This window comes from Henckelia pumila, chromosome 4 (assembly GCF_033568475.1).
Source record: "Henckelia pumila isolate YLH828 chromosome 4, ASM3356847v2, whole genome shotgun sequence".
Classification (NCBI taxonomy): domain Eukaryota; kingdom Viridiplantae; phylum Streptophyta; class Magnoliopsida; order Lamiales; family Gesneriaceae; genus Henckelia; species Henckelia pumila.
In genome coordinates this window covers 126,246,574-126,318,662 of record NC_133123.1, presented here as the reverse complement: position 1 = coordinate 126,318,662, position 72,089 = coordinate 126,246,574, and the positions used below count along the sequence as shown (strand labels likewise).

The window sequence follows — 72,089 nt, the reverse complement described above, 5'->3', positions numbered from 1 at the left end:
AAATTACTTGGTCACGGGCACACTCCCACATAACTTGTCTTTAAAGAAAAAGTTTCTGTCAGATGTAAAGCATTATTTTTGGGAAGAACCTTTCTTGTTTAAAATTTGTGCCGACTCTATGATCCAGAGATGTGTGGCGGAATGAGAGATGAAAAGTATCCTCAGTGATTGTCATGACCGTGAGGTAGGTGGCCATGCTGGGTCTATCAAGACGGCAGCTAAGGTACTTGAATGTGGGTTTTATTGGCCCAATATTTTTAAAGATGCGCGGTCTTTTGTCATTGAGTGTGATCGATGTCAGCGGACAGGTGAGAAGAGATTTCCTGAGCTAAACCAATTAGAGGAATTTCGAGATCAAACATACGATATGGTGGTGTCGTATAAAGAAAAGATCAAGAGAATACATGACCAACGCATTCGTCAAAGATAATTTAAGGAAGGAGAAGTAGTTCTTTTGTTTAACTCCAGGTTGAGGATCTTTCCTGGAAAGTTGAAGTCTTGATGGTCCGGTCCTTACAAAATCACTAAGGTGTATCATCGGGGGCCATTGAAATAAAGGATGCAAGAAACGAGTCTTTCACGGTCAATGCTCAGATACTGAAACACTATGTGGGGGTGATGTCGACTCAACGCCAGTCATCACCACACTGACTGACCAAGACTAGTTTGGGGAGGAGAACAGTCGAGCTCTAGACTTTAAATTGAGAACTACTCACTTAGCTTTACTTTATTTTAGTTTATATTGCTTGAGACTTTTTACTTTTCTGTTCTTTTAAGTTTTAGCAATTTTATTTTCTTTTAATTTCAAAAAAAAAAAGTTTTCAAAATGGAATGCGCTCGGTGTGCAAAATTCTGCAGACCGAGCGCCCAAAAATCTTTCACCTTACTGTTTTGCTTAAATGGGGGTGTGCTCGGTCTGCAAAATACTACATACCGAGCGCCAAAAAAAACCCCAACTCTCTGTTTTACTTAAAAGGAGGTGCGCTCGGTCTGCGAAATACTGCAGACCGAGCGCCTCGCGCAGATATAGATTTTTAAAAGTCTCGATCCCCTTTTCTTTCTTATGTAGTTTTTTACTCTTCTTCTTTCAAAACCTACGCCTCTTCCTCTTATCCTTATTTCTCACTTCTTCCCTTCCAAATCGTAGGTACCTCTCTCCAATATCCCTAATTTCATTCACGATGGGTCCAAAGAGAGCAAAGATTTCTTCCTCTCATGCTTCTTCTTCCTCCACCACAATAATCGATGGCAAGTTCATCTCCATGGAGTCCAAAGCACGATTTGAAGCAGCTTGGATTAGCCAAAACACGATCCCAGAGAGAGGAATTGATCTAGGACCGGCCCATACCAACGCCCTAGGCATCGTTCAATATGGTTGGACCAAATTCTACCGCCAACCACCCGCCGCCATCGTGCCCCTGGTAAGGGAGTTCTATGCCAACGCCCCAGAACACACTAATATCAAGGCTTTTGTCTGGGGTAAGTGGGTTCCTTTTGACCCCGACACAATTAACACTTAGTTGCAAACACCGGTGGTTGATGATATCCAATTCTTGGCTTTTAAGGCTCAACCCGATTTAAATCTTGTCACTTAGGAATTGTGTTATGATGCTCATGTGTGGAAAGACCCGGTGAAGTTTCTATCTTTTAAAGAAAAGTTTTTGCAAGTACACCTGACTCTTTGGTACGCGTTTCTCACTCATCGTCTGATGCCCATATCCCACAAAAATAACTTCATGATAAGTCGGGCTTTATTGTTGTATGCCTTGTATAAGCAATGACCGCTCAATTTCGGCAAGATCATTAACAAAGAGTTATATACGTCTATCCGCTCCCCCAACATCGGCATGTTTTTTCCATCCATTGTTACTTCCCTATGTATTCAAGCGGGTTTTTTGGTTCGCGACGTCGAGGAATGGCAGCATCTTATGCATTCGGTCGATGCTTCTATTCTGAAAACAAAAAGGGCAGTTCGCTTACAAGAATTTCCATCGCATGGGCAGGCAAGTTCCGAGGCCGATATATCTTTGAGCCATGAACCAAAACCAATGCCCAGTCGTCTCCCTGCTACCGATATGACCAATGAATTGTATGCATGGGCTCAATATCATAATGAGTGCCAGAACGTCTTTTTTTCCCACTTGGAGTCCCAGAATGCTATGCTTCGAGGGTTAATATCTCATCGAGGGTTAGACCCTGTGGCTTTCCCTACTCCACCACCATATCCTCCTCCGTTCCGTTTCCATTACACTGCTCTCCGCCATAATCTGCCGGATGATTTAGATGACGAAGCCGATGGCGACGATGAGGACCAATAATTAGGGGAGTTTTGTTTTCATTTCGTTTCGTTTCTTGTGTGTGATTTTCATAATTATTTTTATTTGTCTATTTAGTTGGTTTAGCATTGGGGACACTGCTAGATGTTAGTTTGGGGAGGGTTTCTTTTATGTTTTCATGCATTTTTGTTTGTGTTCTTTGTTGTGTGTTGTGTAATACATGCTGTCTGTGGATGAATTCATAAAAGCCAGTGATGATGCATATGAAGAAAATGTTTATAAAAAAATTTTGTGAAATAATTGTGACCTTTGGATTGATTGTGAACATTTCATTGAACTTTAGTTTAACTAGTGAAGTGCACTAAGAAAGACAAAGTTTTAGTGGTTAGATCATTGCACGACACTAAGGGTTTTTTGAACTCGTTTGAATACTTGGTAATTTCGGTTTACTCTACTAACCCACTGATGAGTTTGGAAAAGTGAATGATTCATAGCGCACTCGTAAAAAAATTTTTGTTTTTAAATTTAATGTTCCATCCATTTAGGGATTGAAATTCTAATCCCTAAATTAAAGCTAAGTATGCGGGTTAAATGGGGCATAAAAACTGATTTTTTGAACAAAGAAATCCAATTTTTTTAAAAAAGGATACTCCATCCGGGCTATAGACGAAGGGATTGAAACTCGAATCCTATCAAAGTTATAGCTAAGTATGCGGGTTAAATGGGGTATGAAAACATTTTTAATAATTCCATCTGGGATAGATTTGGGATTGAAATTCTAATCCCTAAATCTGAGCTAAGTTTGCGGATCAAATGAGATTAAAAATTTACTGGATGCAAAATCCGGTGGTGCGTAACTAATATATATGGATCATTTTCTGAAAATTCCGAAGGAAGTGGAAAGACGGAGAGCATAACTGAGAGAACGGGTGTTTACGAGGTAGATTTACCCTGATATGTCATTTAGATCTTATAACCCAAGTAAACTGAGTTTCTTCGAGGTGCATGAAATTGGGGCCACTATCCACACACTCACGTTCACATGAAACCTGAAGGGCACTTAATGTTATAAAATGAATTTTCTGAGGCTTGGAAAAAATATGAGTTTATCCATAGTGGTTGTGTTTTGTGTTGTGTTTGCATTCTATTTTGTCACCTATTTTGCTCAAGGACGAGCAAAAGGTTAGTTTGGGAAGGTTGATAGGAGTCATTTTCTCGTGTTTTATTGTTCGTTTTCTTGGTGTTTTGCATTCTTTCCATGTCGTCTTGTTTGTATTTATCCAATTTTGTTTGCGTTTAGTGTATTTCTATGTGTTTTGTTCACTCCTATTAATTTATGGTTAATTTGGCAGGAAAAATAGAAAAATCCTAATTCTGGGAATCATAAGGAGGTGCGCGCGGTCTGCAGTATTTAGCAGACCGGGTGCAGGAAAACTATGGAGAGGTAGAAAGATTGAAAGAAGTTGAGCGCTCGGTCGGTAGAAAATAGCATACCAAACGCGTGCTGGAGGAAACGGGCAGAAATTTTGTGGAATTCCCAGCGCTCGGTCGGTAGAAAATAGCCGACCGAGCGCCCGTGCGTAAATTTAGAAATTTTATTCCGAGAGTTTTATTTGGAAAGGACTCTGAGGGGCACTATATATAGAATATTTTCAGACATTTCAAGGGTTACATACACAGAGAATTGAGATATTGTCCACTTTGGGCATAAGTCATCATGGTTTTGCTTTTGAAAGCACCCAAAATGGTTCATACCAATGGAGATATCATTCCATATATTAATTCATGATCTTTCCCTTAATATTCCAATGTGGTTACCGGGAGCGTCCCATCGAGAGCTTTCAGGGATCTTCCCGAGGCCCTCAAACTTCTTCTTCTTGAGTCTTCGAGGATTCCATCCACATTGGCTCGATCAGACCATGACTCTGTTTCCACTGACGACACCATTTGCTGATCAATGGAATCTGAATATCTCCACAATGGTATGATATTGTCCACTTTGGGCATAAATTGTAAGGCCCTGAAAATATGAATATTAATCATGGGATTAGTGATTTAATTTTAGAAGTTGGAAAAATATTCAATTGCGAATTTATGGAAATTAGAGATTTAATTTCCGAGTCTAAAATATTTAATTTGAGAATTTTCGGGTTTTGAGAATTAAATTCCGGGATTTTTAAATTAAAAGAATAAAATATTCGAATTGAATATTTATGGGATCTAATATTTTTATTATGAGTTTGTATATAAAGAGGATTAAATTTTAAGAAAAAACTTGAGCAGGGACTAAATTGCAAATATCAAAGTTTCAGGGGCTAAACTGCAAAAATGGGATTTGACTTGTCAACAAGAGATTTATAATACACTTTGCACGTATATATCTTTCTTTCAGCAGCATTAAGAATGAGAGAGAGATGAATAAAGGTTCCAAAGACCGATTTGCAATTGTCCAAAAGCTTAAGGGCCAAAATGCAATTTATGCATGTGAGTGGAATCACACATGTGATACATATATGAATTGGTGCAACCAATTCATTCCACTCAGCAAAATAAATGAAGGAGAATAAGAAACTTCAGCTCAAGCTCCCACGGCCGATTCCTTGTCTTCCAATTTTTATAGAAATCGATCCGGCTGGTAGAATTTCAAATTGATCATATATTTGCGATCACGACATCATAGTCAACTCCTTGTTTTTGAGTATAACCTTTTGCCACCAATCGCCCCTTGTAGGTAAGTACCTTTCCATCAGGCCCAAGTTTTCTCTTGTAGATCCATTTACACCCTATTGGAACAATTCCATCGGGAGGATCTACTAAAGACCAAACCTGGTTTGTATGCATCGAGTTTATTTCCGACTGCATAGCTTCAAGCCATAAATTCGAATCCGCATCAGAAATTGATTCCTTGAAGTTTTTTGGATCACATCCAATGTCGGGTTCATTTTGATCCCCTTCAAGAAGTAGACCATATCGAATAGGAGGTCTAGAAGTCCTCTCGGATCTTCTAGCAATAGGCGTGTCGTTTGATGATTTTTGAGGTGTAGGATCGTTATTTTGTATCTCGGGTTCTTCTCGAATTTCTTCGAGTTCCATAATCTTGCCTTTCTTATCCAATAAGAATTCCTTCTCCAAGAAGGTGGCATTCCTTGAAAAAAAAACTTTTGTTTAAGTTGGATGATAGAAATAATATCCGATTAAATTCTTCGGATATCCTGCAAAATAACATAAGGTGGATCGACTATCCAACTTATCTCCCACTGTCTGCTTCACGTAAGCAGTACATCCCCAAATCCTTAAGTACGAATACTTAGGAGCTTTGCCATTCCATAACTCGTATGGAGTTTTATCTATTTCCTTAGTATGAACATTGTTTAACAACATTACCGTTGTTTCAAGCGCATAGCCCAAAAACGAAGGTGGGAGCTCAGTGAAGCTCATCATGGATCGAACCATGTCCAACAAGGTTCGGTTGCGACGCTCCGATACACCATTTAGCTGAGGTGTCATAGGAGGAGTCCACTGAGAGAGAATCACATTCTCTTTTATATAGTCCAAAAACTCAGTACTTAAGTATTCTCCACCTCGATCCGATCGAAGTGTTTTAATACTCTTACCTAGTTTGTTTTCTACTTCAGCCTTGAATTCTTTGAACTTTTCAAATGATTCAAACTTATGTTTCATCAAATATAAATACTCATACCTAAAATAATCATCAGTAAAGGTAATGAAGTAGGTGTGACCAAATTTAGTACCAATACTAAATGGACCGCAAACATCTGTATGAATCAAATCCAATAGATTTTGACTACGCTCAGGTTTCCCTTTGAAAAGAGATTTAGTCATTTTTCCTTTTAGGCAGGACTCACAAGTAGGAAGAGAGTTAATATCAGACATATCAAATATGCCCTCTCCCACTAGCTTGTTCATCTTCCTTGAGGAAATATGACATATCCTAGCGTGCCAAAGGTTTGCCTGGTTTTGACTATCGTTTCTCCTTTTATTTGTTGTTACCGGTTTATTAACATAATTAATTGGAACGTCTTTTAATTTTAAGTTATATAGATTGTTTTCAAGTTGTTCATTTCCAATCAAACATTCATTCTTGCAAATATTGAAAATCCCATTCACAAAATTGCAAGAAAGACCATCTCTATCAAGAATAGAAATAGAAATAATGTTTAATGGAATCTTGGCACAAACAAAACATCTCTCAAGAATAACTTAAAATTGTTTTGCAAAATTAAATAAACGTCTTACACGGCTTTGGCTTCAACTAAGGAACCATTCCTGAGTCATAACTGGGTCTTACCCATCCTTAGCCTACGACTTCTTGTCATCATCTGCAACTCTTTGCAAATGTGAGATCTACATCTGGTATCCATTACCCAATAAGTAGTATTAAGTGAAATATTTATTTCAACATATAACATATATCCTTGGCAGTTCGCAACTGCTCGAGATATTCTTTGCAATTACGTTTCCAAAGACCGGTTTTCTTGCAGTGATGGCAAACTTCTTTAGATTTGTCTAGTTTTACATGCAACATTTGTCCTTGAGATCATGGTCCAACCATTTCTCTAGTTTGGCCAACTTTTCCAAAGTTACATCAGCCGGGGCTATTATCGGAGGAGCCTTTTCTAACACTTAGAAAATCTTTTTCGAACTCAGGACAATCTAAACTTATGGACCATTCCATATAGTTTGCGCCAAAAAGTTTGTTTTGTTCGAGAATTGAAACATGTGGATTACGAAGATTCATCATAATGATATACTGAGATGAAACAGACAATAATCGATGATTGTTTAATTAATTTACTAAGACATAAAATATGGCGAGATTAATTTTATGAATTCCACTCCCACTATTTTAACGATTTCACTACCCTCTAGTGAAAACGAGAAACCTTTTCTTTAGTGGGAACAAGGAGTCCAATTGACAAATCATAGTCCCGAATAATATCAGTCAACCATAATTTTCAAAAGGTAGAGCTCAATTGCTTCCAAACCAATCCCCATGTTTTTTACCTCATGTCCAATAAGAGCCCAACAATATGACGATGTTTATTGTGACATGTCAAGATGACCCATCAATATTAAGTTGTGATGGACGGTCTCCATGTGGATCCCCAATAATATGAGCAAATCCCATTGGAGTTCCACCCAACTTACAACAATTTTCGATCCAATGTACAGCTTTCCGACGAAAGGGCCCCCCCAATAATATGAGCCGGACCGTGCCTGCGGGTAGCATCTCATACATTGATCGTTTATGGAAGGTAGAAACATTTAAACAACATTTAAATTTCCTTTTGTTTATCTTGATATCAATTTTAAATCATATTTAAAATGAGAGATTTTAATTTTGAAAATTTGTCTCATCATGCAACATTTCTATGCTTGCAGGATTCATACAATTTAGTCTAAACATGCATACAACTATAATATCATATATTATATAAGGATGATCGATCCAAATAACTAATCGACCCGTGGTTGCCAATCACGAGTTTAAGTCCAATCCTAGGTGATATGCAAATATGCAATGCAATCCTATTACATTGAGCTTCCAATTTACATTTCTTCGGTCTTCATTATCTTCTGGGCCCACCATTTTCTTTAAATCTTTATCTCCCACTAAGTCTAACAAATTTACAATAAATTTCGATGACAAGTAGGGGATACATATTTAAGGGTGGGAATGGGCCATAAACCAGGCCCACTTTTTATTACAAATGACAATTCAAATTGGACTATAAACCAAGCCTATTAATAAAACCCAACAATAATAAAACCAAATGTAAATATCCTAACATACACCTACAAACTTGGTCATGGCAATCGATCATCCTCTTATCCAATAATTAATTCAATAATTAAATAATTGGATAACATGCAATGGCATCATAATTAAAAAGATAAAATCATATTTTATCTAATACATCCATAAGATCATATCTTATCATCAATTGTACCAAAATAATTAATTTTATAAAATCTAATTTAACGGATAAAATTTAAAAATTTTCCAAAAATTCAAATTTATCCAGAAATAAATTTTAAAAGTTTCAGACTCGAACAATTCGATCCGATGCCTCGTGAACCAATCAAAAACAATTTTCGATCGGACCAAAAACTAAAATTTCAAAAATTCGAAATTTTTATTAAAAATTAAATTTTAATTTTCCCGGACTGCCCGGGACATTCCCGGGCAGCCCCGCCTCCACGTGGGACAGAGCTGCCCACGTGGAGGTGGGCAGCTCGTTGCTGCCCTGGGAAGCGATTCAATCGCTGCCCTTGGGCAGCGCCGAGCACTGCCCTGTGGGCAGCGATCAAGTCGCTGCCCTAGCAGCGCCGCGCGCTGCCCTTGGCAGTGACAATCGCTGCCCTTGGGCAGCGCCGAGCACTGCCCTGTGGGCAGCGATCAAGTCGCTGCTCTGGCAGCGCCGTGCGTTGTCCTTGGGCTGCGATCAAATCTCTGCCCCGGGCAGCGACCGATGCCCCTTTTCTCAAAATTCTAATTAAAAAAATTAGTTTTGTTTTCAAAAAATCGAGGCTAAAAATTTTGTACAATCGATTAATTTAATCGTTTGATCTGAGCAACCTGGCTTTGATACCACTATTGGAAAACGGTGTTCAGATCAATTAAGAATTGATACCCGGTGCAGCGGAAGTTTAAAAATTTTATTTTCTTATATGGAACGATTCCATATCATGGGTATCAAAACTTCACGACTAAATTGTGCATAACTAAAATAATAATTCAAATTAATATTTTACCTCTTTCAAGCAAAGGCTTGATTATGGACACCAACAGAATTTAATATGCTCTTCTTGTATATCTCGGGAACCGATGGCTTCACGATCAATCACCGGAATAAGGTCCATGAATAGAAAACAAAAACCCTCTGATTGATTGCACTAGAAATCAATCAGATGTTTATCGTAGAGAATAAACAGATTTGATCTGTTAATTCGGATGTAATTTTTCACAAAAATCACAGACCGAATTTTTTCAAAAGGGACAGAGGATTTCGAAAAACCCCTTGAAAAATATAGAGTGTATTTTCGAAAATTGCAATATGAATGCTTATGATTTTCGAACACTACACATCTATTTATAGATAATTTCTAGACTAGGTTAAGTTATAGTTGTATTAGGACTCTAACTCCTTAGGGCCCACAATCCATAACTTAAGCCCAACAAGCCAAGCCCGTTGTTATAGAAATTAATATAAAATTCATCGTGACTCTGATTGATAAACTGATTTTACCAATGTGCACAGAAACCATTTCTGCATCTTTTAAAGTCAAGATAATGTTTTTTTGAATCTGAATTCAGTGATTTCCAAAAATGTCCATCCATATGTCATTTTAGGAAATTCCACTCCCTTTAGTTAAGAAGTCCAACTTCTCTTTCATTAAATTTAACTCTTTAAATTTAACTATCTCAACGGGGTTTAGTAATCCATTACTTGTGTGACCCTCAATGGTTCAGGGATACAGCTAGTCATGGGCTCACAACTCCTTGTGACTCGGAACAACATTTTCCGACTAGCCCATCGAATTATGATAAAAGCACCTAGCAACATCGCCCCATGATTCCCTAGGTATCACTGATAGTGCCTGCAAGAACCATTAGATTTTGGTTAGCGTACAGTACGGTCTCTTCATCCATATATCCCGATCGAATCAACAACCATTGGTACAGTGAGAGTTGTTTGAGATTCGATAACTATGCAATGCATCTTGAAGATCAAATAGTGACATCGCACGTGTTACTAGGAAACCAAGTAACCTAAAACACATCATGTACTCTGGCCAGAGATTTGTCACACTAATATCTCCTCAAATTGCATAGGATATCCACACTCGCAAGCGTGTGGTGAATCCTTGACAACAAAGCATCAACTTCTATATGTGTCGTAACTGTACCCAATCCCGACACCTGATGACCCCAATAGAGTCGGTAAACGAGTAAAAATACAGTACTAGCATATATAGTCTCAATGATGTTTCAAGTAGTAAGGACTAATGGTGTACAACCAAAACCGCGGACTTATCCACTCAATAAATGATAACCACTTGGAAAGTCCGAATAGGGTAGTTCGATTATTCATCATATGAATATCCATTTGCATGCTTTGAACATCTCTATGTTCCATACCAATGAAACGTGGTACTCGGCATCGCAAATGCTAGTCTCAATCTCGAACGATCCTTATCCTTATTTGCGGACGGCTCAATTGACTAGGAAGTGTTTAGAATATACAGTAATTATAAGACGTGTTTCATGATAGCCATCCCAATGTACTATTATATCTTACATGCACTCTAGTATATTCAAGGTCTTCATCTAAACATCGTATAGTATGTCACCACATAATAATATGATAAAAGATAAAGTAAATGTCATTATAAAAGTTTAAATTATATTAAACAAAGATTGTTTATACATAGAGTCATAAAAGCCCTTAGCCACAAGTTGGCTAATCGGGCACCCACTCTTTCAGCCAGGCCCTGGACTCAATGGATTGAATATATATTCTCATCTTCAATTTCAAAAGGCCGTAATTTTTCCCATCCAAAATTGGAGGACGAATTACATTTGTGTACGGAGTATCCATAACAAACATGTAACAAAAACCAGGAACTCACTTAGTAAAGTCAAGTGGTGGCTCTGATACCACGTGAAAGAAACGGTGTATGTGGTTTGTTATGTGAAAACAGGCAGTGTTGTCCTTCGTGTTGTAACACTACAGACAACATAGTGCAGCGGAAATTTAAAGCATAAATAAAACACAAGTGATTAATTTTGCACGAGTATAAAACTCGTGCGGGTGCCTTAGGGCTAAATATCACTAGAAAACGTAATATCAGTATTACAAAACAATACTGCTAATTTTATGAAAAATCAATAAATCCTAAATTTCTCAACAGGTTGAGAAATTAAAACTTGAATCCTAAATAAAAAAACAATTGTGGGTAACTTGGGTTGCTAATCTCGTCTTAGGGCAACTAATGATTAATTAAACAATTAATCAAACAATTAAGAGTAATAAACTAAAAGCAAAAAAAAAAATTTTGAAATCTTGGTCAGGATCGATCCTGGACCTTAATCCAAGTTTCTGTCCAGAATTCCCTTGTGACAAGATCGATCCTACCAATTCACATGATCGATCCTGCGCAACTCTGTTAGAAAAATAAAAATTTGCTCTTGATCTGGTGCTGTCAAAATTAATTCTAAACACTTCAATAAAGTTTAGAACATGGAAAAAAATCTATGAACTAGCATACTTGAGTCAAAAGTTAATACATTCATCTCATAAATTAAAACATGAAAGAACTATACAAGATAAGAGATTCAACTAGTATTCTTCAAACATGATCAAGTAGTATAGTTTCTAACATGCTTGACAACATCTTAGGACTACAAATTCCGCTAAACCCGAGTCCACACTTGCTACATCTCTCTTCCGAGCTATCAATCTCGTCTCAGACTAGCTCCTGTCCCACCTGTTGCAATGCACACATACAAAACAAAGCAACAGCCGGATAAACTCCGGTGAGAAATCATCTCAGTATAAGAAACATATCAAAAGCGTTAAATAAATCATATCAACTCTATTTAAACTCGACTCAACAAATAGAGTAAATAATGCTTTGAACATGAATTGATTCATATAACTTCGTGCCATCAAGATTCGTAAACGATCTTGACATGGATATCCATCTATCGTAGCCATTCTCGGGCTAGAAAATAAGGTTAACAGCAACATCGGCATAGAATCAATTCAATATAGTCTCGTATCATAATCGTATCGACTCAAATCAAAGATCCACTACCTGAGATGGATCGAAAACATCAAAAGAAATCAAAATAATAAATACGTATGTGGTTTTGGCAGAACAACTCAAGAAGAATCGTTCTTGAGTTTCAAAATTCCTGACTCTCGATGTCGTCATTATACCTTCGTATTTATTCTGTTTTGAACATTTCAAATCTAAAACATAGCATCAAAACATTCATATAAATTTTCATTCTATTCAATCATTCCAAATTCATTTCAAAATCATCAATCTAACTTTATTCAAAATCATTCAAACCTCAACTTCTTCTTATTCGGTATAACTCGGAGTCGTGAGTCGTTAGCCTTCGAAACTCATCTAAAACTGAGAAATAAAAATGTTATATCATCGATAACATTTCAAAGAATGTCTTATCTCAATCATAGGCTATCACAACGGTCCAAAAACACGAATCAACGGCATAGCGATTAAAAATCGGTAACCGACAAAATATCGAATTCGAATCCATTTTCAATCCACATACGTATATCCACTTCAATAAACAGCATTCAAATCATCATATCAGCATCTATAATTATCGATATACATGCTGGAAATCATAATAAGTTTATTTCATAATCCATATTCGATCCGGTTTCGAAAATAAACGATACAACACGTCAAGAACATGATTATATACACACGTATTGATTTCTGCCATATCCTGATTTTGAAATCAAATAGAAACATCAAACTAATTACACAAGATCGAATCCCTCGTTTCAAGGATTACAGAACATCTTTCGGAATTGAAATCGGACGAGCGGATCAAAAGTTACGATGTTTTGAAAATCAAGAATTCAAAGGAAATGGAGAGGGTTTCAGCTCTCTGTTCTGTTTCTTCAAGTTTCTGAAGAAATACACGTTAATATGCTGAGTAATCAACTAAAAATCGGATATGTATTTCATAATTGCAATTTAGCCCCTCAAATATTTTTTAATTGCAATTCAGTTCTCGGCCTTCGTTTTAATTCAATTTCAACCCAAAATAATTTAATAATATTAGAATTTAAATCGAAACTCTAAATATTCTCAAATTAAATATACTCGGATTAAAATTAAATAAATTTGGATGAAATCAAGTAATCCCGACCGTTTGCACTTCAGCCCGTGAAACTTTGATATTTTCAAATCAGTCCCTGATCGGGTTTCACTTCCAAATTAAATCATATTAATTCTCAAAACTTGGAATTAAATCTTAAATTCCTAAATATTCAAATCGAATATTTATTCTTTTAATTTAAGAATTCCTGGACTTTAATTCTCAAAATCTATAGATTCTCAAATTAAATATTTTTGACTCAGAAATTAAAACTATAATTTCCATCACTTCTCAAATCAATATTATCCCATAATATGGAATTTAATTCTCAAATCTCATAATTAATAATTTAATATTTCTGGGCCTTACAACAATAGATGCAACTCTCGTAGCCTAAATTTAAGAAACACAAAAAGATCTTCAACAACACAGTTCCCACTGTGTTGTCTCTGATATCTTCAACACGAACGGCAACACGGGGACAAGCAACAACGAAGGTTGCAAAACCTTGCTTCAGAGTTCTTCAACTCTTCAACAGAATTCTTCAGAGATTGCGCAGAGGATTGTACGTCTGAAGCCTTTTTCTTCTTGTGTGTGAAACTCTTCCTTTATAGATTAGAATCCAAGACTAGAAGGTTTTCTTAGATAGAGTCCTACAAGAATAAGGAAACAAGTTTAAGTAGGAGTAAAACTCTATCAAATCTAACAAATCATATCTTGATAATTATCGAATACATAATATATTGATTATCTACCTTATAAAGATATATTTGATCATGGAAAATATATTTCATAAGATATTCTAAATATACAACCAATATTTGCCAAATATTATAACTTGTCTAGAAAGCAAAATCTAATAATATCAAATATATTAAGGGCCGAAATATTCAAGGAATAATATTCAAAAAACTCTTGCTCGAGAAGGATAATATCTTTTGAGGATATTTGGGCATTTAAATACCAACTCATCCATCAGAATGAGGGTGACACAACGCGTTTGAAGGCAGGAGGCGACTGATCATCATCTTCCATTCTACCTTTCTTCTTTTCTTTTTATTTTTGATTTTCAGTTGTTGTTTTGGATTAAAAACATTGGTTTTTAAATCATGTTGAACTTTGAGTAGTTTTTTATTTTTTGATCAAGGCCACGTGATTTGGCTACACAAATTTATGTAGAAAACTTGGATGTTTATTTGGGATTTTTTAGAATTGATTTTATTTTATTGATTGTCGAATTTATATTTGTCTTGTGAATTATCTGGATAATTATTTGCTTGCATGTTAATCGATTCCAATTCGACAGAGGAGGTATTGATTTCGATCACTTTGATAATAAACATATTATAAAACCGACTAGAAATAGAATTTGGTTTCAGTGTGCGGTTTGGGTGTAAACTAATTTTTACCGTTTGTCATGCATTCAAATTTGATTAGAATCATGAAAATTAATCCGTCAATATTTGAATAAGTTTGATTATTCTAGAAATAGACATTTGAACAAGATAGGAGAATTCCCGTAATCTAAGATTAAAATCTAAATCCTGAATCGACTACTTGTTATATAATTTGTCTGGTACCTACGTGTGTCCTTGATCGAGCTTTTCCCATATTGAATTTAATCCAAAATCTATGCTGCATTTTTATTGAGTTGAATTTTATTTGCAATTTAAGTTTTTAGTTTAAAATCTGAATTTTCATCACTCTTATTGATTAGTCTAGATTAAGTAGGAATAATCATATTCTGGTACTCATTCATATACAGTTCATGTGGGTTCGACATCTGATTTTTATTTATTATCTATAACTTGACCTGGTGCGCTTGCCAGTAGATTTTTAATCACACTGATTTTAGCGGTCACCCATACTTTGAATCCCCTTCAAAAGCTTGTGTTAGATCTTCAAGATATTGTATTTATAGACTCCAAAAATGATATAGCGGTTAGACACAGAAATAGGACCATTAGAGATTTTTGTACTGTTTCTGGAGCTCAATTGAATTCGACTAAACTGATCTTTGTAAACTGAATTTGGTGCGAAACAAATACTGTAGCAGGTTTGGTAGTAGTTGAGAAAACATCAGTTTGGGCAAGTAGACTCTTTTTGGCCAAATTCAGTTTAGTTTGTTAGTCTGATCTTGGAGCGATTTGGGTGTTGTAGCAGTTGAGAAAACTCAGTTTCGTAGCAATTTATCAAGCTTCAGTTTCGTAGCAGTTTAGCGCTGAATTGCTAAACTAGATGCAGCTTTGTATGATCCCTTGATATCTGGGCAAAGTGATGAATTCAAAAATTTTATCCCTTGATCTTAGCTTTCCAACGCTACAAGAATCACTCAATTTGGATTTCATATGATAGAGTTATGTGCGAAATACCAAACTGTGCTAGAAATTTTGCTCTGCGGAATTTTAGTTACAACCTGTAACTTCAATGCACTTTAGCAGATCTTTATGCTCCGGTTTAGACTTTTACTTGTGAATATGATTTGTAGATCATTGTACTAGCTTTCCCAATCATGATGAATTGTTCCATTTGGATAATTGAGCTGCAAAATATGGCCAAAATACCATAACTTCTCGAGATACACTTATTATGTTTTCTTGCTCAACTGATCCGATTCCGTTTGGTAGTGCGATATCAGTTTGATCAAGATAAAATCTGTTTTTTCTCAACTGGCGTGGAATACGATATGTTTCAAATTGAGTTTTATATGCAGTCGTTTTGGTGGCTAATCATTTTCATCATTGAGCTGTGAGATATCATTAAAAATCGGAGCTCTCCAAAAAATCAGTTTAGTTAAATTTGATTTTTGGCTTCCATCTTGAATTATTAATTTCGCACTAGAGTTAATATATTAGAAACACAATAACAAGTTTTGTTATCATCAAAATCAGGTCTGCTTGTGTTCCAAAACCCAACACCAATCTATATTGATATATTGGTATTATTATTGTTTTTTTTAAAAAAAAGATAAATTGTTTAAATTTATTATGGAAAAATTGTGTTTTTGATTTCACATGTTTATTTTTTTTATGATTTGATTATCTATGTGATTAAATTTCAATCTAAATTTTGTATCTTCCAGTTTATGAAGATTTTAATTGTTTTTCATATATAAAATTATTGTAACAGGACACATGTCAGTGTTTTATTGGTGTCACATCAACAAAACATTGAAAAATTGCTAAAATTTCCAAAAAAATTCAAACAATACAAAACTAAGGTTGTAATTTTTCAATATTAATAGCGACTTAAATCACAAAGAAATGTACATACAAATAGGGGTGTTCAAACTTCGAATAAAACCGGAAAAATCGAAAATCCAAACCGCAAAAACCGAACTCCAAACCGAACCAAAAACCGAAATTTAAAATTCGTATATAAATGTTAATACCGAAATTTATTTGGTTCGGTTTCGGATTATATATCTCAAAACCGAACCGACCGAAAAAACCGAAATTTTATTAAATTAATAATTGTATATATATAATTGTTTACATTATATATTTTATGAGATGATACCTAGTGAATAAATAATCATTTTTAATATTTTTTTATTAATTGTTATTTATTTAAGTCATTTAAACTTTGAATTTAAATATTTTACAAAAAAAATCATTTAAAAGATAACATATTATATTTTAAAATATATTTATAATATTAATTAAAATAATTATATCAAAACCGAAATAACCGACCAAAATAACCGAACCGATTTGATAAAAAACCGAACCGAACCGAAGGAAAACGGTTCGGATATCGGATTATATATTTCTAAAACCTAAAATCGAAAAAACCGAAATAAAAAACAAAAAACCGAACCGAACCGAACCGAACCGAACCGAACCGACCGATGAACACTTCTACATACAATACAAAACCGATAATACATTTTATCTTTATTCATTTACCGATTAAATTCACACAATCTATTCCCAAATTCTCTCTGTAAGTCTTAACTCAATATTATGCCCAACATATTTAAATTTAGATTCGTTATTATCTGATATCGATTATATTACTAAATATAATTTTTTTAATGAGTAATATTCATTATGGTATACGAACTATTGATAAAATGTCAAATTGGTACATGAACTATTGTAAATGGTTTAATTGATACATGATCAAATTAAAAGGTCAAGTTTACCCTTAATCTAAATTTTTATTAAGTTCAATTAATATTAATAAAATTTGATTAGGTACATAATTTTATTTTCAAATTTATTTATTGATTAATTTTAAAAATATCATATTTATTTAAAATTATATCATGATAAATAATTCTCAAATAAAATTATACAACAACAAATATTTTAATATATTGATGAAATTATAATAAAATAAATAAATATAACCGGAGTCCGTTGGCCTTGTTTTTTAAACTGTTGAAAAATACATAATCACCATTTTATTTTTTCAAAATCTAGTTTTGTTATGTTGGGAATTGAAAAAAAATGTTCACCTTTAAAGATTTATATTATGAAAAAACAAATTTAATAGAAAATCGTAATTATTATCTCGATTTACGTGGTTCTAAGATCTAAAATTTCTATACTTGATTTAATAATTTGTAAGTTTGTATTTTTTACTCGTGCAAAACATAAATAAATATTTATTTTGTTATATTTTTATCGGTATTAAATATATTTTAGTCATGTATATTTATTTATTGAGTGTGATTTATTAATATATAATTTTTATATCAATTTTTTTCAAAACAAAAGTGGATAATTATTTAATATAGATAGAAAAAAATATCATTTTATTATATATTTATTAATATTTTAAATTATATTATATTTGAATAAATAATTTATTCATGATAAATATAAATATATTATAAAATGGTAAGATAATTTTTTTAAGAAAAAAAAACTAAGATACTTATTTCTTATAATTTTAAAGTTAATATAAATTTGTTTTTGCACTTTTAATAAATAAAAATTACTTTAAAATAAAATATGCACTAGTTGAATGTAGTAAAAATAATTAGACTTAAAAGAAATTTTACCAAAGGATAAAATCGACTTTTTAGTTGTATCGTATACCAATTAAGTCATTTTCAATAGTTCAGGTACCAATTTGACATTTTATCAATTGTTCGTGTACCAAAATGAATTTTACTCTTTTTTTAATTAAAAAGGTCAAAGGTGTTTTAAAAATAGGAATAAAATGTATTTTGGTACACGAACTATTGGTAAAATGTCAAATTGATACATGAACTATTAAAAATGGTTTAATTGGTACATGATCCAAATAAAAGGTCAATTTTACCCTTAATATGAATTAATATTATATTTATTAATTTTAAAATATCATATTTATTAAATATATATATATATATATATATTAATAAAACCAAAAACTCAATAAATAAATCATATGCATGTAGGAGTATTTAAAATATAAATAATTTATTAATGAAAAAAACACTCATTAATAAATTATTTATATTTTAAAATTTAAATAATTTATTAATGAAATGATATTTTTTCTATCAATGTAAATAATTATCCATTTAAAAAATGATATAAATTATATATTAATAAAACCACAAAGTCAATAAATAAATCATATGCATGTAGGACTAATATATATTTAATAACGATAAAATATAATTAAATAAATATTTATTAATTAATATTTAATTCCAGTGCAAGTAAAAGTATAAATTTATAAATTATTAAATAAAGTGGAAAAATTTTGGGTTATTAGAACTATGTAAATAGAGACAATGAGTGAATTTTTTTCTTTGAGATTTGTTTTTTCATGATCTAATCTTTAATGTTGAAAATTTTTATATCAAATTTATATCAAATATTGAAAAACTAAAATGGTGAATATGTTTGTTTCAATCATTTAAACACAAGATCAAAAGACTTCGGTGATCTATATTTTTATCATAACAATATATTACAATATTTGTTGTATAATTTGACTTGACAATTGTTTATCATTATATATATATATATATATATATATATTAACTTTTAATAAATATGATATTTTAAAATTAATCAAAATAATATTAATTCATGTTAAGGGTAAAATTGACCTTTTATTTGGATCATATATCAATTAAGTCATTTTCAATAGTTCGTGTATCAATATGACATTTTACCAATAGTTCATGTATCAAAATACATTTTACTCTTTAAAAATATGATAGCATTTTCAAGAAATATTTTGCTAGTGGAATTCGTTGGACGAGGTTTACTAACTATAGGATGGCACGAAGAAGACTACTGTAGGGGTCCTAGGGGATGCTAGCCCACATGCCTTTTCCTTTTCTTTTCTTTTTTTCCTTTGTTTTCTCTTCTTCTTTTTCCAAGTTTTGTTATTTTTTTTAATTCTTTTAACTCAACAATGTTGTTTTTCTTCTTTCTTTAAAAACAAAAACACAAAAAACAAAATTGGCTTTATTTTTTATTTTCTAATACATCCAATCTTCCTTTTCAATTTTTTAATCCAATTTTATTTTTTAAAAAACAATTTTTTGACTCCAATTTCTACATATTCAACTCGTCTATTTCTTTTTTCCTTTTCAATTCAATTTTTTTTTTTTGAATTTACAATAAGTAAGAGGAAATTCTGATATTTTGGGACCTGAGTTGAATATTCGGGAACGCGAACCCGACATATTTCGAGACTTGAATATTTCAAACCACGAATATTCGGGATCTCTCGGGTAGGGTGAATAAATTCCGAATTTTTTTTCGTTTTCAAGATTTCATAAAAAAAACACAAAAATGCAATTATTTATTTAAAAAATACTATTTAAAAATTTATATTTAAATATAAAATAAATATTCGACTTAAAGCATGTAATATTAAAATATATATGATAATGCTTCAAGTTTTTTTGTTAAAAGAAGAATATCATACGATATAACATTTCATTATTAATAAAATATTTTGATAAAAATTAATGGATAAATTTAGTAAATAGATAGTCAAATTGCATCTTTTATTCTAAATATTTGATCTAATTAGATAATTATAAATATGAATTAATTAAATTGTTAATTTAATTTTTAAAAAAGACACAAAAATTAAATTGTTAATTGTTATATATGTTGAAACACAATAATATTTAGCTCAATATATTATTAAAATTATTAATAAAATATATTATAATATTATTTCAAGAGGGATCGTGAATCCCCTCGGAATAAAGTTTTATTCCCGATCTCTCTCGATATTAATCTAGATGAAAAAAATTGCACAAACTCGGTTCGAGAAAATATTGGGTTGTGATGTTTTCGGGATGTGAATGAGATGTGATTCAGGAAGGATCGAGATTTCGAGAATTTTCGACACCCCTAAAATTTTTGTAAAAAAAATAAATTGGATAAATTAGAAAATAATAAAAGCCAACTTTGTTTTAAAAAAATAAAAGAAACAAAACATGTCGAGTAACTTGAGTTAAACACACAAAAATACAAAAACTTGAAATGAAAAAAAAAAAAAAAAAAAAAAAACCAAACCAAACCAAACCAAACAAAACAAAAAAAAAAAAAAAGGAAGGAAGAGTGCTGGGCTCATATATACACATACATTGTTTATTAAAGATTGTGCAAAATCATCATAAAGATTGTGCAAAATCATCATTCAGTCAATTTTTTTTATTTTTTTCCTTCGAAATTGGTAGGGATTAATTTTGTTTATTGCACGATGATGATTATATGTTCCAAAAGCGATATAACTTATCCCAATCAATTTCGCCTTATTTTTGTCATATTATTAATTTATTTATTAATTAATAATTTTACATCAATTAAATCAAATAAATTATAATATATCCATCAAATCAAATAATGTATTAACTATTTTTTCTTATTTATTTTTAATTTACATTATATTGTTTATCTATGGATTACTTATCCTATCACTCAAACCAAACGGTTAAGTTTATAAAATAAATTTTAAAAAATTAGCAAAATAACACTGTTTTATCAAGTTAATAGTAATATTACTCTTGTGGATAAGGTTATATAACCGGTCAAGAACCGGTTCAACCGGTTTTTCGACTTTTTCTATTTTTTTTTTGAAAAAATATATTTTTAATTTTAAAACCTTAATTTAATATTTTAATATATATATATACAACATTATTTAGAATTTGTACTTCATGAAAAATATTATTTTAGTAATATTAGATTTTTTTTAATTAATTAATTAATTTTTAAAAAATATATAACTAAAATTAATGTTTTGAATATATTTATATGGTTATTTAGTTTTCAAACTATGATAAATCTATATAATTTTCTATTTATATACATTTTTTAGGTTTAAAATTTTAAAATATATTATTAATTATATTATATTATATAAACGGTTTTCCGGTCCGACAGTCCGGTTAAAACGGTCCGACCGGTTGGACCGTTTTTTAAGGTAAACCAGTTCGATCACCGGTCCGATTATAAAAACATTGCCAAATAGTATAAATGAAATCCCTTTTTCTAAAATAAGAAAAAAGAAAAGTGAATATATAAAATTGAAATTAAAGACTAGACAATAAAATTATATTTTAGAAAAAATTAAAGTGAATATATATAATTGAAATTAAAGACTAGACAATAAATTAATATAATGAGCAAATATTAATGCATCGACACAATAAGTTATTTCTCCCACCCTCGCACCCTTGTTCTATTTGATTAATTAAGGAGAGGGTAGAGTGATCTTGGGGTGACAATTAAGGATGTCAAAACTCAACTCAATCTGTCAACCCGATACGAGTCAATCCGAAAAATATTGGTTGGAGGTTTTTGGGTTTGGGTCAAATCGGTTTAACCCGAAAGTTAACCGAAAAAAAATTTACTCGGGTTCGGGTCAACCCGGGATAACCCGAATATTTTATTATATTTATTTTTATATAAAAATAAGAAAGATTTGCTACATTTTTTTACATTATATGTTTGAAAAAATTTATTGTGTATTAATATAATAGATTTTCGTCGATTAATATATTTATTTTATACAATTTTTATTTTTTGTAGTAAGTATACTTTAAATATTCTCCAACTAAACTTTCAAATTTAATTTATTTATTAGTTTAGATTTTGTTAGTATTTGATTAAACTAAATATTACTATTATTATTGTGTGTTTTGAATTTTTATTTAATTATTTTGTTAAAAATAAAAAAATCGAATTGGTTCGTGTTGATCGGGTTAGTCGGGTTCGGGTTGACCATTTTCGGGTTCGGGTCGGGTTTGGATTGAGACGTTTTTAAAAATTATTTTTGACAACTCAATCCGAACCCACCCAAATTGACACCTATTAAGTTTTTGCGTAAACTAACTAATTAATTATATTATATACCGAAATATTTATTATAATTAATGTATGTATGTATACAAAATGTATCAGAAAGGAAAATGAGATCTCAACGTAAAATTTTGTCACTTAAATGGCCAGTGCCCTGGAAAGAATTCTCTGCCGAATAAGAGGAGGAATCACGTTCGGATAACTAAGAATCACTTTCTGCTGATCAAGAGAAGAAAGAGGAAGAAGAACAAGAGAATTCTGGAAATGTTGAAGGAAAAGTTTGGGTGTAATTGAAGGAGAAGAGGATGCACATATGTGCAGGAAGTGGAAGTAAAAAGCATATCTTAGATTCTTTTCATCAAATTTTTTGAGAACATATTAAACATTGATCGAATTAAATCAGATTTCAGCTATATTTTGTCATTTGAAGGCGAGCTCAAATTTTTTTATTTTCACTTTAGTTGATTCTCATCAACGATTCATTAAAGATACTTTTAGTTCAAGTCAGAAATCAAATTCATATGAATTGGTATAAATTACCATGCTGTGCTAATAACAAAATTCTAATCATGGCTTGAACTGCTATTGTTTAATTTTAAATATGTTTATATATTAACTGTCGATACTAAATGATGAGTGTCATGGAACATAATAGGAACTTTGATTTTGAACTGAATTAGTTTGAAGATTAAAGCTGGTGGTCTCAAATTTAAACCAACTCAAATAACTCATAAGTTGACTCAACAAATTCATAGCAACAGCTTAACGGCAAACGAAACACTAAAACAACTCATTCATCAAAATATACTTATCACCATTCCCAAAATATGGAGAACTCCTTGATCAAGAGAGAGTGCACATCATCGATAAAAAGCCACCTCGTTTTCACATCGTTGATACTAGTCCCCCGAGTCTCCTTCATCCATTTTCTCCTTTCCTTTACCGAGATGTTCTTCAACATATGACCTTCCTATTTGCCGTGAGACAATAGGCTTTACCAAATATGGCGCTCCCCCTTCACGTAAGGTTTCCCATTTCCAAATGATAGAGCAGGCGTCACGAAGGTTAACATTCGTTTGTATTGGTTCTGCCAAGAGCAGATTGAATCCTTTCCAATATAGATCAAACAGCGTAAGTAAGAAATCCCCGTCTCCAGAAATCAACATGATGTTAGCTGGAACTGAATTATCCTTCGCCCAGAGCGCCATATCCACCATCATATGTTTGTCAGTAGCATCTTTCCTACCTTATCAAGTAGAACAAATAATATTTAAACAAGTTAGTCAATATGTAAAAAATATTTGAGAGGGATTTGATAACATAGTTCAACAAAAGGAATACTTACCTGGAGGGATATGAATCAATTTGATACCACTATCAGTTAGTTGTTGTTGTTGAAACTCTTTCACCACCTTAACATTTCCGTATGCACTGATTGAAACAGGGCCCTTGTAGTTCTGCCGCTCTAATGCTAAATTGATATTATTTGATATTAAGGCGACGTCACTTTTTTTCCGGGGAAGACAATTTTCCAAATCCCAAAAAACAAATATCTTAGCATTGAGATATTGCTCTTCTGATACATTTTTAGCTTTGTTCTTCCAATCCAGGAAATCACTTGTTACTTGCAGATTCATTTTCAATAAGCTGAAGAGAACAAAAAAGTCAAGTGTTCAGGCAAGTTGAAGAGAACCGTAGGAGACTGATAAAAATAGCATCATTAACTCGAAATTATTTGATCTTAATTTGATTTTTTGCCTTGGTTTTATGAAGAGATGTAGGGATGTAAACGAACCGAACGGTTCGTGAGCTATTCGGAGTTTAGCTTGTGAAAAGCTTGTTCGAGCTCGTTTTTTAAGCTCATCAAGCCGAACCCAAGCTTGATTTTGAGCTCGATAATTCTTACGAGCCGAGCTTGAACTTAAGGATATTCGGCTCGTGAGTTAGCGAACATATTTGTTAATAGGCTCGAGAACTCGATATCGGGCTCAGCTCATTTAGGAGACTCGCGAATATGTTCATTTAATTTATATGTCTTGCAAGCCCGAATTCGGTTCCTTATCTAGTTTGATTTTGATTCTTATATATATTCTGAATATGTTGTATTGATTGTGAGCAAGCTCAAACTCGGCTCATATATTGAGTGAACAAATAAAAAATATTAATACTAAAGCAATTACATGATTGGAACACAATAATCTGTTGAAATAAAAATGAATTAATTACAACACATAGGGGCGTAGCCACAATTTTCATTTTTTATTTTAACTTGAAATCATTGTATTAAAGTGCTCTTAAAAATGCAATAAATAAAATATTTATGTGTAATATTACTGCAATATTACTAATAAATGAAAATTCAATCAATAAATTTTTAACGAACATAAATTACAATTTAATTTAAAATGTCTTACGAGAATTATAACTATATATGATAGATGAATTATATTCAAAATTTCTAGTTAAAACAAGTTATGAAATTATCTAAATTAAATCTATTGAGTTAAAACTTGTTAACTCAATATATGTATATGCATAACATTTTAATTAAACTATAGAATATCATTAAATAAAATATTTCATATAATGATTAATAGTGTCACAGGTAATACTTATATCTCGTTAAAAATTAAGAGTGTGGTTGTTTTTAAAAATATTTTAAAATAAATTTAATTTTTTGGAAATTTAAAAAAATATGTATTATAATAAATAAGTCACACAATAAATTTGTATATACTTGTGTACTAAGCATAGACAGTGCTGATTTTCTCTAAGGATAATCGCTCGAAACTTGGGTTTAGCATTTTTAGTTGGGAGCTTCAGATTTTATTTGAAAGGTAAAAAGAAAACTGAAACTTCTGTTTTGAATTTATTAATTATTTGATCGTTTGATGAAATTTTTGAAATGACGAATACAATTGTGTATTATACAGCAAAGAAGAGTGCACATTGAAGTTGTATAGTTTGGAAGCAGTCGAAGGTTGTGGCTGAAATTTTCTTCTCGAATTTGATTTGTAATAAATTCGGAGATTTCGGAATATATCATGCCTTAAGCCGTTAGTAATGATATTATAAATAATAAAGATTGAAAACTTTTATAAATGAAATTGGTGGATTTTTCAAAATTGGGTTGGGTTTGAGGTTAAAGTTTTAGATCATGGTAAGGTTGTAAATCAAATTATAGCAAATTTTATCGAGAAATTATAATCAAAACAATGAAAATCGAGCACTGTTACATGTCTGACGAACCAGAAAACGAGCTAGCTCAACGAGCCTGCTTAACGAGCCCAAAAACAAGCTCACTAACAAGCCTGAAAATGAGCTTGCTCACGAACTCGCTTAATGAGCCTGAAAACGAGCCGAATTCGAGTCAGATTCGTTTAATATGATAAACGAGCCGAGACCGAGCCGAACCCGTACTTTTATATATACTAAACGAGCCGAGCTCGAGATTGATACTGTTCGGCTCGGCTCATTTACATCCCTAAAAAACATATCTTTCGCCATTGAGACTCATCACTTTTAGGTGTTTTTTACCTTCTAAAACAAAATTGAATTCAGTAACATATAAATAATAATGGTTAAAGAAAGACAAAGATATATAAAACTTTAAACTAAGCATAGTGTACTTATCCAGAAGCAATTCTTCATCAGAAAGATTTATGTAATTAACATTCATTTGAGCTTCAATTTGAAATATAACCCTCTAATTTTAATTCTTTTACTTTTACTTTTTTACCTTTATCATACAATACTACTTAACCCCATGTCTTCAAATTCATCTAAATTACTAAAACTGTCTACAAATTTCATTTTTCATAAGAATTTTTTTCATATTTTCCTAACACTACCTGCGACCTCCCATGTCAAAATCATATTCTCAATTTTCATACATCAACGTCTTTTGATAGAATTTACCCATTTCAGATAAGCGGATTCATACATTAAATAAGTAAATTATTCACTTGAGCTAAATTAAGATTTTGGGTTAGTGTAATTATGTTTTAGGGGGTCACGGTAATTTTGGAAAAAAATACGATTAGAATTTTAAATGAAGGTTAATTTCAAAGTTTGAAGTGAGTTAGTTCAAAACCCAAAAGAAATGGGAGAAGAAGTTATATGGAAATGTTTGCAATCACAAAAAAACAAAAAAAAAAAGTGATGGTTCGATTTTACCTAAAAAAAATCAATCTGGTGTGTTTCTTAAACCCAAATTATATGTTATATTTTACTTAATATAATTAAATTCCAAAAACTAGTCATATATTGGTTAGATTTGTAAGTTCCTATTTTGTACCAAGTAGAGGGAACATATTTATTCTCTTTTCATCCCGTACTAATTTATCCAGTTTAGAATGTAACTAATATTCTCTTGGAGTAAATTATTTGGTAAACGATCTAGCCAGATACGTGTGACTTGAAAATGAACGGCTGAGATGGTTAATTTACAGTAGACAAGTTAGGATTGTGCAGATTGTTGCATAATTCTACCAAGGGAATTTGGATTCTGAACCCACTCGAAATAATTTGATTTGAAGCTTTAGGGTGGCAAGTAGATTTACATTCCTATGCTAAGGAGACCACTTGTGCTTCTTCTGACTCCGACTAGCTATTCCCTATTTAGAAGTTAGAAGCGTGAGCCCAATCCTAGCATTCAAATAACTAAACATGAATATATGCATCAAATTTGCATGATGAATCTGTGTTTCATTCTCTGTAGATGGATAAAAGAGATACAGAAAGCACTCACCTCAAAAATGAGGTGTCACTCGATTTGAATGTGCATCTGCCTCCTGATGTACTACGAATACTTCGTGTGCAGGAAAAATCAAAACCAAGCCAACGAAGATTATGATTAGAAAGGCAACACTAAAGCTAGCTCCAAAAGCAATGGCAACGTGATGTTTTGGTCCAGATTCTGAAAATTAGATTATGATAACAGCATTGAAGTTTGAACGTACAGAAAGTAGGATGGAGAATGAAGCCATGTTTACCTTTTCCATTATCGGGTGGGAAGGTCTGGGTAGACAACAGAACAATCGTTTTTGAGAGTCTTGTCCACAAATTAATGGATTTCCAACAATTCTGGAAGCCAGTCAACACAATACGATTAGCTGAGTAGAGAAATTATACTTCAAGCAAATAATTATTCTTGAAAGAGAGAGAGCAACTAACTTGAATGTTCGAGCGGAAACTTTAGGCAGGGAGCTAGCCAGTAAGGTTGTTTGTAAGAAAGGTCCCTGCAATAAGGAAGAAATCAAGTTCTTAGTACATTATTCATGTTGATTTGACAACTACTGAAAACAAGAAAAGAATTAGAGTGAACACATCGAGCCTATTCGTAGATGTTCAAAAGATGTTTATTCTGTTCTATGAGTCGAAAACTTGCACAACATACTTCTTTTCACACCTACAGCTGCCACAAGCAAAGCTTAAATATGCTTGTTCTGGTACACTAGCTTGGCAGATTGGTCGAACTGAAGGCCATGTCGTTTCATATATATATATATATATATATATATATATATATCTTGCCCTCAACTCGGAAAGCTATGTGCTTGCTTCTCAGAGGAATAGATAGACACGTACAATTCCTATGCTAACCAGTAAAATTTCTTGACAGTGAGGAGTGAGCATAGTTGGTGCTTTTTGCAAAGTTTATTCATCGGCGATCTATGATTTAGATAATCAAGCTTGCTGTAGAAAATGCCCTAACAATAAATTTGTGTTTCTTATTCATCCTGATATTCTGATATGTATCTGAAGGCCATTTCATTTCTGTGTGCTCTCCAGGATGAAGATGAGCTAATTGACAGAAATGATGAGCAGCAGTTTTTGGCCTGTGCTGATTATCTTTCTAATCATGGTCTTCTTGCCCTTGTATCTAATGCAGAGGCAGCAGCTTCTGAAGTCCTTCAAGGGTAGGCCCTCTCAGATAAAGAAAAATCACCTTTTTTATGTAGCTGAATGGGGGTAGCTGGGAATTTTAGTTTTGTGATGTGTACATTCACATATGTCATGGTACTGAATTGTCATTCCTATATTTCTTGAACAAAATAGTTCTCTTAGTGGTTGATTATGTGATATCCCCGCGAAAGCATCCCAGGGCCTTGACCTGCTCAAAGCCTCAAACCTCCATACTTTTCATACTTTGTTATGCAACCGCACTTGGTATTGTTTTAACCTGTTTATATTTTGAAAAACAAATTCAAGGATCCGTATCTTGGGGTTGTGCTTATCGTTTAAAGTTCTTGGTAACAATGTTGTGGAGATTCTTGAATACGTATCGAATTAAACTTGACATTTTTGTTAAAAGATATATTTTCAAGTATATATTTGATGGCTCGCTATGTCAGAATTCTTTGACTGTTTTTTACACGTTCAGCCATCTATTAAAAATGTATTTGCTTTTCAATAAAGGGAACTGGCGAAAGCACTATCACCTTTGGTTTCACATGACAAAACACCCAAACTTTCTCAGAGCTTTGTGAGCGATTAAAAATATTGGTTAGATTTGTAAGTTCCTATTTTGTACCAAATAGAGGGAACATGTTTATTCTCTTTTCATCCCGTACTAATTTATCCAGTTTAGAATGTAACTAATATTCTCATGGAGTAAATTATTTGGTAAACGATCTAGCCAGATACGTGTGACTTGAAAATGAACGGCTGAGATGGTTAATTTACAGTAGACAAGTTAGGATTGTGCAGATTGTTGCATAATTCTACCAAGGGGATTTGGATTCTGAACCCACTCGAAATAATTTGATTTGAAGCTTTAGGGTGGCAAGTAGATTTACATTCCTATGCTAAGGAGACCACTTGTGCTTCTTCTGACTCCGACTAGCTATTCCCTACTTAGAAGTTAGAAGCGTGAGCCCAATCCTAGCATTCCAATAACTAAACATGAATATATGCATCAAATTTGCATGATGAATCTGTGTTTCATTCTCTGTAGATGGATAAAAGAGATACAGAAAGCACTCACCTCAAAAATGAGGTGTCACTCGATTTGAATGTGCATCTGCCTCCTGATGTACTACGAATACTTCGTGTGCAGGAAAAATCAAAACCAAGCCAACGAAGATTATGATTAGAAAGGCAACACTAAAGCTAGCTCCAAAAGCAATGGCAACGTGATGTTTTGGTCCAGATTCTGAAAATGATATTATGATAACAGCATTGAAGTTTGAACGTACAGAAAGTAGGGTGGAGAATGAAGCCATGTTTACCTTTTCCATTATCGGGTGGGAAGGTCTGGGTAGACAACAGAACAATCGTTTTTGAGAGTCTTGTCCACAAATTAATGGATTTCCAACAATTCTGGGAGCCAGTCAACACAATTCGATTAGCTGAGTAGAGAAATTATACTTCAAGCAATTAATTATTCTTGAAAGAGAGAGCGCAACTAACTTGAATGTTCGAGCGGAAACTTTAGGCAGGGAGCTAGCCAGTAAGGTTGTTGTAAGAAAGGTCCCTGCAATAAGGAAGAAATCAAGTTCTTAGTACATTATTCATGTTGGTTTGACAACTACTGAAAACAAGAAAAGAATTAGAGTGAACACATCGAGCCTATTCGTAGATGTTCAAAAGATGTTTATCCTATTCTATGAGTCGAAAACTTGCACAACATACTTCTTTTCACACCTCCAGCTGCCACAAGCAAAGCTTAAATATGCTTGTTCTGGTACACTAGCTTGGCAGATTGGTCGAACTGAAGGCCATGTCGTTTCATATATATATATACATATATATATATATATCTCGCCCTCAACTCGGAAAGCTATGTGCTTGCTTCTCAGAGGAATAGATAGACACGTACAATTCCTATGCTAACCAGTAAAATTTCTTGACAGTGAGGAGTGAGCATAGTTGGTGCTTTTTGCAAAGTTTATTCATCGGCGATCTATGATTTAGATAATCAAGTTTGCTGTAGAAAATGCCCTAACAATAAATTCGTGTTTCTTATTCATCCTGATATTCTGATATGTATCTGAAGGCCATTTCATTTATGTGTGTGCTCCAGGATGAAGCTGAGCTAATTGACAGAAATGATGAGCAGCAGTTTTTGGCCTGTGCTGATTATCTTTCTAATCATGGTCTTCTTGCCCTTGAATCTAATGCAGAGGCAGCAGCTTCTGAAGTCCTTAAAGGGTAGGCCCTCTCAGATAAAGAAAAATCACCTTTTTTATGTAGCTGAATGGAGGTAGCTGGGAATTTTATTTTTGTGATGTGTACATTCACATATGTCATGGTACTGAATTGTCATTCCTATATTTCTTGAACAAAATAGTTCTCTTAGTGGTTGATTATGTGATATCCCCGCGAAAGCATCCCAGGGCCTTGACCTGCTCAAACCTCCATACTTTTCATACTTTGTTATGCAACCGTACTTGGTTTTGTTTTAACCTGTTTATATTTTGAAAAACAAATTCAAGGATCCGTATCTTGGGGTTGTGCTTATCGTTTAAAGTTCTTAGTAACAATGTCGTGGAGATTCTTGAATATGTATCGAATTAAACTTGACATTTTTGTTAAAAGATATATTTTCAAGTATATATTTGATGGCTCGCTATGTCAGAATTATTTGACTGTTTTTTACAAGTTCAGCCATCTGTTAAAAATGTATTTGATTTTCAATAAAGGGAACTAGCGAAAGCACTATCACCTTTGGTATCACATGACAATACACCCAAACTTTCTCAGAGTTATATGAGCGATTAAAAATATTGATTAGATTTGTAAGTTCCTATTTTGTACCAAATAGAGGGAACATATTTATTCTCTTTTCATCCCGTACTAATTTATCTAGTTTAGAATGTAACTAATATTATCTTGGAGTAAATTATTTGGTAAACGATCAAGCCAGATACGTGTGACTTGAAAATGAACGGCTGAGATGGTTAATTTACAGTAGACAAGTTGGTCTTGAAAGAGAGAGAGCAACTAACTTGAATGTTCGAGCGGAAACTTTAGGCAAGGAGCTAAGTGCTTAGTAAGATTGTTGTAAGAAAGGTACCTGCAGTAAGGAAGAAATCAAGTTCTTAGTACATTATTCATGTTGATTTGACAACTACTGAGAGCAAGAAAAAAATTAGAGTGAGGCCTTCGACTTTGGAAAGAGAACCACCAGTAAGGCTGTTGTGTTCTGTTGTTGTTAAGCCGCCTATGGAAGAAATAGGTGTCTGTCATTATAAAGTGAACAAGCACGGCAAAATGAGAAAGTTAACTAACATCAGCAAGTCCCAAAAAACTCACAGATAATTTAAGTTGTTCGATTCAGGAATTTCATCGGTGAGCTTGTTGTTTGAGAGATCGAGCGTCTCAAGCTTTTCTAACCTAACAATGGAGGTAGGAATGCAACCAGAAATTTCATTGTTCTGTAACCAAATAAATGTTGAGGGTAACATTTTTTGCATGACTACGAGGAGAGCATTGAATTGAAGACCTCCCCCAAATTGGTAGCTGGAAATGACGATGAACGGCCCGAGGGAGGAATTTCAGATACCAATTTGGGGTTAGTGATGATGCCGTGAGAGGGTGGAAGGCCTGAGATTTCCAGCTGTTGACAATGACGACGAGCGGCGCCATTATTTGAGGTTGGTGATGATGCCGTGAGAGGGTGGAGATTTGAGCAAGATTTTAAATACCAGATTCATTTTTCTGGGAAATTTATTATTTATTAAAATATTTTTTTGTCTTGTGAAATATTATATTATAAATATAATAAATTGTAGTGTTAAATGTGATGTTTATTTGAATTGTTTGCTGCACTTGCGTTAAAAATATGACAAATAAACAATTTTATCTTCATACTTTTGCTTCAATATTTTTAACAAGGCCGATGAAAAATCGTCCAAATCGATCGAATCGAATCGAACCGCACCACATCGTTATGTTCAAATTTTCTTTTTACCAAAACCGCTATTGAAAAAAAATGGCAAACCACACCGCATAATATGGTGTGGTGGCAATTTTGGTGAAAAACCGCATCAGTCGCGCCGCTTAAATAAATAAATATTTTTAACTTTTATGATATATTAATATGATAATGAATATCGTTTATATAATTTATTTTAAATTCAATATAGTTATTCAAATTAACAATACTATGTCTATATTTAGTTATAATTAATGATGACAATGGGACATATTTGAAGCGGGTTTGGCTAAACTTGGGATTCGTCCTATTCCGTAAACCCGGTGGACCAAGAATTATATAATTTTAAATTTAAATTAAAAAATTGTTTTAATTTCAAATATATATTGATAATATTTATATAAAAAAAATATTCTCATAAGTTAAAAATTTATCAACTTATAATTAATTAATAGTTATTAGCCAAAAAAATTATAATGATATATTTTTATATTAAACATATCATAATAAAATAAATTCACTTCAATCCAATAATATTACACACTCAAATTATGGATAAAATATTAATTATTTAGTATAATAATATAATTATATATTGTTAATATTACATATATATATATATAATTTGGCGGGATGTAATATTTAATATTTATATATACACATGTATATTTTAAATTTATATATATATATATATATTTAATTTTGTGGGGCGGGTTTGGCCAAATCCGGTACCCGTCCCAAACTTTTTGTGGACCCGCTTAGGCGGATCTAGACCCGTCCGTCAGGACAGGTTTAATACGGGGTCGAATTTTGCCCCGAATCATTACCATTCCTAATTATAATACCATAATAATGATAGAAATTCAAAATTTATGTTGACTATATAATATATAATAGAAATTTTAAAATTAAATTTATTTTATTAGATATGTTATCCTCAAATTAATCGTGCATATTTAGGAAAATTATAAGCAAAAGAATCATCATTACTTTGTAAAATTTTTCTATAGGTTTAAAATAAATATTTAACCTAAATTAACTACCATATAAAATCATAAAACCTAATTTTAGTGTATTTCATCACGGGTTGTCTCTTAATTTTGCCAGATAATTTTTTATTTTTTTGCATGTACTATATATTGAAAATCGAAATTAATTTTCGATGAAAAATTCAATTTGATTTATTAGATTGCATGATTAAAAAAATTGACTATTATTTTATGTCATTTATTTTTTAATGATTTGGAATTTTCGTTTTCATTTTTAAATTTTAATCTCTGAATTGAACAAAAAATACTATAAGTTATTAGATATTTTTTTATCAACTTATATTTCTTTCTATTATTATAATCATAATGTATTTGATTGATGATAATTTTTATTTATTAAAAAACCGTTAAACCGTTCGAAACTGTCCGAAACCGTCCGAATTGATGATCATTCTTATTTTAATTATGAGGTTTTTCATGTAAATGTAGATATGCGGTTTTGGACGATTTCGAACGGTTTACATATATTCAAAGAGAAAAGATTGATTTTTTTTCTTCATTTTCTAAGTTGTCGTACTATAAATATAATCATCCCAAATATTCTAACGCATAATTATTTTTTAAACCTCATAATTTCCCAATTTTTTGTTATTTTAAATAAAAAATATCAATACAAGCCTAATAATACTTGCAACAACAATAATTCTAAATATTTTCAACTAATTGATTAATTTTTTCAAAATTTACAACTATAGATTTTGACGGTAAAAATTCAAACATGGTCATATTACCATAAAATAAAAAAATTATTATCAAATATTTTTAAAATTTTAATATAATCTATAATTTTTTACACAAAACTTATTTAAAAGAAAATTTTGAATATATATGCTTAAACCTTAATTATTCACACATATGGTATGTCTGACTCTGACCCTTAATTTTCTTTATTCGTCAAGAAAATATTGAATACAATTAAAATTTTTATAGAACATAATCGGGTAAAAGAAATCGTACAAAAAAATGGAGTAGAAAATTAATTCCCAAATGGAGATGGATAAATTTATTGTTTTTTATATTTAATTTATAAAAAATTAAAATTTCAAAAATAATTTGAAACATGAGATTTTGCACAAGTACTGCAAAACGTCCCTGCTAATAGCGGACCCTGCAATCAGCGTGTCACATGGGGACTTGCAACTTTCAAGTCCTCATGTGATACCTTTGTTTTTTTTATTTGTATTTAATTAATTATTTATATAATTAATAATGTTTAATAAAATTATATTTAGTAGTATGATATTTTTTTTTAAATTTTAAATTTCAAATTTGATAATCGGAATAAAAAATTATTAAAAAACAAAAAACATAAAATTTACGGTTAAAAAAATTATATTGATTAAATAAATTTACGATTTAACTTAAATTTTGGTTAGTGGAGTTATATATTTATTTTAATAGTTTGGATTTGTGGAGATCTCTCAGTAACGTGGATAAATCTAGAGTAGTTAATTCAAATCTATTTAAACTGAACTTATGCAAAAATGCTATTACAAAATTTCTCAATCCGAATTCAAGGCATTTTTGCATCAGTTCAGTTTAAATAGATTTGAATTAACTACTCTAGATTTATCCACATAACCGAGGAATCTCCACAAATCCAAACGATTAAAATAAATATATAACTTCAATGACCAAAATTATAGTTAAATCGTAAATTTATTTAATCAATATAATTTTTTTAACCGTAAATTTTATGTTTTGTTTTTTTAATAATTTTTCAGTCCGATTATCAAATTCAAAATTTAGAATTTTAAAAAAAATCATATTACTAAATATAATTTTGTTAAACATTATTATTTATATAATTAATTAATTAAAAACAAATAAAAAAACAAAGTATGTTGCAAGTCCCCATGTGACATGCTGGCAGAGCGTCCGCTCTAAACTATAGCGGATCTTGCAATAAAAATTGCAGGGTCTGCTATTAACAGGGGCGTTTTGCAATAGTTGTGCAAAACCTCTTGTTTCAAATTATTTTTACAATTTAAATTTTTTATAAATTAAATATAAAAAAACCCTAAATATATTACTAGCTAGCTAGGAATTTGTAGCTAGCTACAAAATCCTAGCTAGCTAGTAATATATACTAATGGAGAGCGATAAATTTATTATTCCCAAACTTTAACCTATAAAAATAAAAACTTCCCATTATAAACCCCACCCCCATTGCAGGGGTACTGGGGTTTAAAGTTTTTTTTTTCGTAAACTGGTCCCAAGATTTTGGGATCGGTTTATGTTTGTTTTTTATTATTTTTTGTTGGAAATGCATGTTGGGAGTCTTGGGACGGGTGTTGCTCTTGTCTTTTTTATTTTTTTATTTTTTTCAATTTGTTATTTTTAAATTTTTTTATAACATTTTTTTATTATTAATGTTCCAATTGTATTGTTCTTCTTTTTGTAACGATTTTTTTAAAAAAAATCATTTTTAGTAAATTTTTCAGAATATTTTTAAAATAAATAAATAAATAAAATTTAAATATTATATGATTAAAACCACTAATTAATAATTTATAATTAAAAGAAATCGTACCAAATAAAATGGAGTAGAAAATTAATTCCCAAACTTTAACCTACAAAATCCTAGCTAGTAATAAATTGATCACTCTCCATTAGGCATTAGCACACATGACACGCCATAGTTATTTGTTTTATTTTTTTTGGTGTTAATTCCCAATTTAGTCCCTTGTTTTTTGGCGCGGTTCCGATTTCATCCCTCATTTTTCTATTGACCCAATTTGGTCATCCAATTTTGAAACGTTTTCCGAAATCGGTCCTTTCGTCTATTTAGACGTTAAAATAGACGTGTCGACTTGTTTATCCGGTAAAAGTCACCTATTGTATGGGTTTCTTTTTCTTTTTCCTTTTTTTTGGCTATCGAATATGTCCCAATTTTTTTTTACCTTGAAACAACATTCGAACACTTCTATCAATTTTTTTGCTATCGAATATGTCCCCCGATCGATTTCAATCTCCCTTCTCCCAATTTTTCCCCAATCGATTCATTCCCAATCCTTACTAACCTGAGTCCGATTGATTTTTTTCTCTCTTCTCCCATAATACTGTAAGTTTTCTCTCTTTTTATGTGTTTTATTTTTTCATGAAATTTTTTACTCTCTTCTTGCTGGTTTTGCAAATATATTAATTTAATTTCAATTTTTATTTTCTATATTTTTTTTGAATCTCTGGTGCTTTGAAATTCAATTTGCTTCCGTTTTATTCATTTCTTTTCGTGGGAAATATACTGCTTTTGTAATTTTTTGAGGAATATGTTGCTTTCATTTTTGTGTTAATTAATTTTGATTTCAAAATTTTAATTTTTAACCTAAACGTTGTGTGTTTGAATTCAAATTTGTATTGCTATGCATAAATTTGATTAATTCTCAGGCTTTGTTCGATTGGACTTGCGAAGATCATTAGTGCTAAATGGTGAGCCATATGAAAATTTTAATCTTTTTAACGTAATTTATAATTTTGGTCATTGTAAATCATCTTCTTTTAAATTTATTTGACCAATCTTTGCAAGAAAATAGCTCAGTAACAGCAAACACGTGAATTTCCAATTGGCAAAGGGCAAAAGTTCATTATAACTTAAAATAGAGAAAAATAACAATTGAAATCCTATTTTAAACAGGGGGCAGCCGAAGCCGAAGTCGAAGTCGAAATCGAAGTCAAGATCGAGCACTGCAATGGTGAGCCTGGAAACCATTTTTAAATAAAATGCAACAATAACATCAAAGGAACAATTTAATGATCTTAAAATCCAACATCAAAGAAACAATTTTGATTTAACCAAGATCATATATCCATCATTCCAAAACATAAAGTTCAACACTTAAACATTGAACCTAACCAAAAAAATCAACCATCAGCACCAAAATAACCACCAGAACTAATACAAACAACCATCATCACCGAAAGAAAATATCTAGAAATCATAAAACAGTGGTCTTAAAATCCAACAATGATCATTTCTTGCTGACAGAAATCTGTGATGAAACTATTCTCTTCTTATTTGAGATATTTGGGCCACAAATAGGCTTTGACACTGGTTGAGATGCTGATTGAACATGTGTTCTTGGATCAATTGAGATAGATCGTAGTCTAGAAACTGTGGTGTAATTTCTACCATCTTTGACAAACACTGGTTTTTGAATGATGGTAGATTGATCCACCTAAATAAATTTAAACAACATGTTTAATATGTGAAAATTAAAGAATAAAATGTAATTAAGTAAGCTTACATTCACATTAGATAAGGTGTTCGAGATCCCTCCAATCTGTATCCCAATTGTACTTGGTCTTTTCACCTATAATCAATTCCATGCATGAATGTTAACAAAAGTTTAAGAAACTATTTTCGTAGTATGTTTTGAAATAACCTGTAATTTCTCCTTTGGGTTGAGTACCGAATCTCTGTATGTTGGTTGGGCATTGCTTTGTTGTGAAGTTGCCTCTTGTTGTGTGTTTCTGTCATTCGTACAAGTCCTTTGATTATGACCTAATTGACCACAACTTTTACATTTGTTTTGTCTACGTGAAGCTTTCAATTTTGTATGACTTTTTGCTGGAGGTTCATCAGGTTCTCTTCTTCTCAACTTGGCTGGTCTTCCAGCTTTATTCTTATTATAAATCGGAGGCAGTGGAGGTAAAAACTCACAATCAGGCCACAAATCCGGTCCATTCATTGGCATTATTGATCTCCAATAACATTTCTTGTAAGCTTCAGTCGTGTAATAGTGGCTAACAAAAGCCTCAGCATCTTCATGTTTGCACCAAAGTGCACATACGGCATGCTTGCATGGAATACCTGTCAAAATTTTCTCTTTACTAGCTCCTGCATCATGATCCACAAAATTTTCAAACAACCTATCATCTTCATCAAAATCGTAATCACTTTCATCAAATTCATTAACATCTTCATCGACATTATTATACATCTCAGATTCTCTGACACATGTCTCCATCCTAATTAGTATGCTGCCCAACCCCGTCTGACTGCTCGCACCATCATTCTGTTCGATGTATATTTCAACTTCATAATTACTAGGAATATGGGGGATAATGCCCATAACATCTATGTCATTTTCCAAATATCTTTCATCTTTCAGCGTCTCTCCAAATTTATGCCAAAATTTGATAGACTGCTTGTCTTTACATCCAACATCCTCTGCATAACCCCACAATTCAATCATCCCTAATATATCCCTATCAACATAGTCAAAATATTCGAATTGTCCACCGATATATTCTTTGTAATGAAGACCAGATTTCATCTCCCCATTATAATATAGCTTAATTGTAAGGCAATCTGGTCGGCCACTAAGTCCTACAAAAATATGTACAATTAAAAATTAACAACTCAATAAATTAATGAAAATTATGAAATAGTAAATTAAGCAAAAGAGTAAGTAATTCATATATGTATATCTTACCATAATTTGGAGTGTGATCTAAGCAAGATTTACTACGTTGAGCCATTAAAAAAGAGGATAGCGAGTGTGATATCTACAAATCTGCTTCAAGGAGAATAAAATACTACGATGTACAAAAGCTTCAGTTCTTCCCCAACTCTTTATCACTCTGTTTGGAAAAGAAAATAACGAAATTACATTAACCTTCACATCAATTAGCAACGATAAAAAATATTGCAACTTCAATTTCTATGATAAACCTTTTTACTCACTGATATTTACATTCCAATTAAGCGTAGAGAGAAATTTTATTCATCATATATGTCATAAACATTGAATGGTGATTACGGGTCCTATCTTAACTAAGCACTCACATGAAGAAAAATACAAATAATGAAGCACCCACTACAATTGAAACTAAATAAGCTGAAAGTATTGCAAAAAGCAAGACAAAAAATAGTGAGAATAATACTAAAGCGTGAGAATAATACTAAAGCCATGAAGTCGAGTGCTCTTTCTTTCAAGAATCATTCAAAACCTCTAAGCTTTATTGACATTAAGAAATAATGCAACCGACACAACCAAAAAAATATTTATATACTAAGATTCCAAATTTCAAAAGCATGTCTTTTTCCTTGGGAACTTTCTCGACTCCAAATTCCATTCATAATACATGTCAGCAAATCATATGATGATTACGGGTACTTGTTAATAGGTTGCGCAGAAGAGAATTGCAGGGGAAAATAGTTTTGAACTTACATAGCGATTATGCAGTAAATCCATGGAGCATTCGAACATTGATTCTCCCGCAAGAAGACGAAGACGCTAGCTACATACATCATCGATGAATAATTCGAGTCATTATTCCGCAAGAAAACCCTAACTAAATTAATAGTAGTGTTCGAATGTTGTTTCAAGGTAAAAAAAAATTGGGACATATTCGATAGCAAAAAAAAAAGGAAAAAGAAAAGAAACTCATACAATAGGTGACTTTTACCGGATAAACAAGTCAACACGTCTATTTTAACGTCTAAATAGACGAAAGGACCGATTACGAAAAACGTTTCAAAATTGGAGGACCAAATTGGATCAATAAAAAATGAGGGATGAAATCGGGACCGCGCCAAAAAACAAGGAACTAAATTGAGAATTAACCCATTTTTTTTGATTAAAAACACACACACTGTTTTTTTTTTATTAAAAACACACACACACACCATAGTTATTAAATAGTATCGGATTCATCTGAGACTCACCCAGATTCATTCAACAATTTTGTTGAATCCGGGACAGTCAGTCTCGAATTATAAAAGAATAATAAAATTTTGTAGAATGCAATATTTATTTTATTTATTTTTATATTAATTAAATTAAAAATCCTAAATGTGTGTTTTTATCCCTGTATTTTATTCAAAAAAATATTCTCAAAAAGTTTATAAAAGTGCAAATAAAATAAAATAAAATAAGTAAATTAAATACATATATTTAGGGAAGTCTCGGTCTTCTGTTGTGATGTGACCACTGACCCTCTGAGAACAGAAAGGGGAAAGAAGTCAAGTGTCCATTAGCCACTCTATTGGTGCAATGGCCATTTTACCTTTTTTTCACTACAAAACAATAACTTAATAAATGCAGTGTCATCTAACAGACCAACGCTACAAATTTTTTCTATTTCCCTTCTAAAACCCTATTTTATCATTAATTAAAATTTTTTATTGTTGATTTTTTTAATTTATCTTATGTCAAGATTTTATGTTTAATTTGATATCTCAAATTTTAAGTATCGTTGTAACAAATATATCCCCTTCCCAAGTGAAAGAAACAACCATTTAAGCTGAGTTCTATTTTCGAAAAGAGCACAATTTTTCAACCAAAAAAAAACCTTGATTTGAAGCGGAAATTTATTGTAAATAGGTCATCGTAGAAGAATTTTATTTTATTTGATTAATTTAATAAATATATATTCAAAACATCAGTTTTAATAGAGAAATTTTTGTATAATTGCATTCAAAGAAAATTATATTCAAACAAGCTTACATAGACAAACATATTTTTCTCAATTCACTTAATGCAATAGTGATATTTGCCCCCATGTTGATAAGATTTTCAGAAATTTGCCCATAATTTAATGTTTACATTAATCACGAAATTGACTCGTCCAAATCGATACGTGGTGGGAGAGAGCTATATCAAATATTTTGAAAATTTTATATAGACATATAATTAAAATAAATTGTCACATCTATTTATACGTGATGGTGAAATAGTTTTAATTTTTTTTTTCTTTTTGTAAACGTCCAAATAATAACCATTGTTCAATGTCAAAATATATATGTCGTTATTGAATTGGACTATTTCTCTCATAGCACGCCACGATCGAGATTATAATTTACACGGTATCTTATCTGCCCGACATGATTATAACTAGAGCTGGGTATGGTACGGTATACCGTACCGAAATACGATACCGTATATCGTATCATACCGTTCTGGTATGAAGAAATTCATATCGGTACCATACCGAAAATTCGGTATACTGAGTTTTCGGTATACCGAATTTTCGATATGCAAAAATTTCATACCGGATACCGTACCGGACATAAAAAAAATTTGGTATACCGAAAAATTTCGGTATACGTATACCGAGTTTTTTTTCGGTATACCGTGAAAAATTTAAAAAAAAATTAATTTCGGTATATTCGGTATACCGAAATAAAAAATTTTATATACCGATACCGATACCGAAAATTTCGGTACGGTATCATACCATACCGAAATTTTCGGTATACCGATTTTTCGGTATATTCGGTAAATTTTTCGGTACGGTATGACGGTATTTTCGGCATTCGGTATTTTTCCCCAGCCCTAATTATAACTGTGATTATATTTTTTTATTAAAAAAAATTCCAAGCTAAAGAAATAGTATGTGATGCATTGATGGCTGATATAGTTACAATTAATGTTATCCTCTGATTAGAAAAATCGCATCGCAGTAAATAACTTAATCGAGAAAAATTTAGTAAGTGATGTCAAATTTATGACAAGTGACTAAACGTTAATCAATTTCAACAACTCGAACATACGTTGAAATGATTGTATTTATATTTATTTTATTAGTCAAATGGTTATCTATGAAAAATAAATTTATTAAGGGAGTGTTTGATATAGATTCAACAAATTGTTTTTTAGCTTCCAGTTGCATAGAAGTGTTATTGTGTGTTTGTGAATATTAAATTTTGTTTTAGCTTCTACAATTTTTAACCAAAAGCAAAAGGCTAAAATTTGATATTGTTTTTGGCTTTTGCTGTTTTGTTTAAGGTATAAAATTACAAGTTAATATATATATTCTTAATAAACTTATCATATTACATATGCTTTTATTATTTTTTTTAATTTTACATTATTATTACAAGTATTTTTTTAAAAAATATTTTTTAATTTTACATTATTATTACAAGAATTTTTTAAAAATATATATTTTTATAATTTCACATTATTATTACAAGAATTTATTATATATATATATATTGCATTTTTATAAATTATTGTACATAAGTTGTATATTTATACAATTTTTTTCATTTTTTCATTTTTATATTTTTATTTTTATTAATTTTATATATTTTTTCAATTATTCATCTTATAAAAAATAAATTTTTTTATACAAAATTCATAATGTAATAATAATATATCAACTTATTTTTTATAATGTGAGTATCAAAAATTAAATAATCAAATAAGGGCGTAGTTGTCATTTAGTTAAAAAATTAAGCTTGAAATCAATTATTCTTGAAACACTAAATTTTATCTCGTATTAGCTTTCAACTTCTATTTCCAAACACTTTATACTTTAGCTTATCAACAACTTCATTAATTTAATATATACTAAAATCACTTTAAAATAAGTAGAAGCTCTTCAAAACACTCCCTAAATTATATACACTTCGAACTAATTTGCTTTTTTTATTTAAGAAAAAAACATTGTCATTTCAAAAAAAAGTACCAAATTTCTACAATTCCTAACCGCATATGTCGTCCATATTGATCGGACAATCTCGTAGGCGATAATATCAATTCTCCGCGTCATTTGAATTATTTTACTAAAAAGGCAGAAATATTTGTTGTTTATATTAAAATAATTTTATTCTAAAGTAGGAAAAACTAAGTAATAAAATGTAAAATATCAAATACAATTAAGTAGTAACAATTGATACTAAACAGTATAAATTATGAAACCACTGAAATATAACCATATATTAAATTCTACTAATATTAAATTACAATATACGAATTTCTCAGAAGATTCCTTCGATATAATATTTTAAAATATTTTTTTTGAGTGAAATATATTAAAAAAATTTTGCGGCCCCTCGAATGTAAGATATCTGGAGGCACTAGGTTTTCAGGTGGGTAACGACCAGTTCATGTTGCATATTGCTATGTAAGATATCTGGAGGCACTAGGTATTTCGAATCTTATGCCAATTTTAATGTAGGTATCTATACTATATTATCTATACTATACTATATGGTACCGTTTGAAGGTAAGAATGTGATAAATAATTTAAAAATAAGTAATATATTGTAATAAAAATTAAATAAGAAATGATAGTTAATGTAGTATTTGATTGATAGATTATAGTATGTTTGATTTGCTTGATTAAATTTTATATAAAAATAATAAATTACCATTTTGACATTTTAATAATTAATAAAATATGGATATTATTATTTATAAAGGGTAATTAAGTAATTTAAATTTAATGATTTGATTGATCTATGATAAATAATTAATGATTTGATTGATATAAGATATATAATTAATTGATGTATAAATAATATGACAAAAAAAACGTGAGATGATATAAGATAAATTATACATAGATTAATAATATGGCAAAACAAACGGTACAATAATATATTAGTTCCACTCATTATAATAATCGTTTTTGGTGTGTCAAATCACACCAAAAATTCTTTCCAATTTATCCCTAAATTTAACACACATCTTATTTATGTTAAATCTAAAATAACTAAATTATCCTCATTTTTCTATAACATCCTTATCTTTTTTTTATCTCTATCTTCTTCTTTAAATTTCATCATTGATCAATTCATATTAAATTATCTACATAATTTTTTACAACTTCTCTTTACTTTTATCAAAACTCCCATATTTTTTACCATGATACTTTTTTAAATTTATAAAAAAAATGCAACGGTTGTTAGTATATATATATATATATATATATATATATATACTATTTTATAATAGTTTTTTGACAGTTACTATTTTATAATAGTTGAGAAACTTAAAAAAACTGCTTTTTAAGGACACCAACTTTATTATTTCTTTTTTTGTCATTTTCTCTACTATTTGATTTATCAATTTTCAATTGGTTCATTAACCTCCCACCTCTCATTCTACATCCCACTAACTCACTTCTTAGCTTAATCCACAAATCCACGTTGAATTTGAAACCGCTTGAAATTTTTCAATTTTTTTCCAACCGTCTTGCATTTATCATTGTCTTATATAATAAATTTTATTCTCATTTTTAAAATTATTCTTACCTCATTTTATTATAATCTAACTTTTTTTATGTATATTATCTAGTGTTCTAAAAAGCGCCGCTTAGGCGCTAGGCGGTTGCTCACCGTCTCATTTTTTTGCTAGGCTATGCCTCTAGGCGCTGCCCGCCTAATATTTCGCCTAGGAAGCGCCTAAGCCGCCTAGGCTGATAGAAATCCGCCTAGACGGGCAGAAATTCGTCTAGACAGTTACTTTTTTTTTATTAAAAAAATAAAAATAAAGAACTAAAAGAGAGACGCGAAGCGAGAAACAAACACAAAAAAAATGAAGCAGCGCAAAAAAGAAAGTCAATCAAAAAATTAAATATCATATTACATATGAAAACTTGATGTCTATTAATATTTATGTTGTTGTTGTTGTTGTTGTTAAAATTTTATCGTACAAAAAAATGAAAAACATAAGATATAAAAATTATATTTTATAGTTAAACTCATGAATATTCCAAGTTATTTATTATTTTAGGTTTAAAAAAAAGATCGCCTAGGCGACTAGGCGCTACGCTGTGTGTCGCCGCTCGCCTACCGCCCAGCGCTTTTTAGAACATTGATATTATCAATTCAAAATAACTTATCTAAATTACATCCATTTATATTTTGATATTGATATTTATATACTATATATAACACGCATCGCGTGTGCATAATTGCTAGTGTGTATGTATATATATATTATAATAGATGTGGATATACTAACCGTTTTGTGTGTGTCAAATCACACCAAATTTTTTCTCATTTTATCCCTAAATTTAACACATATCTTCTTTTAATTTATATCTGAACAAATGACTAATGTATCCTCATTTTTTCTAAAATCATTATCTTATTTTATCTTTATCTTATTTTTCAAATTTCATTATTCGTTTTATTAAATTATCCAAATACATTTTTACAAATTCTCTTTACTTTTTAATTAAACTCACATGTTTTTTTTCTATTATACTTTTTTATGTTTTTTTTTCTCAAATAATTGAATTAGACTTGTTGGTATGTATAATAGTTGTGTCTCGTATTCAAAATCTAATCTCGATTATAAGATCTTAGTAGGAGATAAACTATATAAATCATTGGTGAGCTAAAAGAATGGGTTTTGATAAAGGGTTCTAATTAGGGCATTTTTTCAATGATAAAAAAAGAAAGATAAATTGAATCGAATTAAACAAAATTTGGATTGATTTGTAATTTGATTTTAACAAAGATGGCTTGCAAATTAAATAATAAAATAAAATGTCATGAAATTGTTTCCAATTACTTGACTATAAGTATACTTTTATTTTAAAGCCTCGTAAATTAGTTTTGAAAATCGGGCGTGAATTAATGTAAGACAATGACACATATAGATCATATTTTTATGTAGTTAAAATTAAAATGTATATAATCATTAAATTATATTATAAAATCATCATATGGTAAAAATATGAATTATTCTTAGTCCAAGCACAGTATAATTAAATCAGTGGGACCACCTCGGTCAAGAACATAAGCCAACTAATGCTTAGTAATCAAGCAATTAGATTTATATAATCAAAGTCGTTAGTTTACAATCCAAAGTTGATTGCTCATTGTGCGGAGGTGTGGTTTTTCGGTATATCGTATCAAAAATAGTTGTATGAAAAAATTCATACCGATACCAATACAAAAATTCTAAAACTTTGGTACGGAAAAAAACAATATTGATACCGTATTGATACTGAAAAAAATTGGTATACCGAAAAAATGTCAGTTTAAATAAAAAATTTCGGTACGGTATGCCAAAAACTCGATATTTTGATCCGATATGTCAGCCCTTGTGCCGCACTCTAATAAATCCGTTTGTCCCTTTCTGCGTGTGTTTGTGTGTGTCTATAAATATATAATACATGTGATATCATTTATATTGTTGTACGATTTAAAAAAATAAAATTGTATTATTGTGTTTTTTTATAATTTATCGATTAACTATTATGTATCATATAATATTAGATGCATGTGATTTATATATATGAGTAGGTACTATTGTGATTACTAAATTAAGAAACCTCACAAATCTATATATATTTAGATGGTTCGATAAGATTCTTATCTCTATTAAAAAATAATTTTTTCGAAATAAATTAATACATTTAGTTTCAGATGGAGATATGTTCCATAAAATTGACATGTTATACGGTTGTATATGAATTTTTGTCTCAAAGTAATTCAATATATATGATCATAAAAGAAAACAAATAGTATAAATTTGTCGTGAGCGTACGTAATTACTCGACTAAAAAAAAATAAAGGCAACAGCTTGGAAAAGACGCCGTGGAGAAGTTGGATTTTACTCTAATTTAGATTTTTAAAATAATAATAATTGAGCTCTATATAGATATATATATACACACACCAAAAGATTCCTCTGATTCTGAGGTCAAACCCAAGAACCCAAACCTGAGGTTCGGAAATCGGCTTAGATTTCACTAGGTTCGGAGTATCATTTTCTCAAAATCAAAATTTACCAAAGAGTTGAAAAAAAATGTTTGGGTTTGGTAAGGATTTATCATAGGTTAAACGGATTTCCTTGGTCAGAGCGTCACACCCTTACATAACTCAACACAAAATTTTATTTCTTATACTATCTATTTATACTTCACATTGTTTTGTTATTATTTATTTATTTATTTTTTGAAAAACTCGGCAATTCCTACTTATTGGGTGTGCAATTATTAAAAATTCCCGGTATATGTAAGATACATAGAAAGTCAATTTTCTTACGGTAAATTGCTGAAAAGATTCCTTTGTTTCTGATTAAGGGTGCAAACGAACCGAATCTGTTCGTAAGTTTTACGAGTTCGCTCGATAAATATTTGATTCGTATTCGAGCTTATCGAACTCGAGCCGAATTCGAACATGTTTGAACTTTTTTCGAGCCTAACTCGAGCCGAAATTACTATGTTCAATAGTTCGCGAATAGTTTGCGAGCCTTAATATTTAATTAATATAATATAATTATATAATAAATATATATTTTGAAAATTTTCAAACTTTTCGAGCTTTTCGAACCATAATATCCGAATAGTTCACGAATAGGTTCGAATATTTCGAACCGAACTCGAACTTGAACTTCATTTCGAGCCGAGCTCGAGCTAAAATATTAGAAATTATCGAAATTCGAATCGAGCTCGAACTCGAATATACTCTGATCGAGCCGAATTCGAGTCTTAAAATTTTACCATTATTCGGCTCGATTCAATTCGTTTGCACCTCTAATTTTGAAGTGGGTACACCAAAATAACCCAAACCTGAGGTTAAATTGATTCCTTGGTCAGAGCGTAGGTGTCACACCCTTACCTTAACTTAACACAAAATTGTATTTCTTATACTATCTATTTATACTTCACATTGTTTTGTTATTTATTTGTTTATTTATTAATTTTTTTTGTGAAAAAGAAATACTCAGCAATTCCTACTTATTGGGTGGGCAATTATTAAAAATTCGCAGTATATGTAAGATGCATAGAAAGTTTACAGAAAAAAAAAAAATCAAATTTCTTTCCTTTTCAAGTTTATGAGGTGTTCCATGTAGGGATGACAATGGGTCGGGTATGGGTAGGATATCATGTCTCCATCCTCATACTCATTTATTAAATTCATCCTCATACTCATACACATACCCATCGGATATTGAATTTCATCCCCATCCTCGTTGAAACGACCCTGACTCAACTTTTAAATTAAACTAAATAAAATACGGGTTTTCAAAAATCTTAAAAAAAATTTCGGCATGACCTCTCCGTTTATATTACAACCCACCTGTCACATACAACAGTAAAAAATAAAACGACCAACAATGCTAAATAATTCAGACCGAGAAACGAACGAAGACCTGAGAAGAAGATACGACAATTCAACCATCAAAATAATTAACACTTTGATATTTCCATGCCCAAAGACTATCAATGAATCTTTACATTTACATTAATCCAAGAAATAATAAAAGACTATGAAATGTTAAAATAAACTTTTGCGAAAGTCTAGCATAGGTAGAAGGGAATATGTCATGCCCGCATCGCAGTCCGCTCGATAGTCTTGCCCCTCAATCTCAAAGAAATACTCATCACCTGAAAACAATAAGTGTAGTGAGTCTAAAAGACTCAACAAGAATATTGGGGAGGGGATAACGAGTACTTACGTAAATACAAGCACACACATCTTAAAAATAACTGATACTAAAAATACCTTTGTTTTGTGGCCTTACTATAAACAAATAAATAAACTTCAAAATGAATGAGAGAACATGAAATGAAACACATGCATGGCTAAGTCAAATGTAAAATATGAAACTGCATAAACTGTATCTGAATCTGTAACTGTGAACTTAGATCCTTGATTGTGACTATGTGATTACGATCATGATCATGGCTATAGTACACAATGCCGCAAGGAGGTCGAGATGAAACCAAACCCGTACTTGCCCTATTGGTAAGGGAGACCAGAATAGCTCCGGCCCCACACGAACACATGCTAAGGTAAGAAAACCCATAATGAATTGGTAAGGAAGGCCAAAACATCTTTCAGCACCACACGAACATATAAATATGTAGTCACAACCATCTCACTTCGTTCAAAAATATTTCTTTCCTTTATTGAATTTGAGACTTAGCATGCATATGTAAATATGACGTACATGTAAATGTTAATCAATAATCATGCATATGACTCACACATGGATGATCGGGATGGTGATTTAGGAACTAAACCAAAGGATGAAGAATTTAATCCAAAAATTGCACTTACGACAAACTCGAGCGGTTTGCCCTAAAAATTAATAACTTGCTCGTTTCTAAACCAAAAAGGGTTTCGCTTGTAGGGATGACAATGGGACGGGTCGGGGACATATGGTATGTCTGACTCTGACCCTTAATTTTCTTTATTCGTCAAAAAAATATTGAATACAATTAAAATTTTTATAGAACATAATCGGGTAAAAGAAATCATACAAAAAAATTGGAGTAGAAAATTAATTCCCAAATTGAGAGCGATAAATTTATTGGTATTTTTTATATTTAATTTATAAAAAATTTAAATTGCAAAAATAATTTGAAACATGGGATTTTTCACAAGTACTGTAAAACGCCCCTGCTAATAGCGGACCCTGAAATTTTTATTGCAGGATCCGATTTTGTTCAGAGTGGACGCTGCAAAATACAGCGTCCGCTCATGCTGGCAGCGGACGCTGCCAACATGTCACATGTGGACTTGCAACTTTCAAGTCCCCATGTGATACCTTTGTTTTTTTTATTTGTTTTTAATTAATTAGTTATATAATTAATAATGTTTAATAAAATTATATTTAGTAGTATGATATTTTTTTTCTAAATTTAAAATTTCAAATTTGATAATCGGACTAAAAAATTATTAAAAAAAAACAAAACATAAAATTTACGGTTAAAAAAATTATATTGATTAAATAAATTTACGATTTAACTTAAATTTTGGTCAGTGGAGTTATATATTTATTTTAATAGTTTGGATTTGTGGAGATTCCTCGGTAACGTGGATAAATCTAGAGTAGTTAATTCAAATTTATTTAAACTGAACTGATGCAAAAATGCTATTACAAAATTTCTCAATCCGAATTCAAGGCATTTTTGCATCAGTTCAGTTTAAATAGATTTGAATTAACTACTCTAGATTTATCCACGTAACCGAGGGATCTCCACAAATCCAAATGATTAAAATAAATATATAACTCCACTGACCAAAATTATAGTTAAATCGTAAATTTATTTAATCAATATAATTTTTTTAACCGTAAATTTTATTTTTTGTTTTTTAAATAATTTTTCAGTCCGATTATCAAATTCGAAATTTAGAATTTTAAAAAAAATCATATTACTAAATATAATTTTGTTAAACATTATTAATTATATAATTAATTAATTAAAAAACAAATAAAAAAACAAAGTATGACATGGGAACTTGGCAGCGTCCGCTGCCAGCATGTGCGGACGCTGCAAAATGCAGCGTCCACTCTAAACTATAGCGGATCCTGCAATAAAAATTGCAGGGTCCGCTATTAGCAGGGGCGTTTTGCAGTAGTTGTGCAAAACTCCCTATTTCAAATTATTTTTGCAATTTAATTTTTTTTATAAATTAAATATAAAAAAACCCTAAATTTATTACTAGCTAGGATTTTGTAGGTTAAAGTTTAACCTACAAAATCCTAGCTAGCAAGTAATATATACTGACGGAGAGCGATAAATTTATTATTCCCAAACTTTAACCTATAAAATATAAACTTCTCATTATAAACCCCACCGCCATTGCAGGGGTGGGGTTTAAAGTTTTTTTTTTCATAAACTGGTCCCAAGATTTTGGGATCGGTTTATGTTTGTTTTTTTATTATTTTTTGTTGGGAATGCATGTTGAGAGTCTTGGGACGGGTGTTGCTCTTGTATTTTTTCTTTTTTTTTTTTCAATTTGTTATTTTTAAAATTTTTTATAACATTTTTTTATTATTAATGTTCCAATTGTATTGTTCTTTTTTTGTAACGATTTTTTAAAAGAGGAGTAGACACTGGTTTAGAGTCGATCATGTTCCAATTGTTCAGCAGGTGGGAACCGTCCAGCAGGTGCAGGGACGTCGACGTGGCAAGAGGAGTAGACACTAGTTTAGAGTCGACCATGTTCGTGCGAGTGAGAACATCAAGGAGATATTTTTTCTGCGATAGACAAAGGCCACCTTCATAGGGAGCAACCTCCACACCTAAAAAATAAGATAAGGAACCCAGATCCTTGACAGAGAAATGACTGCTGAGGCGATCAATGAAGGTCTGGAGAGCACCAGAATTATTTTCTATGAGAATGAGATCATCAACATAGACAAGAAGATACATAGTAATGCTGCCAGAACGAAAAACAAATAGAGAGGTGTCAGCAAAAGAGCAGGTCCCAAAAAACTCACAGATAATTTAAGTTCTTCGATTTAGGAATTTCATCGGTGAGCTTGTTGCTTGAGACCTAACAAAGGAAGTAGGAATGAAACCAGAAATTTCATTGTTCTGTAACAATCTACATTGGAATGGAAAATATGTGTACTCAGGCCAAATAAATGTTGAGGGTAACATTTTTTGCATGACTACGAGGAGAGCATTGAAGACCTCCCCCAAATTGGTAGCTGGAAATGACGATGAATGGCCCGAGGGAGGAATTTCAGATTCCAATTTGGGGTTAGTAATGATGCCGTGGAGGCCTGAGATTTCCAGCTGACAATGATGATGAACGGCGCCATTATTTGGGGTTGGTGAACTGATGATGCCGTGAGAGGGTGGAAGGCGTGAGATTTGAGCAAGATTTGAAATAACCCGATTCATTTTTATTTATTAAAAATATTTGAAAAAATTACATATATCACTCATGTGAAATCTCGTATTCAATGATAACCCCTTGTAAAATTTTTTTGAGCTAAAAACCCCTTGTGTTTCTGGATCTGTAGCACGCGCACCCTTCCTGCTGTGTTTTGTGGCTCATGCGCTGATAGATGCAAAAATTCAAGGATTTTTTTATAAATTTGGTCCAAAATGCCATTAAATCATACCCATTTATTTCGGACATTGAACTCGTCACCTTCATCTTCTTCGATAACGACTCTGGCCAGCCATATTTCTGACATTCCTTGCTTGCTTTAGACTCCTTTTCACCTCCCTTATTCGACATTTTTCTCTTCATTTTTCCCCTCAATATGTCGAGCTATAGCTCCAATCTTACGTTGGTACTCACAACGAAGCCGACTAGTTTTTCTTAATTTCCGACCAACTCCGACCACCAATCTTCCAAAGAAACCCCGATATGTTACCCTCTTTTCCATATGAACAAAACCCACACATCAATTTCTCCGATTCGTACTTTCTTTGGGAAGATAAGATATGGGCAATTTCGTTATTTTTATGGTAAAATTATGAATATACATGCGTGTGTTACAGATCCGAAAACACAAGGGGTTTTTAACTCAAAAATATTACATAAGGGGTTATAAGCGAACCCGAAATATCACAGGGGTGATATATGCAATGTCCCCAAAATATTTTTTTGTCTTGTGAAATATATTATAAATATGATAAATTGTAGTGTTAAATGTGATGTTTATTTGAATTGTTTGCTGCACTTGCGAATAAAATATGACAAATAAAAAATTTTATCTTCATACTTCTGCTTCAATATTTTTAATAAGGACGATCAAATTTCATGAAAAATCATCCCAATCGATCGAATCACCACATCGCTATGTTCAAACTTTTTTTTTACCAAAACCGCGATTGAAAAAAAATGGCAAAACACACCACATAATATGGTGTGATGGAAATTTTGGTGAAAACCGCATCAGTCGCGCCGCTTAAATAAATAAATATTTTTTTAAATTTTATGATATATTAATATTGTAGCGACCCAACCCGAATCCACTACCTAATCAAAGTGATTAGCGCAAGCAAAATAATTAAAGCTTTAAAATAGCGGATAATTTCAAAGTACAACAAATCCCATCGGCAGAATACAACCGACGATAGAACAATGTATAATACTTATACAACCAAATCGAAATTAGGGTATTAGAATCCCTAACAAACTACCTCTGCACGGTAGCAACCTCAACCCTGCTGGGAACCACCCGGACCGTTCAGCCTCAAACCTGACCCGCCACAAGATGTCCCAAAGCACGAAACATAAAGGGCGTGAGCGACTACGCTCAATACAGAAGCAATGATATAAATACAAATACGAGCATGCACATGACTTTAAAAAATCAGGGTTAAATAACTATACTCAAGGTGCCTGAAATACACAATGCCGGGCTAAGAGAGCGACTCTGCGTGGTACTCGTATATTCCCAAGACATGAATCCATAAGGAGTAACTCATCACCGATGGAAACTATCATGACTCACATCACATCCGATGCAGTCTCCGTAAAATATATGCATGTGCTAAAACAGTAAAACATAGTCAATACAGCACACACATCATGCATCACACATATATGTACAAATATCATGCCGGCTATCTCGGTCAGTACTTACGTACCTCTAATACTGCAGGTCAACTCCTAGCACACCCGTCTAGGTCCAAAGCCTACAAGTTTTTTCTACTGCGTCTACACATGCAAAAGTTCATGCATCACTATAAACGCTCTAAAAGCCTTAACTAAGCTATTACATACTCCTAAATATTTTTAGGAAGCCAAATTATACCATCGTCCGTCGTCAGTCCGCTGGTGTAGAATCGCCTCAAAACCTAGGCACACCTCTGCTACCTCGCCGGGATCGCTAGGAAACTTCCGGATTCCCAATAGGATGCCTAGAACTCCGTAGATCTAAGTAAGAAGGTTCGAAAACCAGAGGAAAAGAGAGAAGAAGGTGCACTGAAATGAAGAATCGGACCCTCTATTTATAGACAACGTTCGGAGCCTCCGAACCCGGTTCGGAACGTCCGAACTCGATCGGAACCTCCAAACCCACCTTCGCAGCGTCCGATCGCCCCCTTATGATGTCATCCATGACGTCACCTTGCTGACATAAGCGATGACGTATGCCCTGAGTCCGATCGGAGCTTCCGATCCTTCCGACGGACCTTCCGATCTCGATCAGAGCCTCCGAACCTGACTTCGGAGCTTCCGATCCACTTCGGATCCTCCGAACTCCTCTTCGGGCCTTCCGATCTCTTTTGAACAATTTAGGCATATTTTAGTAATTAATTACCTTAATCACTTTGATTAATTACGGGTCACTACATTCTTTCCCACTTAAGAAATTTCGTCTAAGTCTAGAGGAAAACAATAATAGTCAACCAAATGTTCTTTATTACGACTGAACAATATACATTCGATACAAAGAAGTACAAAATCTCAAAACAACTCGGGGTGCTCGGCTAACATCCGACTCTCCAACTCCCAAGTAGCTTCCTCGGTACCTCGACGCTGCCACTGTACCATCACCAACGGTATGTGCTTGTTACGAAGCACCTTGTCCTTCCTGTCAAGAATCCTGAGAAGTTTCTCCACATATGACAAATCCTGGTCCAGTTTCACCTCACTCGGACGCAAGATGTGTGACTGATCTGCCACGTACTATCTCAACAAAGACACGTGAAACACATCATGAATCTTCGAAAGATTCGGTGGCAAAGCTATACGATAAGCCACGTACCCAACCTTCTCGAGAATCTCGAAATTACCAATAAATCTCGGTGACAACTTACCCTTGAGACCAAACCTCATCACCTTCCGGAAAGGTGACACACGCAAGAATACATACTCTCCTACTTCAAAATTAAGTGACATGCGGTGAGTGTTCGCGTAGCTATCCTGTCGATCCTGGGCTGCCTTAATCCTGCGTCGGATCAATTCCACTGCATCAGTCATCTGCTGAATCATCTGAGGACCCCCAACGTGACGCTCGCCAACCTCTTCCCAAAACAAAGGTGTACGACAACGACGTCCATAAAGAGCCTCAAATGGTGCCATGCCGATACTGCGATGGTAACTGTTATTATATGCGAACTCCACTAACGCTAAATGGTCATGCCACGCTGGACCAAAATCCATCACTAACGCTAAACGGTTTTGGACGATTTCGAACGGTTTACATATATTCAAAGAGCAAAGATTGATTTTTTTCTTCATTTTCTAAGTTGTCGTACTATAAATATAATCATCCCAAATATTCTAACGCATAATTATTTTTTAAACCTCATAATTTCCCAATTTTTTGTTATTTTGAAATAAAAAATATCAATACAAGCCTAATAATACTTGCAACAACAATAATTCTAAATATTTTCAACTAATTGATTAATTTTCTCAAAATTTACAACTATAGATTTTGACGGTAAAAATTCAAACATGGTCATATTACCATAAAATAAAAAAATTATTATCAAATATTTTTAAAATTTTAATATAATCTATAATTTTTTTACACAAAACTTATTTAAAGAAAATTTTGAATATATATGCTTAAACCTTAATTATTCACACATATGGTATGCCTGACTCTGACCCTTAATTTTCTTTATTCGTCAAGAAAATATTGAATACAATTAAAATTTTTATAGAACATAATCGGGTAAAAGAAATCGTACAAAAAAAAATGGAGTAGAAAATTAATTCCCAAATGGAGAGCGATAAATTTATTGGTTTTTTTATATTTAATTTATAAAAAATTTAAATTGCAAAAATAATTTGAAACATGAGATTTTGCACAAGTACTGCAAAACACCCCTGCTAATAGCGGACCCTGCAATTTTTATTGCAAGGTCCGCTTTTGTTCAGAGCGGACGCTGCAAAATGCAGCGTCCGCTCATGCTGGCAGCGGACGCTGCCAGCGTGTCACATGGGGACTTGCAACTTTCAAGTCCCCATGTGATACCTTTGTTTTTTTTATTTATTTTTAATTAATTAGTTATATAATTAATAATGTTTAATAAAATTATATTTAGTAGTATGATATTTTTTTTTCTAAATTTTAAATTTCAAATTTGATAATCGGACTAAAAAATTATTAAAAAACAAAACATAAAATTTACGTTTAAAAAAATATATTAAATAAATAAATTTACGATTTAACTTAAATTTTGGTCAGTTGAGTTATATATTTATTTTAATAGTTTGGATTTGTGGAGATCCCTCGGTAACGTGGATAAATCTAGAGTAGTTAATTCAAATCTATTTAAACTAAACTGATGCAAAAATGCTATTACAAAATTTCTCAATCCAAATTCAAGGCATTTTTGCATTAGTTCAATTTAAATAGATTTGAATTAACTACTCTAGATTTATTCATGTATCCGAGGGATCTCCACAAATCCAAACGATTAAAATAAATATATAACTCCAGTGACCAAAAATATAGTTAAATCGTAAATTTATTTAATCAATATAATTTTTTTAACCATAAATTTTATGTTTTGTTTTTTAATAATTTTTGAGTCCGATTATCAAATTCAAAATTTAGAATTTTAAAAAAATCATATTACTAAATATAATTTTGTTAAACATTATTATTTATATAATTAATTAATTAAAAAACAAATAAAAAAACAAAGTATGACATGGGGACTTGCAAGTCCCCATGTGACATGCTGGCAGCGTCCGCTGCCAGCATGTGCGGACGCTGCAAAATGCAGTGTCCGCTCTAAACTATAGCGGATCCTGCAATAAAAATTGCAGGGTCCGCTATTAGCAAGGGAGTTTTGCAGTAGTTGCGCAAAACCCCATATTTCAAATTATTTTTGAAATTTAATTTTTTTATAAATTTAATATAAAAAAACCCTAAATTTATTACTAGCTAGGATTTTGTAGGTTAAAGTTTAACCTACAAAATCCTAGCTACAAAATCCTAGCTAGATAGTAATATATAATAATGGAGAGCGATAAATTTATTATTCCCAAACTTTAACCTATAAAAATATAAACTTCCCATTATAAACCCCACCCCCATTGCAGGGGTGGGGTTTAAAGTTTTTTTTTCATAAACTGGTCCCATGATTTTGGGATCGGTTTATGTTTGTTTTTTTATTATTTTATGTTGGGAATGCATGTTGGGAGTCTTGGGACGGGTGTTGCTCTTGTCTTTTTTCTTTTTTTTTTTTCAATTTGTTATTTTTAAAATTTTTTATAACATTTTTTTTATTATTAATGTTTCAATTGTATAGTTCTTTTTTTGTAACGATTTTTTTAAAGAGGAGTAGACACTGGTTTAGAGTCGACCATGTTCCAATTGTTCAGCAGGTGGGAACCGTCCAGCAGGTGCAGGGACGTTGACGTGGCAAGAGGAGTAGACACTGGTTTAGAGTCGACCATGTTCGTGCGAGTGAGGACATCAAGGAGATATGTTTTCTGCGATAGACAAAGGCCCCCTTCATAGGGAGCAACCTCCACACCTAAAAAATAAGATAATGAACCCAGATCCTTGACAGAGAAACGACTGTTGAGGCAATCAATGAAGGTCTGGAGAGCACCAGAATTATTTCCTGTGAGAATGAGATCATCAACATAGACAAGAAGATACATAGTAATGCTGCCAGAACGAAAAACAAATAGAGAGGTGTCAGTAAAAGAGCAGGTCCCAAAAAACTCATAGATAATTTAAGTTCTTTGATTCAGGAATTTCATCGGTGAGCTTGTTGCTTGAGACCTAACAAAGGAAGTAGGAATGAAACCAAAAATTTCATTGTTCTGTAACAATCTACATTGGAATGGAAAATATGTGTACTCAGGCCAAATTTGAGGGTAACATTTTTCGCATGACTACGAGGAGAGCATTGAAGACCTCCCCCAAATTGGTAGCTGGAAATGACGATGAACGGCCCGAGAGAGGAATTTCAGATTCCAATTTGGGGTAGTAATGATGCCGTGGAGGCCTGAGATTTCCAGCTGACAATGATGATGAACGACGCCATTATTTGGGGTTGGTGAACTGATGATGCCGTGAGAGGGTGGAAGGCGTGAGATTTGAGCAAGATTTGAAATACCCCGATTCATTTTTATTTATTAAAAATTGCATATATCACCCCTGTGAAATCCCGTATTCAATGATAACCACTTGTGAAATTTTTTTGAGCTAAAAACCCCCTGTGTTTCCGGATCTGTAGCACGCACACCCTTCCTGCTGTGTTTTGTGGCTCACGCGCTGATAGATGCAAAATGCAAAGATTTTTTTTTATAAATTTGGTCCAAAATGCCCTTAAATCATACCCATTTAGTTAGGGATGGCAACGGGGCGGGGCGGGGACGGGTTTGCCATACCCATCCCCGTCCCCGAATTAAAAACCCATCCCCGTCCCCGTCCCCGTCCCCATCCCCACTTCTACATATTCGGGGAATCCCCGTCCCCGAACCCGTGGGGACCAAACCCCCATCCCCGAACCCGAACCCGAACCTATTATATGGATGAAAATGAGATTGTGATGGTATGGATCCCCGAACCCATGGGAAATCCCCAAACCCGTCCCCGTAAATATCAAGTTATTTTTTCGCATTCCAAAAACCATTAATATTACATTTTTTTGTAGTTACTTAGAAAATGCTCAAACCCAAACTATAAAATTTTGACAAATATTCATAAATTCTAGATTTATATAAAAATTTTGAGACATTCCAAGTCTCAAATATAAAATAATTCAACTTAGTGATTCAAATATTTTTAACATATATACGCTAAAATTTTAATAAATTCAATAAAATTTTATTATATGATGATGATTGTGTGTTTATTATTATTATTATTATTATTATTATTATTATTATTATTATTATTATTATTATTATTATTATTATTATTATTATTATTATTATTATTATTAATATTATTATCTATTTTCGGGGATATCGGGGCGGGTTCGGGGATGGGGATAGCCACTTCGGGGATTTTTAAAAAATACCCGAACCCGAACCCGAAACTCTCCCCCGAACCCGTCCCCGTTTCGGGTTTTCCCCGCGCGAACCCGAACCCGCGGGAAAAATTGCCATCCCTACATTTAGTTCGGACATTGAACTCGTCACCTTCATCTTCTTCGATAACGACTCCGGCCAGCCATATTTCTGACATTCCTTGCTTGCTTTAGGCTCCTCTTCACCTCCCCTACAAGCCTCAACATTTTTCTCTTCATTTTTTCCCCTCAATATGTCGAGCTATAGCTCCAATATTACGTTGGTACTCACAACGAAGCCAACTAGTTTTTATTAATTTTTGACCAACTCCGACCAGCAATCTTCCAAAGAAACCCCGATCTATTACCCTCTTTTCCATACGAACAAAACCCACACATCAATTTCCCCAATTCGTACTTTCTTTGGGAAGATAAGATATGGGCAATTTCGTCATTTTTATGATAAAATTATGAATGGTATGCGTGTGTTACAGATCCAAAAACACAAGGGGTTTTTAACTCAAAAATATTACACAAGGAGTTATAAGCGTACCCATATGCAATGTCCCCAAAATATTTTTTTGTCTTGTGAAATATATTATAAATATGATAAATTTTAGTGTTAAATGTGATGTTTATTTGAATTGTTTGCTGCACTTGCGAATAAAATATGACAAATAAACAATTTTATCTTCATACTTCTGCTTCAATATTTTTAATAAGGACGATCAAATTTAATGAAAAATCATTCAAATCGATCGAATCACCACATCGCTATGTTCAAATTTTCTTTTTACCAAAACCGCGATTGAAAAAAAAATGGCAAAACACACCACATAATATGGTGTGATGACAATTTTGGTGAAAACCGCATCAGTCGCGCCGCTTAAATAAATAAATATTTTTTTAACTTTTATGATATATTAATATTGTAGCGACCCAACCCGGATCCACTACCTAATCAGAGTGATTAGCGCAAGTGATAAGTGTATTTTATACACTTAATTTAGTTATGATTTTAATTGTTAATTATTTGTTTCGAGCATATTTATGTGGGTATTGTGTTGTTTTTTTGCTTGCAGTTATTTATTGGATTTAATTGGAAATGAGAAGAAATTGAAGAATAAAAGAAAGAAAAAAGAGAAAGAAGAAAAGAAAGAAACGTACAGAAGAGAAGAGAATGAACAGGATTGGGCTTTTTGCTTAATGGGCCTAGGATCAGCGCTTGAGTTTAGCGCTAAGTGAAGAGCTATCGCGCAGAGTTCATGTTTCTGAGAGATTGAGAATTCGAACTGAAGGCACGCCCACGCCATTCTTTGCGCGCCCGCCCTGTGCTGTTTTGGAAATATTTTATCGGAAGGAAATTAATTATAGGGCTTGATTTTTATGGGCTTTTGCTACGCGATATAAAAGGGAATTTTGTCACGAACCACGAGGAGAGCCGCCACAACATAACCTAAACAGAGAATTGATCGTGACTATTGCTGGAGATTTTGGAGCTTAACTGAAGAACGAAGACGGAGTTTGATCGTCCGGACACGACGTCGACGACGGATTTGTTTCTTATCTTTTATTTAATTCTGAACATGTTTGAATTTATTATTGTTTTCAGAATTTTATTATGAACTAATTTTATTAGTCTAGAGGTCGGATGGAACCTGGTGTAGACACTTTCATGAATTTTTGATTTTATTGGATTGAGTTTCTTCTAGATTAATTGTTTTTTTCTAGAATTGATTGTCTTTTCAATTATCTGATCAATAATTGATTTGTAATATTTATTTGAAATCTGGCACTCGGGAGAGGAGATTTTGAATAGGACATTGGAAAATACACTATTAATTGTTTATCTGACTCGGGAGAGATTATAACTTTAATAGAGCTTTTAAAGTGAACGTAGTTTTGAATTGATCACTGCAAGTAGATTCTTAATAGGGATATTGGAATTGAATTGTAGTTGATATATTTTATTCGGCACTCGGGAGAGGGAATAATTACACATAAGTGTTCTTGGCTATTAATTCTTGAAATTCATGAAGATTAATTAATTAGGATTGATTGTTGTTGAGACGAGGTGAAATCTAAACCTCTAGACATTTTTCTCTGATTGATATTTTATTGAAAGTTGTGTGCGTGCTATTTAAAACCAATCTGATTATTTATTTTTATTGCAAAATTCTTAATTATAAATTTTCTAGATAAAGTTTGGACTATTTTAATTACAAGCACTAATATTTTCAATTTACTCCCTGTGGGATCGATTCTTGAATTTTTCACTATATTAAAACTTGACACTCGTACGCTTGCAAGAAAATTTCACAGACAAGTTTTTGGCGCCGTTGCCGGGGAGTAAATTTTGATTATTTTTTAGTCTTGTTACCAATTAGTCTAGATTTTAATTTAGAGTTTTTTTTATTTTATTTTTAAGTTACTAATTAATTTCTTCTTATTTTTATTTGCACTCTATGCGATGATCTCAAAGTTCTAATTCTCTACTTTTTGATCCGGAGATCGAGCACACTGCACGTGCTTTGAGAAGAGAGAGAAGAGAAGAAATTAATAACATGGCTGAAGAAGAAGCACAACAAGCTCCCTTGGTGCCAATAAGAGAGCACTTCAGGCCGACGATCCAGGCTCACTATTCTGGAATCGCTCGAGGGACCATTAACGCCAATAATTTTGAACTGAAGCCGGCGTTGATCAACATGGTTCAATCGAACCAATTTAATGGGAGCGCCACAGCTGATCCTCACCTGCATCTCAGGACCTTCCTAGAAATCACTGATACGGTAAAAATTAATGGTGTTTCTGAGGATATTATACGCTTACGCTTGTTTCCGTTTTCTCTCAGGGATCAAGCCAGAAATTGGTTGCAATCATTGCCTTTAGGGAGCATCACCACATGGGAGAGGATGGCAGAAAAATTTCTAGCAAAATATTTTCCACCTGCCAAAACCACCCAACTGAAGATCGAGATCAGCACCTTCAGGCAGATGGACTCTGAACAACTCTATGAGGCATGGGAAAGGTACAAAGAATTACTTAGATGTTGTCCTAACCACAATTTTGCAGATTGGGAACAGATTGAGTGGTTTTACAATGGACTGAATGCGCCTACGAGAATGAATGTGGATTCTGCGGCTGGAGGTACTATATTTGCGAAGGACCATGTGCAGGCCTACGATATGCTGGAGGAGATGACGATCAATAGTTTTCAATGGTCATCTGAGCGCATGGGAGTAAAGAAGCCAGCTGGAGTGTATGCAGTGGATCCTCTCACATCCATCACGGCTCAATTATCTGCACTGACTACGCAGGTAGCTTCTTTGAATAAGATTAATGTTGCAGATTCAATTAGAGTTGAAGGATCACATACCCCAGAGGAAGTAAATTATATAAATCCGAATGGCTACCGAGGATATGGAGCTTACAGAGGTAATCCTGTTCCTAATACTTTTCACCCTAATTTGCGAAATAATGAAAATTTTTCTTATGCTAACAATTCTAATAAGGGTGATGGTAAGCAATCTTTGGAGGACGTTGTTAGTACTTTTGTGCAGGAATCAGGTAAGAGGATGGCGAGAACTGAGTCTCGACTTGACAGTTTGGAGACACACATGGCTAACATGGGTGCAGTGTTGCAATCCATGGAGACTAGCATTGGACAGTTGGCGAACGCACTGAAAGATAATAACAGAGGCCAGTTTCCTAGCAATACTGAGTTGAATCCCAAAGAGCAGTGCAATGCCATAGAGTTGAGGAGTGGAAAAGAAATTGGAGTTCAGAACCCTACTGTTGCGGAGAAGATATTTGAGGACAAAGTCGTGGAGAAAGAGAAGGAGCCTGAAATAGAACCGAAACCGATGTACAAGCCTCCACTTCCCTATCCGCAGAGGTTCAAGAAGAAGGCGTTGGATGAGCAGTTCTCCAAATTCTTGGAGATTTTCAAGAAAATTCACATCAACATCCCCTTTGCTGATGCTTTGGAACAAATGCCGAATTATGCGAAGTTCATCAAGGAGGTGATGTCCAAGAAGAGGAGGCTGCTAGAGAACGAGGTAGTGAATTTGACGAAAGAGTGCAGTGCGGTGCTACAAAAGAAGATGCCACAAAAACTTAAGGATCCAGGGAGTTTTACTATTCCTTGCACTATTGGTTCTTCTTATTTTAATAATGCACTTTGCGATTTAGGCGCTAGCATTAATCTCATGTCTTTGTCTGTTTTCAGGAGCTTATGACTTGATGAGGTGAGGCCCACCATGATCGCGTTGCAGTTGGCTGATCGATCTATCACATATCCGCTTGGAATCATTGAAGATGTTCTGGTAAAAGTAGATAAAATTATTTTTTCAGCGGATTTTGTTGTGTTATATATGGAGGAGGATGCAAACATGCCCCTAATATTGGGGAGACCTTTCTTGGCCACTACCGATGCCAAGATAGAGGTGAAGAAGGGCGCATTGTCGATGGGTGTGGACGGTGAGAGTGTAATTTTTAATATATTCATGAAGTCATCTAACACTCCTATTAAAAAATTATGCTTGATAGAGCCAGTTATGAAGTTAGAGGGTCGTTCAAGAGCCGACATTGCAGTTGATTCATTGAAGTTGGAAGCGCCAAATTTATCGACGAAGAGAACCACGAAGAACAAGAGAGCAAAATTTAGAAGGCGGTTTGTAGAATTTATTTGGCGCGTGAAAGAAAAAGGAAAAACTTAACCGGTGAAAGTCGGGCTGAGGACTTTAAACCAAGCGCTACTTGGGAGGCAACCCAAGCATTTTATTTTATTTTTTTTTTGCTTTTATTTTCAGTTTATTTAATTTTTGTTATTTAAATTTTTTTTAGTATTTTATTTTCAATTTTTGAGCTACATTTTCAAAATTTTCAAGCTCCAAAAATCTCAAATTCGAGCTAAGAGCGCGCCCGCCCCAAATATCCGAGTGCCCGCGCCTTCCCTGTACAAAATTAGGGTTGTTTTGCGAGCTCGAGGCGCGCCCGCGCCAATCCGATCGAGCGCCCGCGCTTCTTCTGTGTAACACTGATGTGCCAATAGCGCTACTCCATGCGCTATCGCGCCCTTATCCTCCCCATCTGCGCTCTGTCATGCGCTAACGCGCACTCACATCTCCCTAACAGCGCTTGTCATGGCGCCATCGCGCACCCCAACCCCCTCCATCTCGCGCTATCGCGCTTACCATCTCACCATTAGCACACCCTAAGCGCTATCGCGCCTCAAAAGTCCATGATTGGCGCTTCCTCAAGCGCTAACGCGCAAAGCCCCCTTCCAACCAGCGCAAACCACCAGCAGGTCCACCATTTGCGCGATTGCGCCTCTCCATGCGCCATCCAGCTCCTCATCAGCGCATCCTCATAGTGCAGATCACCACAACTCACGCTGCTACTCCACCATTGCTCATCTGCACTTCACCATGCGAAACCTTGCAGCCTCTTGATCTTCTCCATGTGCTAACAAGCATCAACAAAGCACAATTGCGCAGCTGAAAGCGCTAACAATATCCTCAAAGAGAAAACGCGCATCTCTTGTCTAAACAGCGCAAGCATCACCATCGACGTTGTTCTCATGTGTTCATGCATGCTTCAAGCTGTCCACAATCTCCTATCATTGATACGCATGGTACTCAATAGCAAACCAACATCCTGCGCAGATGCGATCCCGAATACTAGCAGTAACTCCTCGCTCTATAGCTGCTACCACCTCCATGCGCCAAGAAGCTACCCGAACAGCCCTTGCCTCAAGCTTTATAGCGTTTCTTACATGGAGAATACAATTCGAGCTAAAGTGTTTATTTATTTTGTTAGGCTTCATTTTTGTGTTTTCACGGTGTGCATGTTTTATTTTAGGATTATAATGGTTGTGCTTATCCACCTCCTCTCTATTGGTCTTGCTGCTACGGGTTCATTTCCATGAAGATGATGATGATGATTCCGAGTACTGATGCTCGGTGTCGAAGCTATGAGTCCCTTGTTCTTTTATTGTTTTTAATCATTAGGGACAATGATTATATTAAGTTTGGGGGGAGAAATCAATGTTTGATTTAGTTGTTTGGTTGGTAGTTGAATTTTATGGTGTGCTTTATTAGATAAAATTTTTGTTGAGTTTAGTTTGTGAGTTTAGTTGAGTTGAGTTTAAAAGAAGTTGAGAAATATATGGATGCATGGCTGAAAAATATTTTTTTTGTGCTATAATTGAAATCCATGATTGTTCACCTATCTGACCAATATTTTTGAAAAAAAAATGGAACCAATTGGATGAACAATTTTCTATATACTCTGTGATTAATACTTGATTTTGAGTTTTGAAACATACAAACATAGATATGATTGAGGCATTATTTGAATTTTTGGGTCTGATTTCATTGAAAAAATTCTATCCTTAGTTGCCTATTTTAGCCTACACGTTTATGAGTACATTGAGGTACGAGAAATCTGAATTTGTTGAAAATCATCTTTAACTGCTGATGATTATTTTTTCTGCACTGATTGAATTTGTATGATTTAATTGTGGATTAATACTTGTCTAGAACTAATTCGAACACTCTTCGAGGCGAAATACGGGCAAAAACTGAGATTAGGAATGATTTAGGCAATTTTTCTGAATTCGTTTGAGCCTTTCAAGCTACCCTGAATTATATTTTATCCCTAGTACCTTGTTTGAGCTTTATTTGAAAATCGAATGACATGCATGTAAACGTGTTATTAAACCCCATTCGTAATTATTTCAAGGTCCTACATTGACTACCTGAATAGCTTATACACTAATTCCTACCTTTAAAGGAGTAATTTCAATGCTAAAATATTATATGCTCCTAGTGTTATTTGTGAAAAAATGGAATGGTGTGGTGGATGAGTTGAAAAAGTTGAAAAAGAGGTAGTAGAGAAAAAAAAATGTTGAAGAGTTGTGAAAAGAAATAAAAATTGATTGAGTTGAAAGTTCTGAAAAGAAGAGTTGTGAAATAGTTGTGAAAAAGTTGAGAAATGAAGTGAATTGAAATAGAAGTGAAAATGTGAATGAAAAAGGAGTTGAACTTAGATTGAGCATAAAATTATAAATTACTCCTTATTTTGAATTTTTATCCTTCATTTGTAGCCATGAGCCAGGACTTACATTATAAGCTTATTAAGTCCTATTGACCGAGTCTCAGTTGCCTAATATACTAGTGGAGAAGAGTTGCGAGAATTTAGCATATGGACTGTTGATTGATGCTTTTAATGATTATGAATTTTGATCGAAACACGCACACACTATTATTTTTTGAATTAACCTATTTGTGAGTGTTTTTGATTTCATACTATTTTTGATCCATGCTACCCTGAAAAGTCCTCATGATGTATGAATGTGTGAATTGAATTTGGAGAATAGTGTTTTGAACGTGAGTTGCGGAGATTGTGAGTTTATGCGGTTATTTTATTTTATTCTGGCTGAAACTTTCAAGTGTTAGTAAGGTGGATGAGATTGGATTTGAAATTTTTGAAATCACTGCTGATGCCATTGCTCCATATTATTTCTTGACTATTCTTGTGAGTTTTTGAGAGAATGAGTTTTTAGAAATTGGTTTTTAATTGTTTTGCTCGGGACTAGCAAAAGTCTAAGTTTGAGAGTATTTGATAAGTGTATTTTATACACTTAATTTAGTTATGATTTTAATTGTTAATTATTTGTTTCGAGCAGATTTATGTGGGTATTGTGTTGTTTTTGTGCTTGCAGTTATTTATTGGATTTAATTGGAAATGAGAAGAAATTGAAGAATAAAAGAAAGAAAAAAGAGAAAGAAGAAAAGAAAGAAACGTACAGAAGAGAAGAGAATGAACATGATTGGGCTTTTTGCTTAATGGGCCTAGGATCAGCGCTTGAGTTTAGCGCTAAGTGAAGAGCTATCGCGCAGAGTTCATGTTTCTGAGATTGAGAATTCGAACTGAAGGCGCGCCCGCCCTGTGCTGTTTTGGAAATATTTTATCGGAAGGAAATTAATTATAGGGCTTGATTTTTATGGGCTTTTGCTACGCGATATAAAAGGGAATTTTGTCACGAACCACGAGGAGAGCCGCCACAACATAACCTAAACAGAGAATTGATCGTGACTATTGCTGGAGATTTTGGAGCTTAACTGAAGAACGAAGACGGAGTTTGATCGTCCGGACACGGCGTCGACGACGGATTTGTTTCTTATCTTTTATTTAATTCTGAACATGTTTGAATTTATTATTGTTTTCAGAATTTTATTATGAACTAATTTTATTAGTCTAGAGGTCGGATGAAACCTGGTGTAGACACTTTCATGAATTTTTGATTTTATTGGATTGAGTTTCTTCTAGATTAATTGTTTTTTTCCAGAATTGATTGTCTTTTCAATTATCTGATCAATAATTGATTTGTAATATTTATTTGAAATCTGGCACTCGGGAGATGAGATTTTGAATAGGACATTGGAAAATACACTATTAATTGTTTATCTGACTCGGGAGAGCTTATAACTTTAATAGAGCTTTTAAAGAGAACATAGTTTTGAATTGATCACTGTAAGTAGATTCTTAATAGGGATATTGGAATTGAATTGTAGTTGATATATTTTATTCGGCACTCGGGAGAGGGAATAATTACACATAAGTGTTCTTGGCTATTAATTCTTGAAATTCATGAAGATTAATTAATTAGGATTGATTGTTGTTGAGACCAGGTGAAATCTAAACCTCTAGACATTTTTCTCTGATTGATATTTTATTGAAAGTTGTGTGCGTGCTATTTAAAATCAATCTGATTATTTATTTTTATTGCAAAATTCTTAATTATAAATTTTCTAGATAAAGTTTGGACTATTTTAATTACAAGCACTAATATTTTCATTTTACTCCCTGTGGGATCGATTCTTGAATTTTTCACTATATTAAAACTTGACACTCGTACGCTTGCGAGGAAATTTCACAGACAGCAAGCAAAATAATTAAAGAGTTAAAATAGCGGATAATTTCAAATTACAACAAATCCCATCGGCAAAATACAACCAACGATAGAACAATGTATAATACTTATACAACCAAATCGAAATTAGGGTATCAGAATCCCTAACAAACTACCTCTGCACGGTAGCAACCTCAACCCTGCTGGGAACCACCCGGACCATCCAGCCTCAAACCTGACCCGCCAAAAGATGTCCCAAAGCACGAAACATAAAGGGCGTGAGCGACTACGCTCAATACAGAAGCAATGATATAAATACAAATATGAGCATGAACATGACTTTAAAAAATCAGGGTTAAATCACTATACTCAAGGCGCCTGGAATACACAGTATCGGGCTAAGAGAGCGACTCTGCGTGGTACTCGTATATTCCCAAGACATGAATCCATAAGGAATAACTCATCACCGATGGAAACTGTCATGACTCACATCACACCTGATGCAGTCTCCGTAAAATATATGCATGTGCTAAAACAGTAAAACATAGTCAATACATCACACAAATCATGCATCACACATATATGTACAAATATCATATCAGCTATCTCGATCAGTACTTACATACCTCTAACACTGCAGGTCAACTCCTAGCACACCCATCTAGGTCCAAAGCCAACAAGTATGTTCTACTGCGTATACACATGCAAAAGTCCATGCATCACTAAAACGCTCTAAAAGCCTTAACTAAGCTATTACATATTTCTAAATATTTTTAGGAAGCCAAATTATACCTTCGTTCGTCATCAGCCCGCTGGTGTAGAATCGCCTCAAAACCTAGGCACACCCCTGCTACCTCGCCGGGATCGCTAGGCAACTTCCGGATTCCCAATAGGATGCCTAGAACTCCGTAGATCTAAGTAAGAAGGTTTCGAAAACCAGAGGAAAAGAGAGAAGAAAGTGCACTGAAATTATGAATCAGACCCTCTATTTATAGACAACGTTCGGAGCCTCCGAACCCGGTTCGGAACGTCCGAACTCGATCGGAACCTCCAAACCAACCTTCGGAGCATCCGATCGCCCCCTTATGACGTCAGGCATGACGTCAACTTGCTGACGTAAGCGATGACGTATGCCCTGAGTCCAATCGGAGCTTCCGATCCTGCCGACGGACCTTCCAATCTTGAACGGAGCCTTCGAACCTGACTTCGGAGCTTTTGATCCACTTCGGATCCTCCAAACTCCTATTCGGGCCTTCCGATCTCTTTTGGACAATTTAGGAATATTTTAGTAATTAATTACCTTAATCACTTTGATTAAATACGGGTCAGTACATTCTTCCCCACTTAAGAAATTTCGTCATAGAAATTTAAGTTTAGAGGAAAACAATAATAGTCAACCAAATGTGTAACACCCGGTATTTTTAATTACATAAATCCGCCTGCATAATTAGGATTTTTAATTATTTAAATTTATGATTTATGGGTTAAATAATTATGTGAATTATTTATGCATGATTTAAGTTATTTTTAAGCATTTAACCCATAATTAGTGATTTTTATGATTTTTAGTATTTTTATTATTTAATCGCGTAGACGGGACCGTGGACGGACGAGATGACAACTTTCTACCCAAATTATTTTATGAGCCTTTTTGGAGCCTTAAAATATTATTTTGAGTTTTATTATCTCAAAATTTTAAGTATTTAATTTTATTTAATTTTAGGGATCATTTTTATCCAAAATTAGTCAAAATATTGACTTTTTAGTATTTTTAAAATTTCCCTAAATTAATATTTCGAGATTTATTTTATGTTTCAGATTTTTTTTAAAGGTTTCTTTTAGAGTTTTAGTTGAGTTATATTTTATATATATATTATATCCTTAATTATATAATTAATTACCCTATTTTCTATTAAAATAAAACCTAAATCTACCCAACCCCACCCAAAACCTCACGTCACTCTCAACTTCAGCCGCCACCCCCACTCATTGCCTTCATCCTCTCGACCCAGCAATCCCAGAGAAGCCATAGCCAAGAGGTTCGAAGCTCCAAAAGCCCGTATTTTCGTCCCGTCGTCCCGGAACCGTCCCACGCTCGTGTTTTCTCGTCATCTACGGTGAAAGGCATGATTTTCTTCCCTTTTTAAATCCTATATCAGTGTATGTATGTGTGTGGGTGTGTAGGACCGAGATTCATCATGTTTGGACAGCAAGTTTTCAAAATTTATTTCTCTATTGCACTCGGTTGGCATTTTGATGATTCATGCTCACGTTTTCTTGTTCATGGCTGGGTGGGCTGCTGGTACATGGTTAGAGGGGTTCCTTGGGGTCCCTAGGGTCGAGTAGTAGGGTCGGACAAGGGCTGGAACGGGCTAGGTTCGGCCTGGACCGATCTGAACATGGCTGCCCATTTTTCTGCGCAGTTTATTGTTCTTGAGTAGAATGGTTCGGGCTCCTGTTCCTGGCTGCATGGGGGCTGGGGCCTGGTCAGGTTGGGTCCGCCCGGACGTGGGCTACGTCCGGGCGGCGGCGCTCCGGCCAGGGGCGGCCGGAGCCGGCCGGCAGCAGCCATGGAATGGCTGCTGCTCTCGGTCGAGAAGCAATGGGAGAGGGGGGATCGGGTTGGGCTGGGTTAGGGGTCTGGGTCGGGTCTGAGTGGTCCGGGTCGGGTCGGTTAGGTAGTGGGTCGGGTTAGTGAGTTCGGGTCCGAGTTTGGCGGGCCGGGCTCGAGTATTTTTATTTTAAAGTATTTTACAAATTTATGTGTTTTTGAGTCAAATAAATTGAAATAAAATTATTTGGACTCCCAAATAATTTTATTTGGACTTTTAAAATTTTAATTAAGTTAGTCCATTAATTTTATGGGCTTTTGAGCCCATAAAATTTATTGGGCCAGTCTATGGGTTTTTGGGCCCATTGGGCCAGTTTAAGTGTTATTGGGCTTAGTGTAATTTTAATGGGCTTATTTAATTTAATTGGGCTTAGACTAATTATTTGGGCTTAAAGTTAAGTTAATGGGCTTAAGTATGTTAATGGGCCAGTTTTAAGTTAATGGGCTTGTGTGTAGGGCCAGCAGTCCAGGACCATCCATGAGAAAATTTGCATGTGTCCTGATTATATATTTAATTATTTTTATGCATTTGAGTTATTTTAATATTTATATGTTAATAAGAAATTAAATTAAATATATATGATGGACACACATTTTATTCAAGTACATGCATTCATGAAATAATATTTTATGCATGATTTAATGTTTAAGTTGAGCAATAAAAATATTTTATGTTGGAAGTTGAAGTAGTGTGACAATTTAAGGGGGATTCGTCCCCATATGATTGAAGGGCAGTTTACTGCCAATTTAAGAGGTGATTCGTCACCGGCCACGTACGTAGGTTTCCACGCTGATCAGTATTTAATGTATGATTTAAGGTTACACTACGGATACAACCATGCTATGTTAGAAAATAAATTGCTCAATAATGTTATGTATTATGTTATGTATTATGTTTATTTAAGTAAGTTATGTTATGTAATTTTTTAAGCATGCTCATTCATGTATATGTATGTATTAGTATTAAATTGGTTTAAATTATTTTAAACCCTTGTTATGTTAGCATGTTGGGCCTCTAGGCTCACTACACTGGTATGGTGCAGGTGAGTACGTTGAGGATGACATTGTACCCACCGGAGGCGAGGACGTATGAGCATGCATGCAGTGGCCCCGTGACCGTGAAATATTCTGAGTCGCTATGCATGTTTTTGTTTTTGTCAGCATGATATATTTTTATTATTTGTCAGTGGTTGTGAGTTTAGAATATTTTATTAACTATTTTCAGTGCATGCAAATTTTATACATTTTATTTATGCAGTATTTTTTTAATTAAATGTTTGACTCAGATATTTATTTTATTTTTAAGAATGCATTTTTATTTAAGTATTTATTTGTTTATTTATTTAGTTATTTTAAATCTTTTTATTCTGTTCATATACGTATGGGCGTATATGTACAATACTTTATTTAGTAAGTAAGTATAAAAAAAAAAAAAAATTTTCCGCATATTTATTTATTAATTATAGAGTTAGGGTCGTTTCAGTTGGTATCAGAGCACGTTCCTCGGAGGGGTCCTCACTGCTATGCGAGCTCAGAAATCCACGCTACCGGTCTGTAAGTTTTAAATGTTTATAGCATGATTTAATTTCTAGAATTTAAGTTAGCATTAATTTTAAAACACTTAGTTATGCATGGCGATTTACGTAAATAAATATGTGGTGGTGCAGAATGCCTCCCAGACAGGTGAATCGACGTGGGAGACCTCCACATCCACCTCCACCTCCACCGCCACCTCAGCAGCACCCCATGACAGCACTGGAGCAGGCCAGTGCCACGATGATGGCGGGTATTACTGCCTTGCTGGAGCAGC

At 32.9% G+C, this 72,089-nt stretch overlaps 3 protein-coding genes across 5 annotated transcripts; all 3 read right to left on the bottom strand.

Moving 5' to 3' along the window:
* Positions 1–23,100: 23,100 nt before the first annotated feature.
* LOC140865600 (uncharacterized) lies at positions 23,101–27,295 on the bottom strand. Its single transcript, XM_073270282.1, has 3 exons — positions 27,190–27,295; positions 23,785–24,086; positions 23,101–23,685 (listed from the first exon to the last, which is right to left on the bottom strand). The coding sequence occupies exons 2-3, from the start codon at positions 24,074–24,076 to the stop codon at positions 23,339–23,341; spliced, it is 639 nt and encodes a 212-aa protein (XP_073126383.1). The 5' UTR covers positions 24,077–24,086; positions 27,190–27,295; the 3' UTR covers positions 23,101–23,338.
* Positions 27,189–32,049, bottom strand: LOC140865599 (uncharacterized). Of its 3 annotated transcripts, XR_012144645.1 has the most exons (9): positions 31,698–32,049; positions 31,546–31,605; positions 31,391–31,458; positions 29,853–29,916; positions 29,672–29,762; positions 29,428–29,487; positions 27,615–27,679; positions 27,434–27,524; positions 27,189–27,249 (listed from the first exon to the last, which is right to left on the bottom strand). XR_012144645.1 is itself a non-coding variant. In XM_073270279.1 (6 exons), the coding sequence occupies exons 1-6, from the start codon at positions 31,856–31,858 to the stop codon at positions 29,533–29,535; spliced, it is 507 nt and encodes a 168-aa protein (XP_073126380.1). In that variant the 5' UTR covers positions 31,859–32,049; the 3' UTR covers positions 29,459–29,532. The 3 variants fall into 3 exon arrangements, 2 of the variants coding, with proteins under 2 accessions (XP_073126380.1, XP_073126381.1); XM_073270279.1 differs by lacking the exons at positions 27,189–27,249; positions 27,434–27,524; positions 27,615–27,679 and having other exon boundaries at positions 29,459–29,595; XM_073270280.1 differs by lacking the exons at positions 27,189–27,249; positions 27,434–27,524; positions 27,615–27,679 and having other exon boundaries at positions 29,459–29,595; positions 31,570–31,605.
* A 5,133-nt stretch (positions 32,050–37,182) lies between these two features.
* LOC140867260 (uncharacterized) lies at positions 37,183–39,672 on the bottom strand. The gene is made up of 5 exons (XM_073272334.1): positions 39,542–39,672; positions 38,804–38,951; positions 37,751–38,697; positions 37,613–37,678; positions 37,183–37,543 (listed from the first exon to the last, which is right to left on the bottom strand). The coding sequence occupies exons 2-5, from the start codon at positions 38,847–38,849 to the stop codon at positions 37,337–37,339; spliced, it is 1,266 nt and encodes a 421-aa protein (XP_073128435.1). The 5' UTR covers positions 38,850–38,951; positions 39,542–39,672; the 3' UTR covers positions 37,183–37,336.
* Positions 39,673–72,089: the final 32,417 nt, after the last annotated feature.

Excerpts from the sequence above, each read along its gene's own strand:
- LOC140865600 (XM_073270282.1), bottom strand. The coding sequence starts at position 24,076 with ATGAATCTGCAAGTAACAAGTGATTTCCTGGATTGGAAGAACAAAGCT. Across the intron at positions 23,686-23,784 it reads ATTGATTCATATCCCTCCAG|GTAGGAAAGATGCTACTGAC; the intron begins GTAAGTATTCCT and ends CTACTTGATAAG.
- LOC140865599 (XM_073270279.1), bottom strand. The coding sequence starts at position 31,858 with ATGCAAAAAATGTTACCCTCAACATTTATTTGGTTACAGAACAATGAA. Across the intron at positions 31,606-31,697 it reads TCGAACAACTTAAATTATCT|GCGGCTTAACAACAACAGAA; the intron begins GTGAGTTTTTTG and ends TTTCTTCCATAG. Across the intron at positions 31,459-31,545 it reads TTCTCTTTCCAAAGTCGAAG|GTACCTTTCTTACAACAATC; the intron begins GCCTCACTCTAA and ends TCCTTACTGCAG.
- LOC140867260 (XM_073272334.1), bottom strand. The coding sequence starts at position 38,849 with ATGGCTCAACGTAGTAAATCTTGCTTAGATCACACTCCAAATTATG. Across the intron at positions 37,679-37,750 it reads ACCCAAAGGAGAAATTACAG|GTGAAAAGACCAAGTACAAT; the intron begins GTTATTTCAAAA and ends AATTGATTATAG. Across the intron at positions 37,544-37,612 it reads ACACCTTATCTAATGTGAAT|GTGGATCAATCTACCATCAT; the intron begins GTAAGCTTACTT and ends AAATTTATTTAG.